Source organism: Cynocephalus volans, chromosome 9 (genome assembly GCF_027409185.1).
Source record: "Cynocephalus volans isolate mCynVol1 chromosome 9, mCynVol1.pri, whole genome shotgun sequence".
NCBI lineage: Eukaryota > Metazoa > Chordata > Mammalia > Dermoptera > Cynocephalidae > Cynocephalus > Cynocephalus volans.
The window spans coordinates 45587690-45659778 of NC_084468.1; the positions used below are offsets into that span (position 1 = coordinate 45587690).

Here is a 72089-nt window from a genome sequence, read left to right on the forward strand (position 1 = left end):
GCAACCGCTTGGAGATTTCTTCCAAGGGCCCCATTTCTAGTAGAACCAGGAGTTTCTACAGTGACCTTTCTCGATTCCAGATTTATATTCTCTCTGGGAATTAACTGCAATCTTACATGTTCTTTTTCTTCGTTTCAAAGAGAATACAAAACTATAGCAGTATAGGAAAATATCCCCCAAATTGGGAGGCAAACTCATTCTGGAAATGATGGGTTGTTTGCTAAGTTTCACGAAACCTCTTTCCCGGCAGAGCATCAACACCTCCCCTTTCCACCACCCCCACCCCATCTGGTCTGCCTCTCCCCGCCCTCCAGTTGTTGTCGAAGTCTGGGGGTTGGGACTGGACCCCCTGATTGCGTAAGAGCAAAAAGCAAAGGCGCAATCTGGATATTGGGAGATTCAGAGCGGAGGGAGTCCGAGGGAACTTTTATTTTGAAGAGGCCAGGGGGGGGGGGGGGGCTTCATTTCCTGACAGCTATTTACTTAGAGCAAATGATTAGTTTTAGAAGGTTGGACTATAACATTGAATCAATTACAAAACGCGGTTTTTGAGCCCATTACAGTTGGAACTACAGGGAGAGAAACAGAGGAGAGGACTGCGGAAGAGGATTGGAGGCCGTGAGCCCACTTTTTACTCCATGTGTAGGATTTCTATTGCTGATTGACATAGGAGGAGAAGGTAAGGAAGAGGAAAAAATCGTTTTGTTTCTAAGGGAAGTCTGTGATCAGACTCTGAGGCTGGAAGTAGCTAAGTAACTTCAAACTTCGGGCGATGAGGGGGAAAAAAAGGAACTGAATTCCAGTTGTGTGTCCAGAGAGTAATTTATTCTGAATAAAACTTCCCTGGGGGAGGGTTGGGGGAGGAGGGATAACCATAAAGTTAGAAAGTCTGGGGATTTTTAAAAAAACACACATTTTCCAGACCTATTTTTAAAAGCAATGTTTTTCTAACAACCCCATGGCCTTCCAAAGAAATTGTTTAGGCTTACATTTTTGAGGTTTCTTTTGGAGGTGGGGGTGGTATTCGTGGATCCTGGGACTAGCACCAAGTACCGCTGGGGGTGGAGGCAGAGGTGTCTGCGCTCTTCTTGGCAGTGGGTCCTGGAAGGCGACAGGTTTTTAATGAGTATTTTCATTCCTCGCCCACGGTTTGGCGGGACAGCGCTGCAGCCCGTGGTGTGGAGCGCGGTTGGGGTCCGGCAGAGGTGGGAAGCGGGGAGGGGGTGCGGGGCCGGGGAGGCGTGAAGGGCTCTGCTGGAGCAGGCCGGACCTCGGGTGCCGGTCCGGTGCACATGGCGCCAGCCGAGCGCGCGTAATTACTGGACGGCGCTGCGCCTGGTGAGAGCCGGGGCCAGACTCAGCACAGCGGTGGCAGCTGCAGGACGAGCAGAGGGGCGAGGGCTTGGACGAGAGTTTCGGGTGCTCCGGAGCGGTTTGCCGGGGCAGTGAGGTGCGAGGGAGAGCGGGGGCCCGCCCCGCAGTGCGCTCGGGTTGCGCGCCCTAGCGCGGGGGTGACGGCGGCGGCGCTGGCTGGCGGTCTGGAGTAATGACAAACACATTTGGCCCCGAGTGAAGTCGTCGTCGCCTCGCATTCCAGCAACTGGGATTTGAGGAATTTCAAACTACACTCCGAAGGGCCCTCGTTTTGCGCCGTGGCCCTCGCCCCCACCCGTCTCCGCGCGCCCCCTTCCTCGGTGAAATCTTTTCTGCAAAGCCCCAGGCTCTGCTGCTGCTCAGTCCCGGCCGCAGGCAGGAAAGAGGAAAGGTCTCCAGAAAAGTGCCGCACTTCTTGTGAGGAAGTTACGGACGACGTGGAACTGGGAAACTTGGTTGTAGGTAACGCAGAAAGGTGGGAGGCGAACCGTCTCACCCTCTCCCTCCGGGCACCCGGAGCCCTGGTCCCCGCTCCCCGGTACCCTTCTCTGCGCGGGGATGCGTGGCACTCGTCGCCCGAGCTCGTCCTGCGCTGTTTCCTGCTCTCCAGTCGCCCCCTTTCTCTCTTCCTCTCCATGCCCGTCTCCTCCTTCCTCAGCTGTCTATCCCCATGGAAATCGGGTTTTACACATGAGAGTCACACCTCTCGGCAGCGCCAGGGGGGCGGGCGGCGTCCACTTGGCTCTGAAACAACTGGGATCAGCGGTTCTGTTCGAGAAGTGTCGGCCAGCTCTGAGCGGGAGAGAGTGCGGTCCGACCCGCGTACGGCTGCAGAAGGGAGCCGGGAGCGGGCCAGGTGTGCGGGTGCTGCCGGTGACCTGGCTTCTCCTCCTGGCCCGGAAGGAAGGGCTGGACAGTCTGTCTGTCCGCTGTCTGTCTGTCCCACAGCCGGAGCGTCCACCCCACACTTAGCCCTGCTAAGACCTCAGGGTGTGCGGGAAAAGTGCCTAAGAATTTGCCCCTCCATTTCCCAAGATGGGAGGCAAGCATGGATGGCCCCTATCAGGTCCGGGCCGCTCAGCGCCGGGCCGAGTGCCTGGAAAAGCCCCGGGCTGGGCGGTGTGGGAAATGGCTTTTTGGCTCCGTGGCTGAATTGCTCAACGTTTTGGGCCGACTCGCCTCGCCGCGGTCGCTCTGCACTAAAACTAGGCAGCTTTTTGGAGCAGGGGGAGACATCCAGGGAAACGGAGCACCACAGTCCTCAGCTGCACACCTCTCTGGACTGACACCCCAGATCACCACGAGCTTCAATCCTCTGTAATCACAGGGGAGGAAGGGGCACCCCGGGCATCTCACCCCACCCGCTGCCGCGTTGGCTTTGGTTTTTAACCTCCCACCCCCCAAATCTGGCCTGCCCGGACCCTGGCGCTGCAGCGCTGCATCCCGTCCCTCCTCCCCCTCTCTCCTCAGCCTCCTCCTTTTTACAGTCCTCAAGGTGAGGGCTCTTCCTCGGCTGCCCGACAGGAGTGGGCCCCACCAGCCTCGCTTTGCCGTCTTGGCGAATCCCTGCTTCAGGGCTCTTACACGGTCCTACTTTGGGATTGACCCAAGTGCAGCTGGACCTCGCTCACGAGAGCGACGGGGACGAGAGGAGAGGGAGGCGCCGGGAACGAGCCCGTCGTTGGCCCCCAGTGGACTGGCTCCTGCTCCAGTCCCCAGATTGAGAGGGACTTAAAGCAGAGCCCGGGTTCCCGGCTCTCGGCCCAAGGGCCGCTTTCCTCCCGGGGCGCGGGCAGGGGAGGGATGCAGGGGGAGGGGCATCGGGCTGTGCTCTCCAGCTGCAAACGCGTCTGGCGCCGAGGCGGGCCCGTTTTGTGCCTCCTGGGGACGGGCCGTGGGCGGCGCGCTGCTCCGGGACGGGTCCTGGGGACGTGGTGGCCAGCGCCTTCCTGCAGACCCCGGCGGGCGGGACTCACTCTGGCCTCCGGGGAGCTGCGACCAGGTTACTCGTTGCTAGTGGAAAAGTGGCAATTCTGGGGAAAGAGCTGAAAGCCAGCTTGGGGACCGAAAGGTGCGGCTCTCAGCGTCCCTGGCGTCCAGCTCGCGGGATTCGCCCGCAGCATCAGCCAAGGGTGGGGCGGCGGACGGAGAGGATCTTGCGGGCTCGCCCCTGGTGGGGACGGAGGGGCGGGGGCGAATTGCATCTCTCGAGTGAGTGCCTCTCGCTCGGACTCTGCCGTGGTCGTTGTCTTTGGCTGAAGTGGCTCGGCGGCATTTCCTTTTGCTTTAAACTGAACGGTGAACCAAGGATGGGATGGAAAAGTAGAGTGTAGGAGGGGATAACTGGAGCCTTGGACTTGGGGCGCCTCTTTACCTGTGTCCTACTGCAGTCCTCTTTACCTGTCTCTTACTACGGTCCCTCTCCCCCGTGAAAGAGGAGTGGGAGGCGCGGGGGGACGCAGGGCGGGCGCTGCAGAGGCCAGCGTTGGGCAAGTGGGCGTCGAAGGAGGCCTGGTTTTTAAAAGCTGAGGGGGCGCAGGCTCCGCTCGCCCCGGCCTTCCCCGGTACCGCAGTCCGCGGCCGTGCGGCTCTCGGCCCATAGGAGGCGCTGGCGCGCGCCTGTAATCCTAAACCCCTGGCCCCACTGCCTCCACCCCGCCCGGGCCCCTCTCAGGTCTCAGTCGAAAACAATGCAGACGCCGAGAGTGGTGCCTGGGGCGCGGCGGCCTCTGCACCTCCGAGGCCGGGAGCGCAGCGAGCAGGGGTGCGGGACCCCGGAGCGGCCGGGCGTCGCCACCAACCCCGGAGCCACCGAGCCGCCGAGGGTGTGGAGGAGGCGGGAGGGCAGCGGCCCAAGCCGTGTTCGTATGGGTGTGGCGGGGTCGGGAGCCGGACAGTGCCGGGGGCTGGACGGTGCCAGCGCGGAACCTCCCCGGCCGAGGTTTGCCAGCCGCGGTCCCGGCTGCGCTGTCGGGGACCCGGAGCCTGAGCTGCGGGCGGGCGAGAGCTCCAGCCGGGTAAGATTCGCGGGGCTGCCGCGCCCTCTGGCGGCTTCCCGGAGCGCGTCCTGCTTTCCGCCAGCCTCGGGTGGTCGGCGCCGCCGCCGCCGCGGAGCGCAGCGTGGGGACCCAGCGGGCCCAGAGTTTAGGGCTGGCCCGGGTCACCCTTTCCTCCCCGTGAGGCCCCCAGTAGACACCTCGCAGGCACTGTGAGGGCCCGGGAGGCGCTGGGTGGGCGACAGGAGGCTCAGGCCCTGGGTGTGGGATGGAGAGCAGGCATCATTACTGCGCAGCGTGGGGGAAGCGAGGGAAGGGGGAGGATTAGGGTCCCGCGCGTTCTTGGGGGTCGGACGCCGGCTTCGGTGTTCCCTCCGCTCGCAGGTGTCCCTGCCGCGCCGGCGGCCTGTTGCTGTTTGTCTGTCTTACGTCCCTGCGTTATTGTGCAACAGGAACAGTCGTTTCCAATCACCCCGCGGTTCCCGGGCAGCGCGGCCGTCGCGGCCCCCGCGGGGCGGGTTTATGAGGGGTGACAATGGCGTGCGAAGATTGGACAGAGCGGCTCGGAACGGCGTCGCGGCCCACACCCGGCGCGGCCCAGGTGGTCTCCCTGCCCTGAGGGGGCGGGAACGCCGAGGGGACGAGAGCCTGGGCTCCACGAAACCCGAGGGCGGGTCCTGCTGAGCCCCCGCGGCCCGGCAGCGTCATCTCGCCAGCCCCCGCGGCCCCGCTGCCCAGGCGCACCCCTCCAGCGACGGTGAGGGTCCTGAGGATGCCTGGCCCCGTCGCTTTCTCCGGGGGCCCCGAGGAGATGCAGGCATTTTCGGCAGCAATTTTCCTTTTCCTGCTACCTACTCCGCGGGCTTTCAACTGACGTCACCACAAAACCTAAAAGCGGAACCTAAGCAAGGAAGATATTGGAAGTTAAGATTTGGGATATTTTAGCTCCGAATTCCTTGCAGTGGAGTCTGTGTCTCCGCGAACCCCAAGACGCACGTCCTTGGACCAACACCGCCATCTGCTGGCCACTCCTGAGAACTGCCGTGCCCCTCTGTGGGAATGGGGATTCCAAGCCAGTAGAGGCATCAGAAAGATGAGGTTTTCGCCACGGTTTTCTTTTCCTGTGAAGCTGCAAGAATCCTTGGACAGACAGCATTTGCTTTGTGGTCCTTTGTGTAGTTCTCCGCCTTAGTTTTGTTTTGTTTTGGTTTTTTTTGGCGGCTGGCCAGTAGGAGGATCCAAACCCTTCACCTTGGTGTTAAAACACTGAGCTCTGACCAACTGAGCTAACGCCAGCCCCGCCTTAGTTGTTAATCCTTTGCACTTACATAATGAATAAAGGGTTTACCTACCACATCTGATTACCAGAGCATGCGTGTGAGGAAGGTAGGCGGTATTTACGTTCCCTTTTATGCTTGAGGAAACCTAGTGTTGGGGGCTTGGCGACCTCGAGCTCAATGCTCAAGTATACTACAAGCTGCTGCTCGTAAGGCTATACCGTTAGGAGTCACACCAGTTGGGTGACAATCAAAAGGAAGTGTCATTTTAGTCCCCCGTGGTTAAATATCTGGTGCAGGGGGAGCAGAACAGTTTCTGAGTTCAGATTGTCCCGTAAAATGCTCCAGTGCAAAAATACTCCAGCCCCCACCCATCCCTGGAATGTCTGATGGAGCTGAGGGAGATCCAAACAACGAAACAGGCTGGGAGAAGGGGGCGGGGGGAGAGATCCTGGTAAATACACCCTCTCTGGAAAACAGGCAGAAGTTACCACCAATGGAAACCTGCGCTTGGTTTGCCTGGGCTGAAGTTAGGAGATTGGGTAGAACATTTGTTTCAGAGAAAAAACAAGATATGTAATTTTCACAGTTAGAATTAACTTAGGAGAGCTGAAATTAACTGGACCTCGGCAATCTGAGTCTTGAAGTCATCAGTGGCTTTTGGGGCTGTGAGAGATTCTCCCGTGGCCTTTAATCATGCCAGGGTGGGGTGAAATTCAGTATTCAGTGGTTCTGCAGTGGGAAGCATTGTGTAGTTGGTGATCTCTGGCTTTATGAGAAGAATGCTGTACTCTTTCTGGAAACAGGGTTCTTGCTTGCTTTCTGTTTACTCTCTAGCTTAGCATGTTGCCTTTGGTTGTAGAGAAACGCTCAATGGCTCTTCACTTCTGTTTGCAGGGGATGAGATGGCACCCTGTTAAAGAGAAAGGACAGTAGCTGCAAACAGATTTGTGTCTGTTTATGTGCTGTATATATTGGTTCATCTTAAAATAGTCTTTATAGCTACACGATGCTGGAGGTAACAGGAATGTAGGAGTGGACTGCTGGCCCGGAGTGAGTCAGGATTCAGATCCACTTCTTCGGTAGGCAGGACGCACGAGGAAAGTTGTGTGGCCTTTATTTCCTTAGCAAGGAGCAGTTGAAGGAGCCTCCTTTGACGCCCCTCTCATCTAATACATCTTAGGAGTCTGCAGCAAAAGAGCCCAGATGAAAATCAAGGCACTTACTGTGTAAGCTAGTCCTTACAATAATAATGAAGTAGGGCAAGCAAGCTAGTTGGGGATTATTAATCCTGGTTTATAGAAGAAGAGACCAAGGTTAAGAAAGAGGGACAAGGTATGTCAGATTTGGGATCAGGACCCAATCCAGTGTCATTCCCATTGTGTCTCCCAAAAGAAAGAATGAAAGAATGAAAGAAGGGCAAGAGGATAGGTTGCAGGTAACCACAAGTTACCTGCCCGAGAGTGAGCAAGACAGAGGTCTCTTTTACCAGTTTGTTTCGATAACTATGGCAAATGCTTTTTGAGTTGTGATTATAGAGTATTGAGGCTGAAGTCAATATATAGTTGGCATGAGAGAAATAATTATGATTTGGAAAAAAAAAAAAAAGATGTGGATGAAATCTACTGTTCCACCCTGCAAAGTGCTTTGTTCTGACTGACTCTTACACTGCCATGTTCTTCAGAATTTGTAACCTCCATTATATTTGTACTTATATTTGCACATCTGACTTTTGGATGAACTCCAGGGTAGGAGTTACTAATTAAGGGTGAGCATGCACTCCCAGAGTAGAAGAGCACTGGCAACAGCAGGACTTGCTCCCAGAGATTCTCACTCCAGGGCTATAGGCCAGGGAAGCCTCCTTCTCCCCCATGGTTCTCCATTACCTCCCCGTGGGGCAAACACTTTGCAATTATTCTCGAGTAAATTGTCTGAGTTACAGAGGAGTAATGACATGAAACTTCACAAATACTCCTGGATTTCTAGCCAGGGAAGTATTGTTATCAGAGAAGGGAGTTTGAAATCTTAAGCAAACACATGTTGATTTTCAGTATTCGCATGATTATCACTTGCTCAGAGGCCCTGTTTTCATTGCCCACTTTGTATGTCAGTAAATAATCCTCCCTGGCAGTGGATCCACAGTATCTGGATGCACAGAAGGAAATCTGGTGAGGCCCGGCGGGGGCAAAACGCTCCTCAGAGCCTGCATTGGAAAAGCAGCAAGCCCCTCTCTTAAGCTCGGGAATGCTTTCAAGATGCATCATTGGCAAGCCTTGATAAAGAAATACAGGATACAAATGTGATAGTACCGAAGACATCAAGCGGGCTCTGGAGGCCTCCTTTGATGTTGGCTAAGTGGATTATCAGTGGGAGGTTGATATTTATATGGACAAACACACAGGCTGTTACCGCTAATTGTGGTAAATCAAGCTGGCCGGCCTGGCTCTGGGGCCCGCTGTGTCTGCCGCTGCAGCAGCGCAGAAGCCCTGCATCCCCGGGCACATGCCAAGAGCCTCAGAAGCCACCAGCCAGCCAGCATTGTGTGAATTGCTTTCGGGTTCACAACACTACAATTGTGCTTCTTCTGTCATGGTGAGCAGAGAAGGGAAGCAGGGCCCCAATTGCATTAGGAAATAGTGGGGGTGGGGGTGGGGGGGCGTCAGGGCTGAAACACTAACCTTTCCTTGAGAGAGACCATATGGTGGAGTGGTGAGAGCATAGCTTTTGTATCACGCAGACCTTGTATTAGAATCCTGGCTCTGCCACCAGTCGTGTGACTTTGGGTCATTTACTAAACCTCTCTGAGCCTCAACTGCCACTTCCTAAAATCAACTATGTCACAAGGTTGGTCTTAACAAACATGGCACACACATGAAAACTTTGGCTTCTTAAATAATGGTTTCTCATTCTCATTTTTGGTTTTCTATCCAATTCACCTCCTTCCTGTTACCAGCATCCTCCTTTTCACGCTGTCTTTCTTCCTCCTCCAATTTTCGGGTGGAATCCAATAAAGCAGAAATCTGATTTCTGTAAGTAGGCCACCTTAAAGCAAAAAATATGTGATCAGGCACCCCAAAAACTACATTTGGGCTATCATCGACTGGATTCTAAACAGGGCTAAAAATAGGCATACATTGACTCTCCCCCCACCCCCCATATTTTTTATTTTTAAAAGACAATTCAGTCAGGACAAGGCTGCGATGGTGATTTTTTTATGGGTTAAAGCTTGTGTCACTGCCCAGGTCCCTCAGGGTGACCTCTTCAATGGAAACTTGGGTGCTCAGAGGCTGTAACACCTGTGAGCCCATGTACGGTTCCTTTCCATTGACTTCAGTAAGACCCCTTTATCAATGACTTCACATGGGAAGTGAAGAGGGAGAGAAAATAAAGTGAGTGGGGGTATATGTGAAAAGGAAAACAGAAAGAAAAGGGGCTTTTCAGAGAGTTGGACAGAATAGACCCTTCAGTGGCTTTATCCCAGGGCAACGTGGGCCCCTCTTTAATGTCTTGCTCTCCCTTTCTTTCTTTTTGCCCACTTCTTGCTCTATTTGTGTATTACGGACATTCCATTTCAATCCACTCTTCCGTCCTCTGGATTGTGTTGTAGGAAATCAGAGTTAAGTGCTTGGAGCCTACAGGTGCTGTTGTTACCTTGACAGGAAAATGAATGGTCAGTCTCCGTCGAATGTTGTCCTGTTGTCTTCGGCATCCCCCCAACATGGGGATTTAGTCACACTTTTCTCTCCTATTTCCTTTCCCTTCCTCATGTTCTTTCCTGTTCCTCCTTTCATGCCTGTGCTCTGGGCTTTCCATGCCTTGGTTAGGCCAGCAGTGAGCCTAGTGGTTTCTATGAGGCCTCCTGTGAGAGTTGGGTTGGGAGCCTGGTTCACAAAGGCCTCCTGTGAGTGGCACTGGTTAGTGGGAGTTTCAAAAACTCTAGACTGGAATGACACTTAAATACTAAGGGTATGTGTTCCAGCCCAAGCAACTTTTCCAAAAGTTGTAGAGGATGTGACATCTTTATGAATCAAAACACGAAGAAAGTGACAACCCATTTTGAATGAAAACAGTTCTAGTTTGGGAGGTGAGATAATACATACATTTATTTCTTTGTTTTTCACATTCTTAATTTAAATGGTCCAAAAGGAACAGTTCTCCTGTACTCTTGGACACACTCCAAGACGATAAACCGGGACTTTCCACAGTTTTAAAGCTGTGTGCAGTCACAAATGGTTTCAGCTGTAGATGGCTCCTGCCATGATTTGGGGGCCCCATCAGACTATTTGATTCTTTCTTCCTAGGCATCTTACCATTTTTACCGTGAATCTTAAATGGAGACATTTTTGACTAAAATGATGCTGTTAACATTTTCCTTTGTGCTAAACAAGGATTGTTCCTATTGGCTAATGCTGTTTCTTTTGACTTTTGACTTTTTCAGTTTTCCAGAGCTATGGGGACTTCTCTTCGTGCATTCCTGGTCTTAGGCTGTCTCCTCACAGGTATGGATCCTGGTCTTCTCTGAGATTGTTGTCCTATGTGCCTTGTTTTCTAAATTCTCTGCTCCATGGGTGCATCATTATCTGTACTCTGCATACACAGTCCAAAAGAGTGAAGAGAAATCGATAATAATAGGACGTTGTCTGTAATGACCAGAAGCCTTCGGTTCCCTTTGTCGTATTTCACTAATTCCATTTCAAGAATAATGCCCTCCAGTGGCAGTGTCAGTATATGTATAATCCTGGCATTGGAATGGAGTTAGTAAACAATAGTCCGAATCCACCCACTACCCTCTTCCTTTTCCTAGGACATGGACTACCAGTAGAGCCGGATCAGATAAATTCAAGAGTGTTCAAAGGAAATAATACAGAATTCTTGCCCCGGAAATCTTCTCTCTCTTAAATCATACCTGACTTAATGAAAGATGCTTATTTTGCTTGAAAAATCTCAGACCCACCTTACTCTTCTCTTGGAATCTGATTGGTAGATGACTGTTTGGCTCTTGGAGAATCTTAACTCTTTCCCACCAAAAGGATGCCATTGGTGCCATTTGTTGAGATATTTTTAGACTTTCTTAGTTTTCATCCAGATATTTATGCATTGCAGATGTTCACAACGAAACCAGTGCTTTTCTAGTATGAGGAGTTAACTTGGCCTATTGGTGTCTTTGGGTCATATCCATTTGGATATGGTGCAATTGAGCAAGACCAGAGATTTAGTAGTTCTAAACTCGAGGAGGACAGGTGACCCAGATGCATTTACAACTCCTATCTCAACAAGCTGCAGGAATCATCATGGTCACAAGTTGAAGTTGTGGGGGGAGATTTCAATATCAGGCTCTGAAAGAGATTAGAGACCATTAGTTAATAATTAGTTAAGTCTTAATATCTCTTCTACCAGTTTTGTAGACAAGGGAGGCCAGACTGAAATTTGAGGTTCTAAGCTGAACTTAGAGTTTTCTCTCTTGGGCTTTACTTATTATCTGTGAATTAAAATCTGCGTCATCCTGCTTTGGCTTCTGGAAGTCATCAGAGAGAGACAGCATGCCAGAGGCTGTAAGACATGGAAAGTGTGTGATCCTTGAGCACAGATGTGCTTTGGGCTTTGCTCACTCCATCTCCCTACCCTCATTCTCATCTAGCTTTTAACTAAGGGAAACCTCTGCAGAGAATCTGCACAGTAAAGAACCCATAAGTACTTGAGCCTATGCCATCTTAGGGTATTTTATGGTCACACATCAGAGTCTGAAATATGGAATTGGAATCAGACATCCTCTATCCATTTGAGTGTTTGGAGGGGTGACTCTAGGGAGGCTTGGGGGGCTATTGAAGCCTTTGGAACATTTGCTGCTCTCAGCAGATTCAGCGGCTTTTATAATGGGGGGCCTTTCATGGGCATCCAGGCTAACGATTTTTGCATGGAAATGGTCATTTTTCAGAGAAGCGGCCACCGTTCTTCTCTCTGTTCTCTGGGTGAGGCCGTCCATTCTGGATGCATCCTGTTCTGAGCATGTTTCCTTTTACAGGGCCAAGCCTAATCCTCTGCCAGCTTTCATTACCCTCTATCCTTCCAAACGAAAATGAAAAGGTTGTGCCACTGAATTCATCCTTTTCTCTGAGATGCTTTGGGGAGAGTGAAGTGAGCTGGCAGTACCCCACGTCTGAGGAAGAGAACCCCAATGTGGAAATCAAAAATGAGGAAAACAACAGTGGCCTTTTCGTGACAGTGCTGGAAGTGGTCAGTGCCTCGGCAGCCCACACGGGATTGTATACTTGCTATTACAACCACACTCAGACAGAAGAAAATGAGATTGAAGGCAGGCGCATTTACATCTACGTTCCAGGTGAGTTGGATGGGTCCCCTGGACCAAGCTTGTTGTTGTCCTGTTTCTCCAGTTGGCTGTATTAAGGTTTTCTAAAAATATAAAAATAACGAATATTTATTGGAGAAAATTTGAAAAATACAGGAGAACACACAAAATTAGTTAAAGTTCATTTGTAATGTCATTATCAAGAAATATGCTTTGTTAGGGGCTGGCCAGTTAGCTCAGTTGGTTAGAGTGTGGTGTGGATAACACTAAGGTCAACGGTTTGGATCCCTGTCCTGGCCAGCCACAAAATAAAACAAAAAGAAATATCCATTGTTAACATTTTGGAGCTATATTAAATTTTGAAAATCACCTTTATTGTGACATATTCTTTATCAGTATTGTACAAAGAAATCTGAGCTATACTAATTTCAATTCAGCTCAGTCAACTTCAATAAATATTTATGAGGGTACTTCGAAAAGCTCATGGAAAGATTTGTATTATCTTTTAATTCTGTTTTTCCATGAACTTTTTGAAGTACCCTTGTGAAGTTTGTCAGGCACTGTGCTAAGAGGGGACACTAAAATTAATAGGTAGGCCCTGTCTTGGAGTTACTTATAGTTCATTACAACAGCTTCCAAATAACCCAATTTGGAATAACCCTCTTTTCCAGATTCAATACATACATTTACTCTTGATAAATGGGAAGGGTTTTTTTTTTTTTCTTGTTAATTAAAACTTAGGGGGAAATCCAATACAAAACACTGTTTTCCTGTGTCCTCTGAGATGCAGATTCCAAGATAGAAGTAAGATGGGATTAAGCATGCAATGATTTTATTAGGGGAAAGGCTAATGAGAGAAAATGGGGAGGGATCCATAAGTCTGGGAGAGCCATCTGACTGTGTGGTAAATCTGACCCTGAAGGAAGCAGACGGGGAAGGAAGGTGGATGAACCCTAGAGGGTTGTGCTTGCTAAGGAAGGTCCAGAGTGCTCCAGCCTATGGAACCCAGTTCCACTCAGTCATTGGCTGGCCGCATCCCTGGGGAGTATGATGTGAGGTTGTGGTAGATTTCAGGACCGGCCTTTGAACAGTTCTGTTCCCTGTAGTTGGAGGAATGGGTGGTGCTTTCTCACAGCAGCCATACCGACCCTCTGGGCTTAGCCATGAACTTGAGATGCATTTGGTCTACCTCCCACCTAGCGCTCACTGTGTACTCCTTTGTGATTCTGTATCTATGACTGTATTCTGCATATACTATCCTCTGTCAAAGACAATTGTTAAACTAAGGCCCCCAATGTTGTTAAAGATTGCATGGGTGCTACATGATAGTAGGGAAGACTAGCATTTTAAAGGGAGCCCCGGCTAATGTATTAATGGATATCAATCTGTATATTTTAATCTAAAATTAACTTGCAGTTTTGTTTGCTGAAATCTTTGCTAACAGAGCTTAAGAATTTGCAACTCTAAACACAAATTTGAGTGATGGCAATTTCAGTATGTAGTTGGGCAAATGAAAGAGGACTACAACTAAAGTATTTGGTTTTAAAAAACCAAACATAAACCATTTACAATTCTTGCCATCCTTGTTGTTTTGGCAGAGCTAAAGGGAAAGGGTTCTTTTTACAGAAGTATGGTGAAGTGTATCTGCCTACCTTTCTTCTTTTTCTTTTTCAGTTCTGTAATTGGCTCCTGTTCCTGCCCTCTATAACTCTGGGTGTCCCCAGGGATCTAGACAGACTCTCTTTACTTCTTTCATGACACTCTTATCCATACGAACCTTCTTTCTTAACAATAAAAAAAATCTTATTTCAAAAAGGGTAGGTATTTAGAATGTCACCCCAACTTTATTTACTCATAAATGCTACACTTGGGTTTCCTGAGCAAAATCCTCTAGACCTGGGGGGATTTTCCCCTGCTGTGAAGGGAATGGTAGGAACGTGGGTTTGTTAAAGGTGTGTGAGTCCTGAAGTTTTGATCTGCCCAACGCTGTCCAAAATTTCTTCTTGCACCCTCCCTCCCCCCAAGCACAAACAGCACCCAAGCAGCCCCTGTACCCCCGGTCTGACAGACATCTTTTATTAGTAGTAATGGAGAATAAGGGGCTCTTTCTGCAGCTGATGGCCTGAGACTCTTAATACTCCTTAAGGTAGTAATTTAAGTAGCTGGTTTTCTTTTGGAAAGGAAATTCTCAGGCTATGGAATTATACATTGTATTACTTGACGGATTAATTTTTAATAAACATATTTCTGTGCTACTTTTTTTTTTTTTTTTTAAAGATGACCGGTAAGGGGATCTTAACCCTTGACTTGGTGTGGTCAGCACCACGCTCACCCAGTGAGCGAACCGGCCATCTGTATATGGGATCCGAACCCGGGGCCTTGGTGTTATTAGCACCGCACTCTCCCGAGTGAGCCACGGGCCGGCCCTCTGTGCCACTTTTTAATAATACTGACTATAGGTGACAGGAGTTTTTTAAAAAGCATTTTATAATTTAAAAACTATGAATATTTTCTCTGTTTTGAACAAAGTTGTGCTCTAATGTTTTATTGCCCATTTTTGTTTTTAGTTGTTTCCTTTTTTTTTTGGTGGCTGGCCAGTACAGGGATCAAAAACCCTGGACCGTTATCAGCACCATGCGGTTGTTTAAGTTTTGCTTTGGATTCCTGGCTAGAATTTACAGTTATCATCAGCATTTTTTTTTATTAGGGTACAGGGTACAGGCAATTTGGTATTATTCACACTTTAACATCACCTTCTGGCTGTCACGGTGACTGTCAGTGGGGTGACTCTTCTGGATATGCTAGCGCGTGTAAAGGTAAAGTTTATACCTAATAAGAATAATGCCAATCGGACAATTTTCCTGGATATATGTGTAAAGGTGAAATTAATGCTTAATAGAGTTTTCTTTCCTTTTTAAACCGCAGACCCGGATGTAGCATTTGTACCTCTAGGAATGACAGATTATTTAGTCATCGTGGAGGAGGATGATTCTGCCATCATTCCTTGTCGCACAACTGATCCTGAGACTCCTGTTATCTTACGCAACAGTGACGGGGTAGTGCCTGCCTCTTATGACAGTAGACAGGGCTTTAATGGGACCTTCACCTTCGGTCCCTATATCTGTGAGGCCACCGTCAAAGGGAAGAAGTTCCAGACCATCCCATTTAATGTTTATGCTTTAAAAGGTACTTGTTCCCTCCCTCCTTTAAATTAGAGTAATAGGCAAAACCATCGGGTGCATGTAGGATTTTTTTTCAATCATAGTTACTGGTGATGGAGATCCTAATTTCGATTTGGGGATTTAGGACCCCCACCTTTACAAGAGGTCAATGTTAGATTGACCTCTGTGACTATAATAAAACTCAGCTTAAAATTACTAAATTACTTGCTCACCCATGTAAGATTTCATGTTTCATCAGTTGACTTCAAAATACTGTAAGGAATTCTTTTCTTGCATAAGCCTCTTACTGTTTTATTCACATTCCTAACTACTGAGGCCCTAAAAACAAGCATATACTCAGGTGGGTTGGGTGCCTAGATTAATTTTATTAACTTAAGAAAAGTGATTTTAATTTTGAGCAAAGATTGTAGTTGTAGACTTTATCCTTTTGATGTGTGCAGTTAGCATGAGTGGGAAAGTGTAATATACTTGAGGTCAGCAGATATTTATTGAGCATGTACTCTACATAGAGGTATGGCAGCAGCACGAGCATGCCATTTAACTCTTGGTAAGGGCTATTTTGTGCCCAGCACTGTGGTAGGTTCTGAGAATAACTGGAGAGCAAGAGTGGCAGAGAAGAGGGGAAATTATGGTATAAGATCAAAGAGCCCAGAACAGTGTTGGCCAGTAAAGGTTAGTTGATTAAATGAATAAATACATTAGTAAAGGTGATCGCAAAATAGTATAGCCATAATAACTCAAGTGCTCAGGAATGTGGTGTGCTGTTTAATTGGAATTTATTTTTACTGTTATTATTTTGTATTTCTGTATTTTAACTGCAAGCCAAATTGTGTACATCAACTCAAAATCAAGGCTTTTGAGATTTTACAAACTTTGTCTTGATCAAACTGGTTTGCAAATTATTTTTCAGGATTTTCTTTAAAAAGAAACAATACCAAACTTTATAAGATCCTAACTATACTATGGATATTTACATCCTTGTTTTGTGTTTTTTTTTATAGCAACACCAGAACTGGATCTAGAAATGGAAGCTCCTAAAACTGTGTATAAGTCAGGGGAAACAATTGTGGTCACCTGTGCCGTCTTTAACAATGAGGTGGTTGACCTTCAGTGGACTTATCCTGGAGAAGTGGTAGGTGCCCTCAAGACATGAGTGGCTTGGATGGAGCACAGCAGGGCTCAAAGAACCAGCATTTGATTCCGCCTGTCACTGATGGGGCACGTCACTCAGCTTCCCATCTCCACAATGAGCACATTTGACTAGATGGCCTTTATGGCTCCTTGATCAAAGGGAGAGTTTGAAATGACAATGGCTGGACCAGGGCCTTCGGAATGAATTATGATTATGCACTGAGTCTTCTTTTTTAGAAATCAGAAAGGAATAGGAAGATTCTGTGGCTACAAGATAACAACCAAAACGTTAGAAAAGCAAACAATGACTGGATTTTAACATTTGCACTTGTTCAAACAGTCATTCTTTCTCATTGTCTTGGCCCCCTTACCTTTGGGTTCAGAGGCACCTGATAGTGTGACTTACTGCCCATCCTGCTTCCATTTTTGCTTTGTTGGCACTCAGGACATTGTGCTTTCCTGTTCTGCTTCCTACCTGCCCTGTCTTCCATCACATGGCTCCCTTCAGGCATCACTGTAATCATTTAGCAAAGATTTAGAGATGTTTGCTAAATCCTGAGCACTGTGCTAGAAGCTGGTCCATGCACTGAAGAAGAGAGAAGGGAGGAGTGGAGGTGGGGTGAGGACGGGGAGCTGCCATGTTACCTCTCGGTCACTGGAGATTTATGCACGGGGTCTCCTTCATGCTAGTGCATTGTGGTAAGTGTGTAAGAAAGCCCACTGCAGTGGCTTCATGGAGAAGAAAACCATATATATATATTTTTCCTTCACTCCTGATTTATGAATTTCTGCTCCACGTTCTTTTTGGCATTTAATAGCTTTCTCTTCTCTGTCCGTTTCCCTTCCTCCTTTTATCTGTTTGTCTCTGCCATGCTTTTGCTGCTGCTTTTCCCTTCTCCCTGGGGCATCTGATTGGAAGTTGGGCATTTTACATATTGTCTTATATACCTCATTGTAAGGATAGTCATAGTCCGGTGGATATACATCTTCCCTGAAATGTGAAGCAATTTTGTTTTCTGTTCATACTTGATTGCCTTCAATCCTTAAAACATAAACCCTTTTTTCCATTTATTGGAAGTAGATGTATTTTTTCCAAACCAAAGTGCACGCTATTTGGCCCCCAAATATATAATCCAACAACTATTGTTTTATAAACCACATTTATTTTCTGATTATATAAGCAATGTAGTTTTGCCAAAACTTTGTAAAATATAGAGAAATAGAGGAAAAGCTTCTTCTGAGAGCATCACCATTCATATTTCAGGGAAATAAATGCTTTAAATATTTTTTACACATAGAAAAATGTTTAATAATGAGTAAGGATTTTTTAAAAGAAAGAAAATAATGAATAAGGATTCATCTTTTCTTTTTTTTTTTTGACAACTGGCCGGTAAGGGGAGAATAAGGATTATTCTTTAAGTAGTTGTTTGTTATATCCTTTTTCCTTTGGTAGTATAGCACAAACACCTTACGTTATATCATTAAATATCATTTTAAAACATGACTTTTAAGGAGCTAGCTCTTAAAATATTTTTTTATTAGACTTTATTGTTCAGAGCAGTGGTAGGTTCACAGCAAAACTGAGCAGAAGATACAGAGATTTCCTATATAGCCCCTGCATTGTTGTCCCCCATTGTCCGCATCCCCCACAGAGCGGTTATTACAATCGATGAACCTGCACTGACACGTCTTTACCACCCAGTGTCCACAGTTTACATTAGTGCTCATCTCTTAGGAGCAAGCTTTTTTAAAGTTGGTTTTCCTCCCTTTCTGCTGTAGAAAGGCAAAGGCATCACAAAGCTGGAGGAAAGCAAAGTCCCGCTCATGAAACTGGTGTACACTTTGACGGTCCCCATGGCCACGGTGAAAGACAGTGGAGATTATGAATGTGCTGCCCGCCAGGCTACCAAGGAAGTGAAAGAAATGAAGAAAGTCACCATTTCTGTCCACGGTACATTCTGCTTTCTAAAATGTCAGTCGTCCACGCTGCTCGGGATCCAAATGCAGTAATCATTACTTAATGGAAACTCTTCCCTGTACAGAGAAAGGGTTCATTGAAATCAAACCCGGCTTCAGCCCGTTGGAAGCTGTTAACCTGCATGAAGTCAAACATTTTGTGGTGGACGTGCAGGCCTACCCCCCTCCCAGAATATCCTGGCTGAAGGACAACCTGACTCTGATCGAAAATCTCACTGAGATCACCACTGATGTGGAAAAGATTCAGGAAATAAGGTAAAGAAACACCCTTCCTAAGTATGTCTTTTTTAGTGTGTGTCTCTAGATTGACTGAGGTTTGTGCATGTCTTACAGCCCAAACCAAAAGTCAGTCTAGAAAATGTAGCAATCTGAGTTAACAGATGCTTGAAATCAAGTCCCTTTAATCATCACATCACAATGTGGTAATAGTATGCTGGTAAGTATTTAATGATAAAATGAGAAGAAAGAACTAAAAAACTCTGCCCCCCACTGCCCAACCCCATGAGAGACAGGTTACTGGATCCAGTTAGGGGTGTGGGAAAGAAAGTAAAATTAGACCCATTTAGATTGAATATATTCCTTGATGTTCATTCTCCGTATTGCAAGTAGATATGCATGGTGATTCCACTTGAGAGGCAATTATCACATCAACTTACATGAAACAAAACATCACTGGTTTAATTTGGAGCACATTTGCCCTAATCAAGGACTCCATAGGAAATAAGAGCAGAGCCTGGCTAAATTGGCCAGGAGAGAAGCATACAATGAGTCGTTTAGATCCCTGCCCTTTGATGAGAGTGGTAGACTGCTCTCATCTCTTAACTAGTGGTGGAGTTTTGAGCAAGTCAGCCTCAGTTTCCTCATATATAATGCAGGGTTAATAATGCCTCATGTCCTTCAGGACAAGGAATTAGATTAGGTGATATCTTCAGGTCTCTTCTAGTTTGAAGCTATGATTAGAATCCAAGAGTCAGAGCTATATCTTGAAGGATTCAGCTCATTTAGCCCTATGCCGTTGTCAGAAATCTCCACCATGCAAACATCAGTCCTATATTTCAAGCCTTCAGAAAAGGGGAGAACAGAACTCTTCTCAACAGTTCAGTTCACCTCAGGATTTGTGTTCTTTCTGAACTAAAATTCACACGTGCAATTGAGAAGCAGCATCTGAGAAAATGGAATTTTACAGCCTCTATAGAACAGTGGTAGGGAAAAAAGAAAGAATACTGAATGTAGAAGGTTTCCTGAGGACATGAGATGAAGCTGCAGAATGAAGTGGGCAGCTTTCCACTAGGAACTTTCCATGAGGCTGTGTGGCTCAAGAGGAATAGGGTTATCCTAGCACAGCTAACACCTCAAACGTGCGTGAGCACTGTCTGCAAGCTATGATCATGAGCAACGACAAGACAAGCCAGCTGAGTGGTTCTGGAAAGCTGCATGTTAAAGTGATTCAAGAATCCTTTGGCACATACTTTTTAAAGTTCCTCTTATAGCCAGGGAACACAAGGATGAACATGATGGATGGGGTATCTGGCTTCATGGAACTTAAAACTGGTAGACCCACTGGCTTTCTCAGCTGAACAAGTATGGACCATGAATGACAGAAGATCATCTGGTAATCAGCAGCCAAGTGTGCCTAAGGGGACTCACTAAGCAAATGTAGTCCTTAAGCATATTCAATATGGTGCAGCAAAGGAAAAACCAGCCCAGCAAGCTCTCCTTGCAGGCCCTAGTACCCCAGCATTTGCAGAGTGCTTTTGAGCCTATGAAATGCTTTCACACATGTAATCTCATTTAATTAATCCTTGAAATGACTCTGTGCTATGCATACAATCATCCCATTTTACACGTAAGGGAACTGAGGCGTAGAGAATTTCAGTGATGCCCAAGGTCTTCTCATTCCATGACCTGTCCTCTTCCTGTCTATTCCAGTTGCTTTTTTGCACTGTGAGGTTTTATAAAGAAGGACAATCAAAACGGGAAAATATGCACACACACATACACACACAAACACACACACACACAAACACACACACAGAGCCAAATGTCACTTATATATATATATATAAGAAATCTTTTGAGGAAACTTTCTTTTAAGAATGTATGAAGAGATATTTTTTCTAACTTATTTTTTTGAGTAGGTGATAGAATCCCATGCTTTAAAAATAAGCTTTCAAATATAAGAGGGGGCACTGTAAGAAGCCTCACTCCACTCCTGTCCCCGTCTGACCAGTCCCCCCCACTCCCCACAGGGAAACACTTTTATTCATTTCATTAGGTTCTTATGAAACCTTCCAGAATTTCTTTAAGCAAATACAAGCAAGGAGGAATGTTGTCTGGGCAACCTGTCCTTATTAATTACATGGAGAGCATCTTTATTCTTTCCTCCAGTCGTGTTCCATTGTTTGGCTGAACCACCTAAATGATGGATATATAGGGGAAGTACATATTTTCTAAAAAGATCGAAATCAAGGATTTTTTTAAAAAAGAAAAGCTGGCAGGCTGTGTTTGTCCCATTCAGAAGCCAGGGCTTAACAGAACTGATAGCTCTTAGAAATGGCCACGGCTCATCTCAAAGTGTCTGGATTTCTATTACAAGAATTTTGTCTATGACTGCTACCTTCAACATGCAGATAGTGTGTTAAGAATTCCAGAAAAGACATAATAAAGACAAGAAGATGTTTTTACTTTTTACAATAATAAAATTTAAATTGAAGACTGTAATTGTTTAAATGATTGGAATTTATTTAGCTACTGCTTATTGAAACAAAGTCCTTTTCTTTTAAGGTATCGAAGCAAATTAAAGCTGATCCGTGCTAAGGAAGAGGACAGTGGCCATTATACTATTGTAGTTCAGAATGAAGATGACGTGAAGAGCTATACTTTTGAACTATTAACTCAGGGTATGTAAAACAGTACAGAGATAACGCTAGCTCGGTGAATGAGTAAATGAATGTCTCCCAAAGAAAGCCTGGCACATTTCTTCCAGGTTGTGGAGGAAAAGCAACACTTTAGGGGAGAAGCAGGGCTGGAAATGTCAAATGTCAGGGATAGCTTTTTTAGACTTGTGACTTCAGGTAATTCTGGGAGGTTCTGGCTTATTCTGGAATAGCCTGACTGGGAATTCTTGGGCTCCAGCTTCTCAATATGGCACCTCTGGTTCTGAGAATAGTAAAGTGATGCTTTTTGGTCCAGGTGACCTTGGATTGTTCCAGAGAGTTTTGCTTGGCTTCCCTTGTGGACATTGTACTGTGGTCCCTACCAGAATGGAGTGCCCTAGTCTCTGTACATCCAGGTGTAGCACCTGTTCACTGAGTCCCCACCATGTGCCGGGTACTGTCTTATATGGGCTCATTTGATCCTCACAGTAAATCTGTGATACAAGTATTAGCATAGCTCTAACTTACTTGACCACAGATTTAAAAAGAATCTTTAAAACCTAATTATAGCCCACAGATACACGTTGGTAAATGCTGCTTTAGGTTATACTTTAGCTGAATCTGTTTGCTGGATCTCAGTTATAATATAATTTAAGGAGCCCTTTTGCCTTTTAAGCCAAATAGCAACAGGAACTTTTCACTTTCTTCACTCCAAACTTAAAACATCACAGGCACAAATCCCAAAACACTGAAACTATGAAAATGCTCTTAACCAAGTGGATCTGTCTAAACTGGAGTGTTACTCATACAACTGGTTTAAGCCTCCACTAGGTTGGTTCTTGTGCCATGTGGACAAGTTCTGAACTCATTCCACTTTGCAGTCCCCACAAGTTCTAGCACATGAACTATTTAGTTGTGACTTCTTTCCACCTCTTGCAGTTCCGTCATCCATCCGGGACTTGGTTGACGACCACCATGGCTCTACTGGAGGGCAGACGGTGAGGTGCACAGCTGAAGGCACACCTCTTCCAGATATTGAGTGGATGATTTGCAAGGATATTAAGAAGTATGGAAACCAGATGTTCCTTATTCTTTTGTGGTCAGAATGTTTCTTGATACAAAGGACCTCAAATGCATTTTACTTCTTCTGATGGCCCTTTTTTATATTTGTTATTTTATTTTATTTTATTTTATTTTATTTTATTTTATTTTATTTTATTTTATTTTATTTTATTTTATTTGGTAGCTGGCTGGGGCTTGGTGCTCTGAACCTGTGGCCTTGGTGGTATAAGGTTGTGCTCCAGCCAACTGAGCTAACCGGCCAGGCCTGTATTTGCTATTCTTATCTGGCCTAAGGGTCATGTTATTCATAAACTACAAGATTGGGTTCTGAACATGGACCTCAGCTTCAGGGTGTGAGTGTTGATGAATAGCTGTAAAGAGAAGGTCCATGGCTGTCATCAGATCCTAAGAGGGTGTCTAATTTGAAAAACGATGAATTTTAAGATCCACTGTCCCAAGAGGGTTTTGATTACCCCTGCCCGCATTCTCACTTCACATTTCTTATTTGGTGAACTACGCTTGGTGGCTAGACTGGAGTGTGAACGTAAATGAAAATAGTGCCTGTGTAACTATTCACATGTCATTCACCTGCCTGCTGTTTGGTGGGCATTAAATCACCAGTTCCTCCTCCTTCCCCCATCTCTCCACTTCCTTAAATGGACACATGAGCTATGTGTTCCACTTCCACTCATGGCGACTGGCTCTATTGGTTGCTTCTTCCTGAAGGCTGAGACTCCTAGTCCTACCCTCTCCTAGGGCTAAGAGACAGACTTGGATGTTGACTGAAGCTGGAATCTAGCTCAATACAGAGGATTGCTCCAACCCTAGTGACACTTTAGGGACTCTTCTCAGTGTGAGTGGTGAGAAGGGAGGGCATCACACCTTTTGGGGGGGTGGGAAATTGGGATCGTTAAACATGCTTGAAGTTGAAGTGCCCTGTTTGCTCATAGGTTCAATCAGGAATTGTTAGTTCTATTTTACTGAACTTCTCCTTCCTACCTAAACAGTTAACGTTCAGTTATCCACATATAGGTTATTCCTTGAGGATGTGCAAACAAGTTTTAATGTTAATCTGCATATAAAATAAAAAAGTCAACCTATAGCACCCCGAATTGTAGACAAAGTCAGAACTGCTTTCCATCTTAGAGGATTCCCACTGCTCCATTCATCTCCAGAACTCCCAATAATTGGCTCTGTACTTATGCCTTTTTTCTCTCTAGATGTAATAATGAAACTTCATGGACAGTTTTGGCCAACAACGTGTCAAACATCATCACAGAGATCCATGCCCGAGACAGGAGTACCGTGGAGAGCCAAGTGACATTCACCAAAGTGGAGGAGACCATTGCAGTTCGATGCCTGGCTAAGAATCTCCTTGGGGTTGAGAACCGGGAGCTGAAGCTGGTGGCACCCAGTGAGTTGCTCAACAGTCAGGACAACTATAAGTCATCAGCTGAGCCCTGTCTCCCTCAGGCACAGCTATGAATCCCAGATGGGGTCAGATAGGAGTGAAGGTCCCAAGGCAGAAATTCAGCTATGAATGCACCTAAAGGGCCTTCTCTGGGCATCTAAGCCTTTCTTTCACATTCAGATCCCAAAGTACATCTTGCAGAGGCCCCTCTGCAAGATGTTTTGCTCATCTAATAATATAGCTCCTCAGTCTTTTGAGTCTGGGCATCTGTGTATGGGGATGGAGGATGGGGAAGAAAGGTCTTCTATCTCATTGCTCCTTACCACAGTTGAGACAGGTTGAATTCTACAAAAAATAAAAAAGATGAATGAAACTAATAGCAAAACAAACAAAATGTAACCTTTCAAAATAAGTTTTATAATAAAGCTTATAAAGTGGAGGTTTCTGTACTTACAGTAGCTCTCAATCTCATTTACTAGTCTTTATTGTTCCTATTCAAATTCTCTCCAAAAGATTACTTTTGAAGAACGTTGGAAGAAGTATTGAGTTCACTTAATTGAATTTTGTCCCTTTCTCTTCTAAGGGAAGAGTTGGCTTAGTTTCATGGGAGTAGATGTCTGAGAGATGGCATTGCCCATCCCTAAAATGAGCCAGGCAGCCCCCACACTTCCCTATCAGTAATGAGAGATCTCTGGGCCAAGACACAACCACACCACCTTCCTGCCCCTCTACATGTTCATGAGGAAATTCTCCACCGTGCCTTTCTCTCTTGTCCCCTAGCCCTACGTTCTGAACTCACTGTGGCGGCCGCTGTCCTGGTGCTGTTGGTGATTGTGATCATCTCACTTATTGTTCTGGTTGTCATTTGGAAACAGGTAGGTATGTTCTGAAAAACCTAAAAATCTTTGAAGCCATAAGAACAAGAAGAATTGCAACCTAGTTCAGTACTTGGTACAGAGAAGGAGCTCAGTAATTATTAGTCGAATGAGTATGGTTGGACCCTGCTATGTCCAGTCACTTTGCTGCTGCAGTGAAACTTTGGTGCACTGGGACTTTGGTAATTCACCAGTTCCCTGTCCTGGTCATTTATAGAAACCAAGATATGAAATTCGCTGGAGGGTCATTGAATCAATCAGCCCCGATGGACATGAATATATTTATGTGGACCCAATGCAGCTGCCTTATGATTCGAGATGGGAGTTCCCAAGAGATGGACTAGTGCTCGGTAAGTTCCTAAGGGGATGACCTCCCAAGACTCCCTTCTCTTTTGTACACAGCTTTACTATTTACAGACCCATGGCTCAATAAGGGATCTGTGCTTGTGCTTAGTAAGAGCTGGCAATATAAATTTGCTTTCGGAAATAGATTTCTGTCTTGAAAATGAGTTAATTGGATCACTGCAATGAATTTTTTTTAATCTCATTTCATAACAAATTATGGTTAAAGAAAATTTTACAAAGGGAGAAGAGAACACGAAGAGGCCTGGCAAAGATACCCATTTGCTTTGGAAATGAAACAAATTAATAATGAGATGAATTTCTGTGACTAAAAAGGAACAGATGAGAGATGAATGAGGACAACCACAAAATGTATTTTGATGTAGCACATTCTGAGGGTACATCAGTCACTTCCTTATATATATTTGGAATGGTACAGAAAAATATAGGTACATCTTAAAGCAAAATATGTAAAAATAAGCAGGCCAACTTATCACAAACTTTTCAAATACTTTAATCCTGGATTGAGACACCAAGTATATAAAGCTTTATTCCAAGAGAGTTTTTTAAAAAATGACATTCTGAATGAATGAAAACAAGACAAAGGCAAATGAAAGTTAGAGCTAGAAGTTGTGCCGCAATGAATAATCTAACGGTATATACTTTGAAGGTTGCCTGATACAGGTTTTAATTATTTACCTGTCTCATTCCAAAATACAGAAGAGTTTAGGTCTTCTTAGAGAGTTACTTAAACTGAAATCAAAAAAGGCCCCCCTAGCTGCTCCCAATTTTAAATACTTATACCTAAGCTTTCTTTATTATATTTTCTTCCTTGTTTCCCAAAAAGGGACAAGGAGCTTAGAGAATTTAAAAAGTAATAAAATATGGAGGGAAAGGGTGAAATCCCTAATATGCCAAGAGGCATTTCTTTGTCTCTCTGCTCCTGGGTATTGTGAAGTTGCTGGTGAAGCAATACCTTTCCAGGTACAACCTCCAGCAACGCAGACATGTGGTAAGAGTTAGTGTTGGCTGCTAGGGTCTGTTAGGAGTTGAGTCATTCCCTGGTGTGGCTATTCATGGTGAGACTAACACCCTGGGAAATGTTCCTGTTAGACTGTGAGCGCTTCAAGGGTGAGAGCAGATTCAATTTCTTTTTGTATCTCCCAACATGAAGCAAAGTGCTGTGCTCCCAGGGCACGTTTAGCCTTTGCTGTAGTGGCCTTCCTGACAAATGGCAGCAATCAGCCCAGTTCAGATTTTTACTTTATTACTTCTTAGAAGCAACAGTATTTTGAACACTGAAGTATTTTTTCCAGTGGTTAAGGATTTATTGATGCAAAAGATGTCTGTGTTTGTATGTGGAAAACAGAAGGGTAGAGCACCAGGGGGGTTTGGGAGAGCCACAGAAGGCAAGAGCCAAGGAGCCCAGGAGCTGGTAGACAGAGCGCTCGCACCAGGGAGGGCTGCACCCTCCTTTCTCCCGGCTGTGTTTTCCTTTCCCTTGCAAATGTTATTTGACAAAAACAATTACACTAATTTCCTTCCCTGTGGGCTCAATTCTGGTTTTGACAGGATGACTTAGAGGAATAATTATGCTTACTCAGCATAGGAAAAACACCAACCCAGCTGTGCACCCAGGAGTGCTGGCTGGTCGTGGTAAATAAAGCTGGGGAGCTGCCTGGAGTTTGTGTGTGTTAATTGTTCTGATTGCCCATAGGTCGTATCTTGGGATCTGGTGCTTTCGGGAAAGTGGTTGAAGGAACAGCCTATGGATTAAGCCGGTCCCAGCCTGTCATGAAAGTAGCGGTAAAGATGCTAAAACGTAAGTGCTCCTTCCTGGGGATTTTTTGAACGTGGAGTCACAGAGCTAGTAAATAACATATTTAGCACTAGATCCTGGTTCTTTTGAATCTGGACTATTTTGTCAATTATTTAGATTGCTCTCGTTGACCTTAGGTTGTAAAATCAAGAATCGTTATTTTTAGTGACTTCTTTTTACCCAAAAGACTAGGGATTAGTTATTAGAGTCTAGACCGATTCACTATCTTCTTTTCTTTTAGACTCTTGTTAAATAAAATGATATCCAATCACAGGATTAGTCATGCTCTTGGCTTTTTCTGAGAATGGGAAATAGGTAGTTCAGTTGAACCGATGTGATTTATTTCTTCAACAGCCACAGCCAGATCCAGTGAAAAACAAGCTCTCATGTCTGAACTGAAGATAATGACTCACCTGGGGCCACATTTAAACATTGTAAACTTGCTGGGAGCCTGTACCAAGTCAGGTAGGCTCACTGACCTGGCAATGAGGGTGTTCGTTGAATACCTATGACTGTGAAAACTGCTGAACCAGGTTTACATTTCCCCCACTCTCCAAATCAAACATGCCAGTGAATATAAGTCCCTTGAATGGAGTCAGATGGTTGCATTAAATTGATTGAAGCTCTTTGTTTTTGAGCAATACTTCTTGCCAGTGCAAACAGCGCTTCATGGCTTTTCTGTTCTTCATTTTCATACCCATCTCCTAACTGGTTCTGGTTCTGGTCCTCACAGGCCCCATTTACATCATCACTGAGTACTGCTTCTATGGGGACTTGGTCAACTATTTGCATAAGAATAGGGATAGCTTCCTGAGCCACCACCCAGAGAAGCCAAAGAAGGAGTTGGACATCTTTGGATTGAACCCTGCTGATGAAAGCACACGGAGGTGGGTACAAAGAGAGACATTGCCATGTGTCATTGTCTTACAAGTCTCACACATGGAAAGGGTCCATGTCCTGATAGATTCCATGTCTGCAGATTCAGTGTCCAAGGTAGCAAGAGTTAAACTGAGGCAGGAATAGAATTGGGACACACCCCAGGGAGGCTGCTCATAAATATTCAGATCAGATCATCACTGTCTGCCTCTTTATCTGGCAGTTAATGGACTCATAACTCACTTGGCTACAGCTTATCTACCAAACCAGTTAGTATTTTACACCATTGCACCAGCACACAAGATGGAACAAAAGGGGCAGAGGATTGCCACTGGGGGGCCTTTTGGGACAAAGGACGAAGGACGGAGAGATAGAAGGTCAGGAGAGTGTGTATCTCTGGGAGAGATGCCTGTGCACTTTCTTGGCGTGTACCTTCACTTGGTAACAAAGCCCTATTATGTTCCATTTCTCTGTCCCTCTCTTCCTTCCCTTTTGCTGGTCCTGTGAAAAGATCTTTCTTTTCATGGATAGACCAGAAGCCTGGATCGGCATCTGGTAACAAAACTACCCTACCCAGTCATCCCATGATAGGGCAGATAGATGCATGATTTCTGCAGATGTTTTGGATTGGAATATCATGTGAGAAGGCCTTACTGATAGGTTTGAATGAAGGAGAGTAGGAATCATTGTGGGAGCCATTCTGCAGTTTATTATATGATCCACTTAGGACTTACAAAATGCAGCTCTGGCCGAGAAGCCTGAGTTCTTGTACCTCATGAGAAACTGCCTTAGGATCTCCAACCTTAAGATACTGGTTTTTGCCAGACCTGGACCTACAAATCAAGCCAATGATAGTGATGTCTACTGCAGAAACCTACAAGTGGCTATAAAGATCTCTGTAGATAAGAAGTTCTATAAGATCAGCAAGTACAATGAATCTACTTAACAATGAATTACTCAATGGACACCCACATGAGTGCTAAATTTATTGAGTAGCAGGAATTGTCTGCCCAGGCCACATGGCCCAGATTCAGGGCTTGTGAGTTTTAAAAAAAAGAGAAAGAATAATGACAGACTTAATGTAATGAATTTTTCAAACTTTAAATATAAGAACATGTAGAATGTAGCCACACTGTCCTAGGTGTGGCTCTTCAGAATGTCTATGCTTCTGCTGAAGATGTGTGGAGGACTGGCACTGAAAACAGATAAGTAAGTAAATAAATAATAACAGTCACAGCAGCTAACGTTTGTGGAGCCCTTTATATATACTAGATACCACATCAAATAGCCCCTAGGCTTTCCCATCTCTGTAAATGGGAAAGTGCTTCCTCGACCCTCAGGTAGAGGCATTTTCCTTATATGCTATCAAAATCTTCCTTCACAGCACACCTCGGTTTGCACTGATCCATGTGTTTGTGTGATTATCTGATTCATGCTCATCTCCTCGACTAGACCACCCCATGTGAAGGGTGCGGACTGGTTTTGCTCTTGCTCCTCTTGTAGCCCCCATGCCTCCCACAGTACCTGGCACAGTAGGCACCCAAAGCATGATCTACTGACTGTTGAGTGACCACTCCAGAGGGGCACCTAGGTAACATTTCTTTTTTGTTTTTACAGTTATGTTATTTTATCTTTTGAAAACAATGGTGACTACATGGACATGAAGCAAGCTGATACTACGCAGTACGTCCCCATGCTAGAAAGGAAAGAGGTTTCTAAATATTCGGACATCCAGAGATCACTGTATGATCGTCCAGCCTCATATAAGAAGAAATCTATGCTAGGTAAAATTGTCTATATTCACTCAGCATATTATGATCTTCCAGTGGTTTAATATGATACCTAAAATACTTAGAGGAAGGTGAACAAGGATGGTAAGCAGATCTGCTATGCCACATGGGCCCTAAATGCCACATGGGCCCTAACTGAGTCTGTGGCATGTTTTCACAGGTTTGTGGCCTGTGAATTGAAATGAAAAAGAATACAGACAGACTTAGTGTAAGGAATTTTTTAAACTTTAAATGCAATCATTTTAAAGAATTGTTTATTCTGATATAATGACCTTCCTCTTTTGTTGTTAACATGTCTTTTTTAAATTTTTAAATAAAAGTTTGGTGATAATTGATACTTTTTTTCAATATCCTTACTTAGCAAAATTAAAAGTTGGCAATCTTATGTTGGTTTCTCAAACTGTTTTTTTCCTTAAGTTTTATAAGTCTGGTATCTATGAGTTCCATAACCCTTGCTCTTAGTTTTTCTAACATCCAGTTTGTGATAGAAATTGGAGAGTAGACAATTTGAGGTGATATTTTCTGACAAGTGTTTCTGTTGAATGTTGTTTGAAGGTGGACTCATCAGTTTTCAAAGCAGAGGAGTATATGGCAGGGTTGAATTGATTAGTGAACTCCTGGGAGCCTAGTCAATGTCCCCACCAGATGGACCACCTCACATCTGCTCAGGGGTGGCCCCTCCAGGGCTCTAGTCTAATCATAGACTTGGAGTAGTATGGCTGCTAGCTGGGTCTGACATTGGCCTGTCCTGTGATCTTGTCTTATTGGGTCTGAGCCCTCCCATTAGTTGAGGCAGAAAAGTGTTGAGCTGCCATGGAAATTGTTTTGAAAATCACTAATGTGTTCTGAATACTCTCAGTGTTCTTAAGTGAAAGGTACAATCCATTAAAAAAGGAATGTGCTTGTTTTGCAAAGCACAGTACATAATAATATTTTCCATTTCTGTAGTTCCAAGTTCCATTGACTTCTCATTGCCAAATGGGTGAACTTCCAAGCGCTTTTTAAAGAGGAGCCAGTAAGAGTTATCGGAACCAGAGCTTCCTCTCCCCTCACATATTGTTAAAAATAGTTTACATTGCTTCCCAGGCTGAGCTGGTGGACTTGGCACCAGATGTCAGAGGAACCTGAGTCATGCTCAGGCCCAGGCCCTGCTGGCAGACAAGCCACTGCTCTGGCCCTCCCCTAGCTGGCTGAAAAAATGTGAATGGCTGGAGCTACTCTTCAGTTGCCTGAAAATTTTCAAAAAGAGCTGAGAACTTCTGGCCTCAATTGCCTTCTTCCTCGAAAACCCTGGGACTTTTCCAGATGGAACTGGTGAAAGTGGACAAGTTACAAGCAAAGGAACTCAGTGCAAAGTCATTGGCACTGATCTTTAAGATTGCTACCATGTCTGATTGGTGGCTGATTTTATTGACAAATTATAACCCAGGTACTACAAAGGTGGCTTTAAAAAGAAAATAAAGCAATTCCCAGAAGCTACTTTTTCAAAAGGGCCCTCATGTGTATTCATTATGGAAGATTTTAGTGTTGTGTGTGTGTGTGTGTTTTTCAATTGTATTGATATTTAGTTTTGTGGGGTACAATGTGTTGTTTCAACACATGCATACACTGCACAATGAATAACATAGGGTACATAGCATAGTTTTGTACCTGTTAGTAGTCCACTCTTTTTCCTCCCAGCTTCCGGTAACCATTATTCTACTCTCTATGTCTATGAGAATCACTTTCTTTTTTCCTTAGATTCAATGAGTGAAACCATTCAGTATTTTTCTTTCTGTGACTGACTTACTTAATATGACAGTTTCCAGTTCCATCCTTGTTGCTGCAAATGATAGGATATCATTTCTTTTTATAGCTGAATAGTATTCCATTGTGTATATGTATGAGTTTTTTAATCCATTCATTTATTGATGGGCATTTATGTTGATTCCATCTTTTGGCTACTGTAAATAGCATTATGGTGAACATGAGAGTGCAGGTGTCTTTTTGATATATTGCTTTCATTTCCTTTGGAAATGAAATAGCCAGTACTGAGATAGCTGGATCATAAGGTAGATCTATTTTTAGTTCTCTGAGGAAACTCCAAACTGTTTTCCACAGTGGCTGTACCAATTTACACTCCCACCAACAATGTAAGAGGGTCCCTTTTCTCTGCATCCTTGACAGCATTCATTATTTTCTGTTTTGTTGATAATAGCCATCCTAACTGGAGTGAAGTGATATCTCTTGTGGTTTTAATTTACAATTCCCTGATGATTAGTGATTTTGAGCATTTTTTTTCATGTGCTTGATGGCCATTTGTATTTCTTCCTTTGAGAAATGTCTATTCAGGTCCTTTGCCCATTTTTTAATTGGTTCTTTTTTTTTTTTCTTTTTTTGCTTTTGAGTTCCTTATATATTCTGGATATTAGCCCCTTGTCTGATGTGTAGGTTGCAAACACTTTCTTCTATTCTGTAGGTTGTCTCTTCACTGTGTTGTTAGTGTTCTTTTCTATGCAGAAGCTTTTTAGTTTGATGTAGTCCCATTTGTGTATTTTTGCTTTAATTTCCTCTGTGTTCATGGTCTCGTTCCAAAAAGCACTTCCCACTTCCATTTCATGTAGCATTTCTCATATATTTCCTTCTAGTAGTTTTATAGTTTTGGGTCTTTAATCCTTTTTGAGTTGCTTTTTGTGTATGGTGAGAGTTAAGAGTCTAGTTTCAATCTTCTGCATGTGGATATCCAGTTTTCACAGCATCATTTATTGCAGAGGCTGTCCTTTCCCCACCGTATATTTTTGGCACCTTTGTTGAAAATTGGTTGGCTGTAAATGAGTGGATTTGTTCCTGGGCTCTCTATTCTGTTCCATTGGTCTTATTTTATGCCAGTACCATGCTGTTTTGGATACTATAGCTTTATAGTATATTTTGAAGTCAGGAAGTGTGGTGCCTCCAACTGTTCTTTTTATTCAAGATTGCTTTTGCTATTTGGGGTCTTTTGTGGTTCCATACAAATTTTAAGATCATTTTTCATATTTCTGTGAGGGATGTCATTGGCATTTTGATAGGGATGGTGTAGAATGTGTAGATTGCTTTGAGTAATACTGACATTTTGATGTTGTTAATTCTTCCAACCCATGAAGATGGTATATTTTTCTGTTTATTTGTATCCTCCTCAATTTTATTCACCAATATTTTATTATTTTCTTAGTAGAGGTTCTTCACCTCTTTGATTAAGTTTACTCCTAGGTATTTCACTTTTTTGGTAGCTATTGTGAATGGGATTACTTTCTTGATTTCTTCTTCAGCTATTTCATTATTAGCATATAAGGAAGGCTGTTCACTTTTGCATGTTGATTTTGTATCTTGCCACTACACTGAATTCATTTATGAATTCCAGTAAATTTGGTGGAGTCTTTAGGGCTTTCTATGTATACAATCATGTCACCTGTAAATAGGGATAGTTTGACTTCCTCCTCTCCAATTCGAATGCTCTTTATTGCTTTATCTTGTCTTAGTGTGCTGGCTAGAACTTCCAGTACTATGTTGAATAAGAGTGGGGAAAGTGGGCATCCTGTCTTGTTCTAGATCTTAGAGGAAAAGCCTCTAATTTTTGTCCATCAAGTATGATATTAGCTGTGGGCTTGTCATATACGGCCTTTATTGTGTTGAGGTACATTACTTCTATACCGAGTTTGTTGAATGTTTTTATCATGAAAAGGTGTTGAATTTTATCAAATGCTTTTCTGCATTTATTGAAATGATCATATGGATTTTTTTCCTTCATTCTGTTGATGTGATGTATCACATTTATAGATTCATGTATTTTGAACTATCCTTGCATCCCTGGGATGAATCCCACTTGATCATGGTGAATGATCTTTTTAATGTGTTGTTGGATTCTGTTTGCTGGTATTTTGTTGAGGATTTTTATGTCTGTGTTCATTAGGAATATTGGTCTGTAGTTTTCTTTTTTTGTTATATCTTTTTCCAGTTTGGGTATAAGGTTAATGTCAGCCTCATGAAATGAGTTGGTAGTATTCCTTCCTCTTCAATTTTTTGGAAGTTTGAGAAGAATTGGTATTAGTTCTTTAAATGTTTGGTAGAATTCAGCAGTAAAGCCATTTGGTCCTGGGGTTTTCTTTGTTGGGAGACTTTTTAATCACTGCTTCAATCTCATTACTTGTTATTGGTCTGTTTAGGTTTTCTAGTTCTTCATGATTCAACTTTGGTAAATTATATGTGTCCAGGAATTTATGCATTTCTTCTAGGTTTTCAGTTTGTTAGCATATAGTTATTCATAGCAGTCTCTTTTGATCCTTTGTATTTCTGTGGTACCAGCTGTGATGTCTCCTTTATCATTTCTGATTTTATTTGGGTCTTCTCTACTACCTCCCCCCACCTTTGTTAGTCTAGTTAAAGGTTGATCAATTTTATCTTTTTAAAAACCAACTCTTTGTTTCATCAATCTCTTGTATTTTTTTTTTTTTAATCTCTAGTTCATATATTTCTGCTCTGATATCTGTTATTTCTCTCCTTCTACTGATTTTGGGTTTAGTTTGTGCTTGTTTTTCTAGTTTCTTGAGGTATGTTAGGTTGTTTATGTGAAGTCTTTCTTTTTTTTTTTTTTTGAAGTCTTTCTTTTTTTTTTTTTTTTTGATGTAGGCATTTATTGCCTCTTAGAACTGCTTTTGCCATATCCCATAAGTACTGGTATGTTGTGTTTTCATTTTCATTTGTCTCTAAGAATGTTTTAATTTTCTTCTTGAATTCTTCTTTGACCCAGTCATTGTTTAGGAGCATGTTGTATGTATTTGTACAGTTTCCAGTGTCCCTTTTGTTGTTGATTTCTAGTTTTATTCCATTGTGGTCAGACAAGGTAGTTGATATTTCAGTTTTTTTAAATTTGTTGAGGCTTGTTTTTATAAGGTCTATTCTTAGAGAATGTTCCATGTGCTGCCGAGAAGAATGTGTAATTCTATTGCTGTTGGATGAAATGTTCTATATATGTCTGTTAGGTCCAATCAGCCTAGAGTAAAGATTAATTCTGACGTTTTCTGGTTAATTTTCTGTTTGGATGATCTGTTCTTTGCTGAAAGCAAGTTGTTAAAATCCCTATTATTGTGTTGGAGTCTATTTCTCCCATTAGATCTAATAGTATTTGCTTTATATAACTAGGTGCTCTGGAGTTAGGTGCATATATAATTAGAATTGTTATTTCCTCTTGTTGAATTGATCCCTTTATCATCATATAATGACTGACCTTATCTTTTTTACTTTCCTTGGCTTGAAGTATGTTTTATCTGATATAAGTATAGCTACTTCTGCTCTTTTTTGGTTTCCATCTCAATGAAATATATTTTTTCCTTCAGTTCAGTATGTGTCTTTACCAGTGAAGCAAATTTCTTGTAGGCAACATATTGTTGGTTCTTGTTTTATAATCCATTGAGCCACTCTGTGTCTTTTAATTGGGGCATTTAATCAATTTACATTTAGAGTTATTATATAAGGACTTGTTACTGCCATTCTGTTTCTTTTTTTCTGACTGTTTTGTTAATCCTTTTTTTCTTTTTTCTGATCTGTCTTCCTTTGTGATTGAGTGGTTTTCTCTAGCAGTGTATTTTAATTTCCCACTATTTATTTTTGTGTGTCTTTTAAGTTTTTGTGTTATGGTTACCATGAGGCTTACAAAAAACATATTACAGTTATAACAGATTATTTTAGACTAATAACAACTTAACTTTGATATATATATATAAAAAAGAAAGAACCAATGCCAACTCTATGCTCTGGTGTCCCCCCCTACTTTTTGACTTTTTGTGGTTTTGAGTTACATCTTTTAATATTGCCTTTATCTTATACAGCTATTGTATTTGTTGTTGTCTTGTTAGGTGTGTCCTCCAGTCTTCATACTAAAGATGTAGAACTTTATTGACCCCCTTGTGACATTGGAGTACCCTGAGGTTGCCTGTGAACTTACTCTACTAATGAGTTATGTACCTTGAAAAGTTTTCTTGCTGCTGCTTAGTGTTGTCTTCTTTCACATTGAAGAACTCCCTTTTTAGCATTTCTTGTAAGGCAGGTATACTGTTGGTGAATTCTCTTAGCTTTTCTTTATCTGGGAAAGACTTTATTTCTCCTTCATATTTGAAGGTTTGTTTTGCTTGATAGAGAATTCTTGATTGACAGTCTTTTTCCATTAGCACTCTGAATATATCATCCCATGTTTATCAAAGATGTATTTACAGTAGATAAGACATGGAACTAACCTAAATGTCTATCAACAAATGACTGGATCAGGAAAATGTGGTTTATACACACAATGGAATACTATTCAGCCATAAAAAAGAATAAAATTCTGTCATTTGCAGCAGCATGAATGAACTTGGAGAACATTATGCTAAGTGAAATAAGCCAGACACACAGAGAGAAATACCTCATGTCCTCACTCATAAGTGGGAACTAAAAAAAAGAGAAAGAAAGAAAGAGAAACAGATAAACAAGAATCATAATAATGTTGAACTCTCATAAGGAGAGAAGAAAACTGGTTTCTATAGCCAGGAAAAGGAGAAGAGGAAGGATACCAAGAAATGAGTTAATGGACACAAAACAGCTAGTTAAGAAAAATAAGTCCTATTGATGTATGGTCAAGCTAGGCACCTATATAATAGTAATTTACTACATGTTATCAAATGACTAGAGGAGAGGAGATTGAATATCCTCAACACAAAGAAATGATTATGTTTTATAATGATGAATATGCTAACTATCCTGATATGATCATTTGCACATTGTACACAAGTAATGATACTCAAGTCTACCCCACAAGTATGTATAATCCATTGTGCTTCAATAAAAAGAAAAAAAAAAAGATAGAAAAAGAATGGAAGAAAACCAGAATGTATCATCCCATTCTCTTCTGTCCTGTAGAGTCTCTGTTGAGAAATCTGCTGAGAGATGTATTGGAGCTCTGTTGAATATTGTGTGTTTCTTTTCTCTTGCTGCTTTCAGTATCCTTTCTTTGTCTTTGGTTTTTGATGATTTGATGATGATGTGCTTTGTGGTGTTCCTCCTTGGTTTGAATTTGATTGCTGACCTCTGAGAGCCCTGTACCTGCATGCCGTCATCTTTCACCATACTTGGGAAGTTTTCAGCCATTATTTCCTTGAATATGCTTTCTATATCTCTTCCTTTTTCTTCTCCTTTGGGTATGCCAATTATGTGAGGTTATTTTGCTTGAGGGAGTCCAATATTTGCTGTATTTGTTTCCTTTTTTCTTTTCTTCTCTGATTTGATAATTTCATATGTTTTATCTTTGAGTTCACGGATTCTTTCTTCAGTTTGATAAAGTCTGCTGTTGGAATTTTCGAGTTTTTCAGTTCATATAATACATTCTTTATTTTTAGGATTTCTCTTTGGTTTTTTATAATTTATTTGGTTCCTTTGTCAAGTCTCTTATTCTGTTCCTAGATTGTTTTCCAGATATCATTTAACTTTCTATCTGTATTTTCTTGTGATTCCCTGAGCATCCTTAAGAGGATTATTTTGAATTCTCTGTCAGACATTTCATAAATCAGCTGTTCCTCTGGGTCCATTGCTGGTGCTTGGTTTGTTTCTTCTGATAGTGTCATATTTCTCTGTTCTTTCTCGATCTTTGTGTCTTTACATTTATGCTGGGCATTTGACTCTGCCCTGGACCTAATTTGTTGTCCTTTGGTCAATCCAAAATGGGGGAACTTCCTGTGGGGACCAGCACATGAGCCCTGTGGTTGAGCTAAATTGCTGCTTTGCTGCTGATTCCCTGGGGGGGAGGCTCTTCCTGCAGCTCAGATTTTAATTGTTGGCCTTTTAATCGCTTCTGGGTCTTGTGACGTCAGGTACACCTGGGCTGTGTGGATATTCTGGCCTGGGATGTCTTCTCGGCAAACTGTTCCCCCTGCAGTTTTATTGCCCTGACCAATTTCCCCTTAGTGAGCCTCTACCGATGGGAAGGCAGATGAGCGGCCCACCGTGCACCCCAATGTTCTCCCTGCCAGCCAGCCTCCCCCTGCACTCCAAATGCTTCCCATGGGGTGGGCTGTGTGCCGGTCCCTTTTGATGACTCATCGGCCTCTGGGTGGCTCCTGTTTTCAGTCAGCTGTGCCCCTCACTTCTCTGTGGGTCCACAGGAACCCTGTCAGTGGTCTTGCTGGCCCGGGGTATTCTGAGGCCTTTTTCTCTCCTGCAAACTCCAAGCAACTTCATGCAAAGGGCTCAGCTGTGGCTTTTGCCGGCTCCTGCTCCATGTGCTCACTGGGGCTGGCCCTGAAGCAGCCAGGGTCAAAGCAGTCTGAGTGGTCCCTTCTTTCTCTCACTGTGGCTTCTCCCACCTTTATGAATTCTTCAGGTCTCTCCTCCTCTTCCCCCGAGCTCCAGTGGTCCCAGGTTGGCAGTCTTTGCTTTTTAATAGTTGTATATTGCTTGGTTGTGGGAGAGAGTGATGCCTGGGACTATCTATTCCGCCATCTTCATGACATCTCCTCCCTGTTTGTGTGTTTTTAACTTGGTTGGGGCGACTTGCTAACAAAGGTTGTAAAAAGAAATTTGGAAGGCAAACTAAAAAATATGTGTGAGAACCCATAGAGAGATCACTTTAAACCAGTCCTTATGGCACTGTGTGTGTGTGTGTGTGTGGGTGTGTGTATATACAGTCAGCCCTTTGTATCTCTAGGTTCCCAATCCATAGATTCAACCAATTGCAGGTTGAAAATATTTGGAAAAAAAGTTGCATCTGTACTGAACATGTACAGACTATTTTTTTCTTGTTAGTATTCCCTAAGTAATACAGTATAACTACTATTTACATAACATTTACATTGCATTAGGCATTATAAATAACCTAGAGATAATTTAAAGCATATGGGAGGATGTATATAAGTTATATGCAAATACTATTTCATTTTATGTCAGGGACTTGAGCAACCGTGGATTTTGGTATCCTCATGGATACTGAGGGATGACTATATATATATGTGCATATGTATGTATTTTAACCAGATATATGTTTCTGCATATATATTTCTTTTTTTAAGATAGAACCTTTGCATAGTTTCAGTATCTACCTGCGAGGTCTAGAACCTCTATAAGAAATTACTTTTGGGTATGTTCTCTGTACAAGCCTCTGCAAGCTGACAAGCAGCCTGGCCCGGCGGGAGTCACTGGTGGTGGGTGATGTTTCCTGCTCTCCACCAGCACCAACACATTTCATTCCTTCTCTGCAGACTCAGAAGTCAAGAACCTCCTTTCAGATGATAATTCAGAAGGCCTTACTTTGTTGGATTTGTTGAGCTTCACTTATCAAGTTGCCAGAGGAATGGAGTTTTTGGCTTCAAAAAATGTATGTTTAAGGGGCAGGGACCTCTTTATACCTGGCCACAGATTTCAGAGTGAGGGGAGTGTGGAAGGAGATATTAGCAGATCTGGGAGAGGCCAGTAACAACGGCTGCTTCTAATGTCCACCGGCCTCACTTCCTCTGCCTCTAAGCAGGGCAAGGGGTCTGATGTCATCAGGGATCCATTTTTCTCCACAGCGTTCTCTTTCTCAGGAGTGGCTGGGGTGGTTGGCTGGGGTAGGTGAGCTCTTCATGCGATGTGTGTACCAGGTGGTCCCTAGTGCTGCCACGGAGCAGGCAGTCTGGCAGGGGTGATGCTGTCTAGCCACAGGCAGAATAACCCTGAAGTTGTTTCTTCTCTTTCCACACAGTGTGTCCACCGGGACCTGGCTGCTCGCAATGTCCTCCTGGCACAAGGGAAAATTGTGAAGATATGTGACTTTGGCCTGGCCAGAGACATCATGCACGATTCGAACTATGTGTCGAAAGGCAGCGTACGTACTCTCTCCCCTCAATCGGCATGCTCATCCTCCCTCCCCTTATCCTCTGAAGTCAGGTGTTAGCTGCTAGCCATTCGATGCCCATATTTTTAACATAAAGTCCATGAGATTCATGAATGGGCTCCAGGGAGGTCAGTAGGAGCAGCACAGGCTCTGCAGCCGGACTGCCTGGGTGTGAGTACCAGCTCTAGCACTTACCAGTATGGGGATTTGGGGCAAGTAACTTGACAATTCTGTATCTTGGTTTCCCTGCCTGTAGCAGGGAGGTGAGAATAGTACCTATCTCCTGAATCACTGTGAGGGATTAAATCAGTTAATTCACATAAAGTGCTTAGGACAGTGCCTGGCTTGTAGAAGCACCCAATAAGTGTTAGCTACTAATACGTAAATCGTATGTATGCATGTATAAGCATGCATTCCCAAAGATAGGATCTCTAGTTTTTAAGTTTTTATCAGAGTTTCAAAAGGCATCTGTGACCCTCTAAAATGTTGGGACTCTTTGAGTGAGTATATCTTAGAGGCACAGTTTTCTTACAGATAGTCATTCTATTGTATACTTGGACTGTTCTCCCCATCCCTTCCACCTCTAAGCAAATGAAGTAGCTTGGGATACAGCTGCTACCTGTAGGTACAATTCCAAATACCCCACAGGGTATAGTTCACAGGGTTGCTGCATCTGCCCAGAGAAGGACACTGGCCTGGATCCATGCTCTGTGTGTTTCATGTACTTATGTGGCTTTGACCTGTAGCCATGGCTCTTCCTATACAACTTTTGGCACCTTGAACAAATCACTGTGTTTTGGTGGAGCCGATTTCTCCCCTGTTCATATAAGGTTATGAGTCTGTTTTCTCCCCAGCAATCTTAGAGGGCTGAAGAATGTTAATACGGCTAGTTATTATATGTACCTTCCTCAGTTAGTTTTTCCATCAAAGGTTGGACCAGCTTCACAAAAGAGGCCGCAAAATTCATCTTAATGTCCAACTCTTTGTAGTGGTAGGAAATTATTATTTATTTCCTACAATTCAAAAACTGTGATCAGCTCCCAGATCACTGTATCTATTCTTAATTTTGTTCCTAGGAATATCTGAAAATAGGGACAGGTCCATTTAGGGCTCACACTTTTTGGGTAACAATTCAGAATGAAATAGTTTTGGTCATTATTCCTTTGGAGGACATAAGAGACAACATTGCCCATTCATCAGCTATGTATTGAGTACCCTCTAGGCACCAGGCTCTGAGGTACTGCAGTGAACAGAACACACACAAGAGACACTCATGGGGGGCAGATAATTAGTGCACGTTACTAAGAGTCAGAAAAACCCCTGTCCTTCTCCACTGCTGTCGATCATCAATGCGTAGATTTGGGTTTAATCCCCTTTCTCTTCGCCTGCAGACCTTTCTCCCTGTGAAGTGGATGGCCCCTGAGAGCATCTTCGACAACCTCTATACCACACTGAGCGACGTCTGGTCTTACGGCATTCTGCTCTGGGAGATCTTTTCCCTTGGTATGGGCCTGACATCTCTGCTTGTCTGGGCTATTCTGGAACAACATGGGAAGGGAAATGTACCTTTCCAAGCTCCAGGATGTAGACAATGTTTAGATACCTGGTGGGAGCCAAGCACACTGCAGCCACCTCACCACTATATTCTACCCCCAACCCTGCAATGTCTGAGGTGGGCCCATGCAGGCTGAGACAGGGTCTCTGGGGGCTGCACACTTGCCCCTGGCAGTGCTCCTGAGACATCCACTTCCCAGCTGCTTTTTTGTTTTGGACTTGGCGTTGAATGGGCTTGTCAGTGGACAGGTGCTCCTTCCTCACCTGATGGCCATCGACGCTCAGGGGAAAAGCAGTGTGGCCCTTCCTGGTCATCAGTCTGAGGAGAGAAACCTCCTAGGCACTCTGTCAGTCAGACAATCAATCACCGGGTCACGAACCACGCAGGTGCCCTGTGCTGCCAGGTGAGAGCCCTAAGAGAAGGTCAAGAAATGACTCTGACCTCTGCATGGTTCGCCTGGGAGATGAGACTTACACATTTAGTCATAAACTGTGTGGTACTGATTTTTTTTCTTTCCGTTTGGCCAGCATGGGGATCTGAACCCTTGACATTGGTGTTACAACATCGCGCACTAACCAGCTGAGCTAACTGGCTAGCTCTGGTACTGACTTAAAATTGTAATTTGAATGCAGAAAAAGGAGATAGGAGTCCTGGACTAGTTGTGGAAAGTTTCCAAGAGAACTGAACTTGACCAGGCCTGTGAAACATTTCATGAATTTACCTGTTATCCTGATGTGACAGTAAAGTGCGTCTTCTCTCCTTGGTCTCCTTTGTCTGTCCTCATTCTCCCTCCGTGGTTGGTCACCATGGACCATCCCAGGGTGTGGTGTCATGAGGTCTCATACCCCATTAAAAGCAGAAAATTATCTATGCATTTCAAGCCCCAACTTTTACTTTTGCTTTAATTATTTGATCATTTTTGGTGAAAATGACTTTCTTGGCCTCAGTGATTTGGAATTTCTCTTTATATTTCTTGTTCATTTTGTATATGTGGGTCCAGTAGTCAGAAACATGGAAAAACACTATAACGCTTTTTCCGAAGGTGTAGAATTTTTGCCTAAGGTGCTTGGACTTGACCAACTAGAGTCCTAGTTAAATTTAACATTTGAGCAGGCCTCTGAAGTCAAGGAGATGATAACGCTTCATTTCCTTGAAAGAACCAGTAAGTACTTCAAGGCTTTAGGATCTGAATGGTTTTTTAATAGTGCTCTGTCACCCCAAGTGTTTCAGCAACGTACTGCGCATTTGTTAGTCCTGGTTTTCTTCTTTGACTTTTAGGTGGCACACCCTACCCTGGCATGATGGTGGATTCTACTTTCTACAACAAGATCAAGAGCGGGTACCGGATGGCCAAGCCTGACCACGCCACCAGTGAAGTGTGAGCTCCTTCCCCGTTCATGGGCCTGTGTTCATGTCCAGTGGGTCTGTGAGGGTGGGGGACACCTAACACTCCTCCCTGTGCCCACTCTGAGTTCTGTCTGTTCCTCTGCAGCTATGAGATCATGGTGAAGTGCTGGAACAGTGAACCAGAGAAGAGACCCTCTTTCTACCACCTGAGTGAGATTGTGGAGAATCTGCTGCCTGGACAATATAAAAAGGTTTGTCTGGGCCTGTTAAGATGGGCGGAAAGGCATGGGCAATGGGAGAAGAGAGTAGCTGGTAGTTATGCCAGCAAGCAGTGCCATTCAACACTGTTTTAAAGGAACATTTTCAAAGGAGGAGAAAGACTGTGATCTAACAGTCGGGGCTTCCTGGAGCTCTTCATGGCCCTGGTAGCAAGAATGAATGAAAACCCTCCCATTCCCGCAGGCCTTCCCTTTCGTCTTAAGTGTGCCACACCTGTAAGCACTTGATTCTCCAGGTGTTTGAATATCTGAAGCTACTGTGTAGTTAGAAGTTGCAGGGCATCCACAGCCGTAAATTGCTAATTGGAAGGCCCTTAAATTCATGCAAAATTGGCTTTTATCTGACAAGAAGGAACAACCTCAGCTGTTATCTGTGGCTCCAGCTGGTTTTTTTTGAGTAAGAAGAACTATTCAGAGGAACAAATGTAATTTCATGGAACCTAGAAGGATACATAATGAATGAAACATTTCTCCTGAGACCTTGAGAAGGAACCCGAGACACACTTGTATAATAAGTTTGGTTTCTTACATTCGGATTGGTCACCGTGTAGACCTTTCATGCTTATCACTTCTCTGCCATCTTCTGGAGGAGCAGCATTAGGGGCTTGCATGCTGTACTGGAAGTTAAATACTTTTGTCTGTTGATGATCTCACTGCCCACTACAACTCCCGTAAGTGAGGCAGTGAGGAGGCAGAAGGAAATTGACCTTAGGTTGCTCAAAGATGCTCTGATTGAAGGAGATGTGTTGATGGGAAGAGATGGAAACTATTGTTGAAAATAGGGTCTTTTTATATTAAAGGTTAGACTTCCCCAATGTTTAGGGACAAGGAAGGCTTTGGGTACAATGCTCCCTATGGAAGTTTTTGCCATCTCCTATTAGGGCCCCTCCAAGCCCTGAAGAGACCATGTGCTAGGGACCAGATGGTCCATGCTAGTCCTGGGGGGTGGGAGGGGACACAGTGTAGCTCCTGACCTGCAGAAAGGGCTCTTGGTGTCTTAAGAACTACTAATAGAAGCTCTCTGCCATTGGCAGTCCTTTCCTCATGTCCCACATCTCTGAGGATAGTTGACATATGACTCTCCTTCACTCGTCTAAATCCTATGTCTATGAGGTCATTTGGAAACACACATAGTTAACTAATAGTAAGTTGTGAGTGCCTAGATTCATTCTGAGGCTTGGTCAATAACACTCGATTAAACGTGTTAAATGAATGTTTATAGAGTTATGAAAAGATTCACCTGGACTTCCTGAAGAGTGACCATCCTGCTGTGGCCCGCATGCGCGTGGACTCAGACAATGCATACATTGGTGTCACCTACAAAAATGAGGAAGACAAGCTGAAGGACTGGGAGGGTGGCCTGGATGAGCAGAGACTGAGTGCAGACAGCGGCTACATCATCCCCCTGCCTGACATCGACCCTGTTCCTGAGGAGGATGACTTGGGCAAGAGGAACAGGCACAGGTAGACGTGGCCTTAGCCTCTCCATTTCCCCTCCCCCCAGCACACCTGAAGGAGAGACCTCCTGCCACAACTGTGAGGGAAGCGAGTTCTGAAATCTCCAGGGGGTCAGTACTTTGGAAAGTACTTTCCAGATGATTCTAATATGTCCCCCTGAGGCTGGGGCTGGGGTGTGTGTGTGGTGCGTGCATGCTTCCCCGATGGAGAATCTTTGACTTAAGTCCCCGATTAATCTGGGGACTTAAGAATCTTTGATCAAACTGATACAGCAACTGTAATTATTATGATTATGTAAGCTTCTCCTGGTGTTGTCTTAAATAATGTTGAACTGAGGAAAAAATTGAGAGGCTAGACTGGGTTATTTGATGCTACATCAGTGGTACTTAACCCTGGCTGCAAGTTTGAATCACTGGGGAGATTTTAAAACTACTGCTATACAAGCCTCACCCACACCAGCAAGTTAGAATCTCTGGGGGTGGGGGTCCAAGTGCTCCCTGGCTGACTGTTCTTTCTAGCTTCATGTTATAGGAAATGTCTAACATGTGCACAATTCACGTTACAGTAAGCTGTCAGGTGTCCACCACCCAACTTCAGTGTCCATGGATTCATGGCCAGTCTGGGTGCGTGGACAGCCCATTCTACTCCTCCTCTACCCCCTCTGGATTATTTTGAATCAAATCCTAGACATCTTATCATTTCATCCATACATATTCCAGTATGTATCTTGAAGAGATAAGGGCTCTATTTTTAAAAGTAACTGCAGTTGTTAAAAAGTTATTAAAAATAACTATGATACCATTTTCACACCTAAAAAATAGACAGTAAATTGTTAAGAGCATCAGATATCCAGAGGTCAAATTTCCTTGATTGTCTTACAAATATTATTGTATTTGGTTTGCTCTTTTTCAGGAAAAAATCTATGTAAGTCACACATTTCATTTGGTTGATGTCTGTATGAGTTCATCTGCCTCTTTTTTGCCCCCTTGCATCTTATTTATAAGAAACCAGAGTGTTTGCCTGTAGAGTTCCCACATTCAGAATTTTGCTGATGACACTCTATAGTGTCTTTCTTGCATGCTTCTGTCTCCTATCTTTGTTGTGAGCTGGTAGTTAGTCTAGAGGCTTGAGCTGACTCGGGTTAGGTTTTTGACAAACACACCTCAAAACTGGTGCTGTCAGCAGGATTCCCACTGTCTAGTTGTCTCTTTTGTGGCATCAGTGGTCATTACTAATGCCCAGCCAGGACTGAGACACATTGGATCACATGGTCCAGATGTAGGAGACCATGCCCCAACTCCCCACTTTCTTTGTCTGTATGGTGACCCTCAGACAGAGGCAGGAGAAAGTGATGACCGTGGTCACGTCGCTTATGAGTCTGTGTTCTCTCCTCTTCATTTGGGTCATTAACTTTCTTCTTACTCAGTCATTCCATTAACTACATACGATTATTTAGGCAGAAGCACATAGTGTTTTTTTATTTTTATTTTTTTCACATAGCTTTATTATAGAGGCAAATGATTCTGACCTTTTTTAACCAATGTAGGTATAAGAGATAGACAGCCCTTATTTATCTGCATGCACCAGGTAATTTTAAAAGTACAGTTTTTGGAATGTGTTATGATATTAGTGATGGGGCAAAGTAGCCTGTCTGACTCACTTTTTTAATTATGCTTTGCTCAGGCCAGTTTTTACAATGTGTTTATGCTCCATAAGCAAACAGTGTTTCTCTGGGTTTTGGGGGTCGTGGTAGAACTACAGGGCAGTGAGGGGAAGGCTGGACAGTAGGTCTAGGGCCCTCTACCTCAGATCTTTTCTTCATTTGGTTACTTTGTATTTGGGGCTCTGTCTTCGAAACTAAGTAGGAGACACCAAGATACTTCACCCCCAATACTTCAGCACACATTCCTAAGAATAAGAATACTCTTCTACATAACTACAATATCGTGATCACATGTAGGGAAATGAACAACTATTCTCTATCATCTAATACCCAGACCCTATTCAAACTCAGGTAAGAGTTTGAATAATAATAAAAATGGCAGCTAACATTGATCGAGCACTTCTTATGCTCGAGGCACCATGCTCAGAGCTTTATGGCTGTTACCTCATTTAATCACCCTAACAGGTACAGTGTTAGGCCTTACTGTCATGCCATTTTATAGGCAAGGAAACAAGATCAAGTTCAGGGGGTTCTGTAACTTGTGTGAAGTCCATTCCGGATGTAAGCCTTTCTGACTCTAGATCTCCCCCTCTCAGTCACTACTCCAGTATGTGTAGAGCCCCCTCCTGAGCCTTCGAGACTCAGGGGGCACTGGATGGAAGGAGAAGGGAGCGGAGGGCATTGCAGGTTGAAGCCTGAAAACCCAGTTTGGATGCTCAGGTTTCAGGAGAGCCCGTGGCTCATCTGGCTGCAGCCGAATTCATCCCTTTGCTTTTTCTTTTCTGTGCCTTTCGATCAGGCATTGCTTATTTTCTCCTCCACTAGGACTGAGTAGAGAAAGCAGACCATGTTGCAGCATGTTAGCAATTTTGGTGAAAAACCTGGCAGAAAAGAAGGAAAGCTGAAGTGTGAAGATAGCTTGTGGTTTTCCATGCAGCCCACTGCAGCATGTTGGGGCATGAGTAGCTGTCTGACTGGGTGGCAGGACTTGCCACACGAGGCAGCCTGAGCTTGATCGCCAAAAGATGGTGCAGGAGGAGCTCCTTTGCTTCTGGGGGCCACTCTGGGAATGCAGCCACAGTGTTGTTGGTGTGTACGTGGGTCTCAAACTTTACTTTCTCTCCCTCTTCCAGCTCGCAGACCTCTGAAGAGAGTGCCATCGAGACAGGTTCCAGCAGTTCCACCTTCATCAAGAGAGAAGACGAGACCATTGAGGACATCGACATGATGGACGACATTGGCATAGACTCCTCAGACCTGGTGGAGGACAGCTTCCTGTAACTGGCAGATCCAAGGGATACCTTCCACTCCTGTAGCTGCCTTTGGTTCCCTTTAAGAAAACCACTTTATTGCAATGCAAAGGTTGAGACGAGGACTTGGATGATGTGGAGAGAGAAGTTCCCAGCCAAGGGCTTCAGGGAACTTTCTAAATACGAATAAACGGGATATTTTGAAGTGGACTTTTCCGGCATTGTCTCTTGCAATGCTTCAGTAGCCTCTCAGTGGTGTGTGAAGTTTGGAGTAGAGGGACAAGGAAATATGGGCCACGGAAGACGAACTTTGTGTTTCAAGGGTATTGGTGAGATCCTGACGTACACAATTTGTACTGCAACAAAACTCCAGCATTGTAATTATGTAAATAACTCTAACCAAGGATGTGTTTAGATTTATATTAACTATCTTCTCTGGACTTCTGAAGAGACCACTCAGTCCATCCATGTACTTCCGTCTTGAAACCTGGTATCAGCTGCTGTCAAACTTTCTTATGAAGTGCATGCAAAACCACTTTTGAACCTTAAAAGATACTGGTACTATTAGCATCTTTTTTTTTTTTTTTTTGATAAAAGGTCATCATTAACCAATCTTGTTTAATAGATTTGGGTCATTTAGAAGCCCAACAACTCATTTTCATATTGTAATCTACATTTGTAATAATACTACTGTTATCTGTAATGCTAAGTGTGTAATATGTAACATGATTTCCCGACAGAGAAAGCACAATTTTTTTAAACAAACAACTCTTACTAAGTAGATGACAAGTTTGACCATTTTTGGCATTTATATTAAATAACATATGTTTCTCTATACAATATGATAATAGGTTTAGTGGATTAAATGTAGTTGAAGGTAGAGAGCAAAGTATAAGTAGTGTTGTCTGGGAAGTCAGAGTTTTTAATTGTGTACTGAACAGGTTCCCTAATCCGTTGTATTAAAAATAATTAGCTGCCCTCTGAAGTAATTGGATTAGAAACAAACAAAACCCATGGTCCTAAATGTTCTCAATATAAAGGCCTGTGCCTAAGGTGACTTCTCATTACCCCATGGAAAATACAGCAAAAAGACTGGATTTGAAGAAGTTTTTTAAATCTGCAAACCTTTAGAGTCAGAAGGATGCCCTGACATCAGCCCCGTTCTTTACCTCTTACCCCAGAGAGAAAGAGCATGAAACTCTGAGGCCAGAGGCATTGTTAAGTGAAGGCTGCATGTGCGTTAGCCTGGATCCTTAGTTCCCAAGCAAGATTCTGGGTCCCCATTCCAGAGATTCTGAATTACTAAGTCTGGGGAAGAGCAGGAACCTGTTTGGGTTTTTTTTTCTTCTCCACATTAGGAGGGGAACCTACATTTTAATAAACTCCCTGGCTGCTCTGATCAACCAGTTTTCAGTAACACCAGCTTAGGTTACAGAAAGTTGCCATGGGAAAGAAATAATTTGAAATTTGGAACTGGACTAGAAGTCAACCACGTAGGAAGCCTACTATTTAAATCCTTGGCTTCAGGTCAGTAACATTTAATGCCATATATCTAGCAATTGCTACTCTTAATTTAACTTTCCAGCCTTAGCTGAGGCTGAGAAAGTGAAATCTTGGTTTTGGCAGCTCTTCCAAAATTAATGACACTGCTTCCCACCACATGTGGGAACTGGTGCCCCGCGGCCCCCCCACCCCCCCCCGCAGGAAAGGCATGTACAAAAATGATGCAATTCAGTGTGCCAAGTTTCTGTATAACCAGGTCAATATTTTGGTGGAAAAAATAATAATAAAAAGTTTTACTGATATTTTGGGTTTAGATGGGAGGATGAATCGTCACATCAATCCAAATTCTCAATCTGGCTGTTGTGGGTTCATTGGCATTCTTGCAATACTGCTTAAGTGCTGACACCACATGAATGAAACATGGGCTGTGATTACCGCAATCACTGTATGTGCTGCCAGCAGGTGATGCTTTGGAAGATGTAGGAGCAATAACAAGGTACTTGACTACCTACTGGTGTAATCTCAGTGCAAGCCCCAACTTTCTTATCCACCTTTTTCGTAGTAAGTATGAAGATTGAGCCAGATTGGCCAATTAAAAACAAAAACCTAACTAGGTTCTGTAGAGTCAATTAGACTTGAAATACATTTGTGTTTCTAGAATCACAGCTTAAGCATTTTGTTTATCACTCCCTCTCCCTTGTACAGCCTCATTTTGTTGGTGCTTTACATTTTAATGTTACTTTGAGCCTTGCATGACATCAGAAAGCTGGATGAAAATTCTCAGACCAGCAGTTTCCAGTCTTAACAGATGCTCCCACCTGAGTTTATATATGACTGCTTTTTTTTTTTTTAACAGTGTTTTCAGTATATCCTAGATTTGTTTCCTTTTTGGTCTCCTGCAAAGTCCCCAGAAGAAAATTTTCCAGTCCTTCCTGATTTCTATTTTTATGATGACAATCAAAGCTGGCCTGAGAAACACAATTTGTTACTTTTTAAATAATCAATGATGTCCTTAAAATGTGGTCTGCCAATCTGTACAAAATGGTCCTATTTTTGTGAAGAGGGACATAAGATAAAATGATGTTATACATCAATATGTATATATGTATTTCTATATAGACTTGGAGAATTCTGCCAAAACATTTATGACAAGCTGTATCACTGCCTTTGTTTATATTTTTTTAACTGTGATATTCCCCACAGGCACATTAACTGTTGCACTTTTGAATGTCCAAAATTTATATTTTAGAAATAATAAAGAGAAAAATACTTACATGTTCCCAAAACAGTGTTGTGGTGAGTGTGTGAGAAGAACTAACTTGATAGGGAGGGTCAACTGATACAAAATTCTTACAAATGCCCCTGTTCATGTTTTCATTTTAAAACGTGTAAATGAAGATTTTTATATTTCAATAAATGATATATATGTATAATTTAAAATTATGCTAAGATTCCAGCATTTTTGTGTTTAATCATAAAAATTAAAGAAAGCAATCCTGTTCAATGTAACTTTCTTAGCAACATTTCAGTAGGACTCTATAGTATGCTTTTGATGAACCAGTAGAAAACTTAAGATTTAAGATACTATTTGAGCTAGTTAGTTCTTAGACCCAGCATTTGACTTAGAGATGACTGGATATGGCTCATCTTTTTTTTTTTTTTTTTTTCCCTAAAGATGACTGGTAAGGGGATCTTAACCCTTGACTTGATGGTGTCAGCACCACGTTCTCCCAAGTGAGCCACGGGCTGGCCCAATATGGCTCCTCTTTGATCCTATCTTTTTTTTGTCTGTCTGGCTATATTGGATTGTGTTTCCCTCCCCTATGTGAGGAATGTAGGATTCTGTATCTGAATGTACGACATTCAAATGCTGTAGAAGTGTATGAAGTAAAGTCTTTTTTTCACTGTGTCTTCTCCATTGTCCCTGTCCTGTTTCCCAGAGGCAAAACTGCATCATGTGGTGTGTATTCTTTCATCCTTTCAGTCCCCCTTCTATGCATCTGCATATGTACATATAGGCACATCTTTATTTTTGCTTCATATTTTACCTAAATGCGATTATACTTTATGTAATGCTTCATCATGTGCTTTTGTCTTTTTCTATTTTTAGTAGACTATTAAAGCAGTTTTAGGTTCACAGCAAAATTGAGCGGAAGATGCAGGGATTTTCTGTATGGCCCCTCACCCCATGCATGCACAGCCTCCCCATCAGTGACATGCCCTGCGTCTGTTACAACTGATGAGCCTACATTGACACAACATCTCCTACAGTCCACAGTGCTTTTTTCTTTTAGTGCTATATTTTAGAAATCTCCGTGACAAGTGTGTTTAGACCAAACTCCCTCATTTTTTGTTAGCTTCATAGCATCCCATTGTGTCAATGTAACATAATTTGTGCAATCATGTTCCTTTAAAATGGATTTGCATTTTCAAATTCTTTGCTATTAAAACAACTTTATGAACATCCTTGCACGTACATCCTTGTGCACATACAGCAGTGTTTTGTTAGAATAGTTTCCTACAAATAAAATTGTTAAGCCAAAAGGTGTGTGGAAGTAAATTGATGCTGAGCCCAAGTCTTCAGATAATGATTGATACAGTAAATTCTCAAACATCAGCACGTGAATCACTGGCTTTGCAAATTATCTGCAGTTTTCTTGTCTCCTCTGCCCCAACATTGCTCAGGAATCATAGTCTTCAAAGTAAGATTGGAAGAGATAGGTGTGATAAGTGTGGCAGTATGTGGGTTTTGTGTTCTGAAGCATGCTAAGGCAAGTGACTAGGAATTTTTTAAAAATAATATAACACTTTATTTTCAACTCATGGATAATTGAAATTGATTATGTTGTTAATAATCGGAATGCAGCACCCTATTCCAATGTAACCCCTTATTACCAAAATTCAAATAGCCTGCAGTTTATGGCCTATCTCCTTGGAGTTAAAGCTACAAGGAGCTTGGCTGTAGGTTGGGCATTGGCTCTACCTTGGCTCCAGCCCCAGGAAGGAGACAGATCATTTGGAACAATAATCCTGCTGAATAAACAATAGCTACCTAATTTAGCATCAACACAGGGTACTCCAAGCTTTCCTGGAGAGATCACTTTTCCTTTTTAGATGTATAATTCTGCCTCTTAATAGATAACACTGCCTACTTAAAAATGATTTTTACTATTGAAGGGTTTTAAAACTTTTTCAAAGATCCTTTCATATTTACTTCTTTTGATTCTTACAATAGCCCTTTTTTGATTCTTACATGTCAGGGGAGATATTTTATAGATGGAGAAACCAAGGTACCACAAGACAAATGACTTTTCTATAAATCATCTAACTGAGTAACAATAGCACTAGGATTAGAAATTCCAAAAAATATACTAATTCCGGTGTTGTTTACACTACAGAGAACCATGGGAAAAGCAAGAAATACTGGGAAATATCAGTGTTCAGGAGCAGGTTGCTTTGCTTCTTGAGATATTTCAGGAAACAAGCGATGGGCTAGTTGACTTGCATAACTATTCTACACATTTGTAATCAGAACAATTTCTTTTCAGGCTATAATACAACAGTTGTGATAATGGGTATTATGATTTTAATAGCTATGTGCTTCATAAAATGCAGCTCAGGAAAATGGCTTACAGTATCTGAATCCATCATAAACTAGGCAATTTCCCCTGGGATAACAGAGTGATAGAAATGCTTCATTATCTCTGACTCCAAATACATGTAAGGATTAAATCCACCTACATTGTTATAGCAAAATTAATACTGTGTTTATAACAGACAATTTTTTCACACCCACAACTGAAATATATGTGAAAATACATATGTAGCCTCAATTAGCAGATTATAATATTCTGTTCTACTCGGTTAGATATAGCACCCGTGTCCTAAACAATAATGAATGTATTCTCTAAAATATATTCATACATGGGTAATGTCCCCATCCTCCACATTTTAGTTTACATATAACGTGATGGAGACATCAAGGACACATGGTCTCACATGGCAGCGGGAGCATATTTGCTCCCTGTTTCTGGTTTATAGGCTAATTGGAATTTCAAAAAGATTTGCCACATTATCCTGGCAGATGGTATTTTGCTTTATCATTATTCATGGGTATTAATGACTTCCCTCTGGAGCATGTGTATCCTGTCTATTTTGAATTTCATTACATTTCATGCTGACTGCTCCAAACAGAACCGAATCCAGTATTTTCTGTGTGGTGCTTGAGATGCAGATTGTTTGGTTGGTCGAAGTTTTAGACTTGATCAGGAATGAAGTAACTCTTTGAAACGAAGAAAACCTTTTTCTTTTCCGACCTGAGTATTCTATCACACTTTTCATTTTGTTTAGCTTGCTCTCCCACAGGGTCACGTGAAACATCAGGTGTATACAAACACAATTCCAGAGTGGATGCATCTTTTATTAGCCTGAAATTATTAGACATCCTTTCTCTCTCCCTAGAAAGGACACAGTTTGGTTTCCTAAATGGAGAAAATTCATGAAAACATGATGTAACAATCTGGTCACAGAAAGTCATTTTTTATTTAATTCCTTCAACAAATATTTATTAGAGAATAGCCTTCTCTTTGTTTAGTCAATCTCTAAAATGCTTACACCTAAATGAGGCAGCTGGCAGAGTTAATTTCAACCAGCTAATTACTTGAGGGGAACATTACATCATACAGAAGAAAATTGTGGTGGAGGCCACATTCCTTTCTTGGAGTAACAGAAAGCCAAGGGAGTAGGTTACAGAGTACAGCTTACTGGAGCCTCTGATAAAACTAAAGGTCTTCTGCAAACATAGGATGCAAAGTACGGCAGTATCTGAGAACAATGAACCGAGGCTGGAGTAGCCAGACCTATAGCTTCGCTTCCTGCATTCCGTGTCTTTGCTTTGATTCCACACACTTCTTGGGCACCTTCGCATCCATCCTCCTAAAATTTTATTCTTCCATTATTCAAAGTTATTGAGCTGTGTACTGTTTTAGGCCTTGGGATTCAGTGATTCATACAACTGACAAGATTCCTACATCATGGAAGATATAGTCTCTGTGCAGAGCAGAGGGCAGATTTGTTTGTTGTATAGCGTAAGAAAGACAATGTCTCCTTCTGGGACAAAGGCTGGTCAGATTTGCCTGCAGCTCATTATGAAAGATTGGCATTTCCTAATATTTTGTAGTTTTTAAAAAACTTACATATATGAGTATTTTACAAATTTATTTATAAGTATTTCATATTTCTTGACTCTATTCTAAATGATTTTTTTTGCAATTTTTATTTGTCACTAGTTTACAGAAATGCAATTGACATTATTTTCTGTGACCTGTACATTCCTTAGGATTTTTTGCATAGACAATGATGTTATCTTCAACGACACTTTTACTTCTTCCTTCCCAATGTGGATGTCTTTTGTTTCTTCTGCTTACTTTATTTCATTGGCTGGGAACTCCAGTATGAAGTTGAATGGAAATGGTGAAAGTCACATCCTTGCTTAGTTCCTGATATTAGGGGGAAAGTATTCAGTTTTTCACCATTAAATACGATGTATTTTTCATAGATACCCTTTATCAGGTTAAAGAACTTTTTTTCTATTCTTAGTTTGGTGAGAATTTTTATCTGGAATAGATGTTGTATTCTGTAAAAAGCTTTTTTTCTGCATCTATTGAGATTATCACATAGTTTTTTCTTTTTTTACTTAATATGGCAAATTATATTGACTGATTTCCAGTCAGTAAATAAAGCAATCTCACAGTAAATAAATTAATCTCTCTTGATTAATATTGACCTATAGTTTTCTATTCTTGTCATGTCTTTGCCTTCATTTGGTATTAGGGTAATAATGGCATCAGAGAATGAGTTGGGAAGTGTTTCCTCTTCCTGTATTTTCTGGAAAAGTCTGTGTAGAATTGATATTATTTCTTCCTTAAATGTTTGATATAATTGATACCATTGAGGCCACCTTGGCCTGGAAATTTCTTTGTTGGAAGATTATAAGTTACTAATTCAATTTCCTTAACAGATACAGACCACTCAGAATATTTATTCCTGAATAAGGTTGGGTTTATGTTTTTAGAGGAATTTGTCCATTTCATATGTTATTGAATTTATTAGCACGAAGTTATTGATATCATTCCCTTATTATTCTTTATTTTACTTTATTTTATGTTTTAAGCCAGTCAAATTTAGTAGTGGGGTTAGTACACCAACTTAATTTTTAATATTGTAGGATCTGTAGTATTGTCCCCTCATTCATTTATAATATTGATAATTTGTGTGCTCTCTTTTTTTATTGATGATTTTGACTAAAATTTGTTAATTTTTAAAAATCCAAAAGCCAGTTACAAAAAAGCCAGCTTTTGGTTTCATGATTTGTTTATTCCCTAGTATTTGTTGCATTTCTATTTCATTGATATCTACTCTTTATTACTTCTTTTCTTCTGCTTACTTTAGGTTTAATTTGTTCTTTTTTCCCCTAGTTTCTTAAGGTAGAAGCGTAGATCATTTGAGACCATAATTCTTTCTAATATAAGAATTTAATGCCATAAGTTTCCCTCTAAGCATTATTTTAGCTGCATCCTACAAACTTCGATTAAATACAGTGTGATAGTTAATTCAAAATATTATTAGAGCACAGAGAAAAGAGCCTTTAATCATGCTAGGGGAAGTTAAAAAGAAGTATTTGAGCAGGGCTTTGAAAGATTTTCTTCCCTCCAGGCAGAGAAGAAAGTAGGACCTTTCAAAGCCAAAAGAACAATAAACTAGGATTCATTAATTGACCTCCCTTATGAAGTGTGCCCATGAATATTTAATAAATATAGTCTACAGAGAGAATATCTCTATGAAAGGCAGGGACAAAGCCAGTCATTCCCATAAAGCAAGTGATGATGGGGCTAAAAGACGGCTTGGCTCTTGAAATCATCCTCTTAGCTGATCCCATTTCAAATGAGAATGGTATTGGTCCAATACAGAGTCAAAAGAAGGACTGTAATGTGTGAAATTCTTTCATATTGATCAGAATAAAGACAAAATAAGGTTCAAATGGAAATAGGGCAGTAGTCCGGTTATGACTCTTAGATCTGGGTGCAAAATCATGTACATGCATTCATTTATCAGAGAGATATTATCTTGGAAGTTCCAGCTTCCTGTCTACCTCTACAGCCATGAGATCTTTATCTCCACATAATTTCTTACCCTCTGCAGCAGATAGTACACATATATGAGGGAGCAGATTAACTTCCTCTCTATATATCGTTTTTATTGCTTTTTTCTAATACAAATATTGGAAAGCAAAATACTCAGATTTCTTTTAGCTAGAACTTTATTCTGACCAGTAAGATGTAGGTGCAGTTTCTTGGGAGGACTTCCCTGCTGCATTAAAAAGGCAAAGCCTTGGGAAAAAGTTGCTGTCTTCATCACTTTGCCCTTCTCATTTCTTCCTGCCTGGAACTTAGAGTTCCAGCCGCCATCTTTTGACTATGAATTAAAAGCCCTCATACTAAAAATGGCAGTCCAGGAGACATAAGACAGACTCCTCGATAACGTTCTTGCACAGGTACATTAGCCTTGACCTACCTGCCTTCAGCTTCCTTTTTTGCATGAGAAAAACACATTTTTAAGTGACTATTTTTTTTGTTTTATGTTACTTGTAACAAATACATTCATAAGTGATGCCACTTTTTTGCAACAAACTAAAAACTTATATGGGGATGTCTGTTATTCTGATCTTTCATACACTTTCTTCATTGGGCTTCCAAGACACCAACCTCTCTTGGTTTTCCTCCTGCATCACTGGCGCCTTTTTCTCAGTTTCTTTGCAGATGCTTTTATTTCTTGGTCTCTATGTTAGAGGGGCCCAAGGCTCAGTCTTTGAACGTCTTTTTTTTTTTTTTTTTTTTGTCTCATCTAACTTCATGGCTTCATATACCATCTATACTCTGGCAACTCCTAAATGTATATTTCCAATCCAGGCCTCTCTCCTGAACTGCAGATTCATGTGTACAATTACCTACTCAACATCTTCAATTGGAGGTCAAATAGTTATCTTTTGACCTCTTCACTTCAAAACTTAACTCTTCCTTCCCTCAAGCTTGATCTATCCTCAGTCTCTGTCATCACAGTTGATGGCAACTCTAATCTTCAAATGACTCATGCCCCCAGTTTCTGAATCATCCTTGACAATTACCTTCCGCACATTCTGCATCTAAACTGTCACAATTTTAGTAATACCTTAGAAGCATATCTGAATTGTGTTCAGAATTTGACCATTTCTCACGACTGCTATTGCTGCCATCCTGGGTCAAGCCACCATCACCTTTTGCCTGGATTATTGCAGTAGACTCCTAAAATGCCTGTGTACTTTGCCCTTTCCCCTCCCACAACAGCTATTTTCAATACAGCAGCTAGAGTGATCCTTTAAAAATGAAGTCATGGTCACTCTTCCTGCCAAAACCCTGCAATGGCTCTCCATTTTACTCAAAGGAAAACCAAAGTCTTTAAAGTAGCTGTCAAGGCCTTTCAAGACCTGGCTTCTGTCACCTCTCCAGTGTTCTCTCCTGTTCTCTTTGCTCACTCTCTTCCAACCTCACTGGCCTCATTGCTGTTTCTAGAACACAACAAGAACACACCCACGTTACGGCCTTTGAACTGGCTGCTCCCTTTGCCTGGAATGTTCTTTCCTTAGTTATGTTTGGGCAACTCCCTCCCCTCTTTAAGATATCTGCTTAATTTCACCTTTTCCAAGAAGATGAACATGGCCGCCCTATTTAATATTGCCTTCAATGCCAATGCACTACCACATCCTCATTCTTCCCCCTGCCCCTAGCACTTCCCATCCCACTCACCCTGCTCAGCTTTCTCTCCCCCCTCCCCCACTTATAATCTTCTAACTTATTGTGTAATTTACTGATGTGCTCGTTGTTATTTTCTGTCTCCTCTGTTAGAATATAAGCTATGTGATGACAGGATTTGTATCTGTCTTGTTCACTGATATGGTGCCTAGAACAGTGCCTGGTCCAGAGTAAGTGCTCAGTAAATATTTGTTGCAGAATTGAATGAATCACCCACCCACAGAGGGTGGAGTTACAGGGAGAACTTCAGGGCAGCTGACTAATTGAGAAAGGAACACTCAAATCTCTGGCTAGTCCTGAAGCCAAACTCAATGTTGACTCAATGTTGAAAGCCCCTTCCCATGTGTGTCAACCCAAAATGCTTACCACATAATGGCTTTGCTCTTCTGTAATGAAAAAAAGGACAACAATCATAATAAAGAATGTATGGGAAGTTTCTAGCAGGGACACATCTGAAAAGTGCCAACCGGTTAAACAGAGCTGCTCTTGAATCCAGAAAAGTTAAACACTCCATGGAATGCATTCATTTACCATCAGAATTATGTGAAGAATTACATTCCTTACTTTAAACAAAACTCAGAGTTTTACTGGAAAACTGTCCAAGCCTGGAGGAAGTGGGGCAAAAGGGAGAAAAGCTAGATGGAGCAGAATTTTTGATCCCAAGCACTATTGGAATTAAGAACCTGGGTGGTCTTGGGTGGTGGCTATTTTCATAAGATGTGTATTTGTAGAACTTGGGGTGAATTTCTCAAAACACTGACTTTTACCTCACTAGTATTGAGAATATTTTCCACTTCTGGCCTGAATAAGCACACATTGTTTAGTTTCAGTTCCTCCTCAAATTCAGGACTCTGGTTGGGTTTTGAGGGGAACTACTTGGCAGAGGACCCAGTCCATCCATAGAGGCATGCTTCAGCGTGGAGCACGGTGCACAATAGTCTGTATTTAGATTACGCTGCAGCTGAGGGCTAGCCACTTGATAGAGCTCCTGCATGTTAATGACATCAGAACGGAAGTTCTTTATCCTATAGCTGTACCACAGGGCGGGACCAGGGGCACTCACAGTGTTGGGAGTCCAACTACCTCCTTAAGCTTAGCACCCGGGCATCTCCCTTGCTTCACCCTGTTTCTCATCCTGCTATCATCTGTCCTTACTTGAACCAAGTGGCGTTAGCAATAAATGCTCTGGGGAATCTAGAAACTCCTCTCACTGAGTTCCTTTAAATAGAGTCACCATCTTGGTTCTCATACTCTCTGATTGGTCTTCGACAAGGCTTTCCTTGTTAGCATCTTAAAACTGTGAGGGGGGGGCTGTTGGTGGAAATTCTGATTTTTTTTTTTTTTTTTTAATAACAATGATGCCATTTTGCTGCTGGAAAAGGTCATTTTCCTTCTTGGTTTCTTTTTTATCTTTATTTATTTTTCTTTCATGGATTGCCTTCCTTTCCTTTCCAAAAAATCACTTATTCCATTTTTGTTCTCAAATCATTGTGTTTAAAACAACAGTAATTAGGAGACTGGTGGGAAGTTTTTATAAACTAGCAATTGGGTTTAAACAAAGACTTAATAGTCAAGTTCTGGTTAGTGAGACTCCTGAAAAGTTCTAACTAGAATGATTATAAATCTAATCATTTAAAAAATGCATACCAGGGGAGTCCTTTTTACAGATTTTTATTTTTTAAATGTGGAGTTTTGTATATATTGCATTAGGTAAGACTAATCAATCCAGCCCCTTGTAACTCTATATCTGCTGCTTTTGTCAGACCACATGAATCTCCTTGGGTTATGATAAAATATCCTGTACCTGGACAGGGATGCTGCTCAATGGATGTGGATTCATTGACTGTATTGTGTCCCTAAGAAGCTGATTTTACTGGGAAAAGGCACTAGCAGATTAGATTGTTGAGGGCAAATGGTAATAATAAACATGCTTATAGTGTGTAAAGACTGTTATCACGTATTTTAATTAAGCCTTATGACAATCACATGAAGTAATTATTATTATTATTCATATATTTTAGATGAGCAGAAGAAAGTTAAAGAAGGTAGTAACACATCTAGAATTACGAAGGAAGAGGTGTGATTTGTGCCCAGGTCTTACTTTTTAAAGGGAACTGAGTGATAACACAGAGAGGCTAACGCCATCAAAAGATTTTTATTACATTTCCCAGGAGGAGTAGGCACGCCATGCAGAGTCACAGAGCTGGTCAGAAGGCAGAAGCAGAAGGGGAAAGCATCGGCCACAGCCTTTATTGCGGTTTCTGTGGGAAGGCAGGGTAGGGCAAGATGAACAGATTAGGACTGGCGAGTTGGAATAATTCTAGCGGGCTTTGGGGCACAGGGGCTCTCCCTAGTCGTCTGGTGCCTAGCCCTGGGTTGATTCAGGGCAGAGTAAGCATCAACTTGGTGTGTGAGAGTGAGATAAAGGAGGTGGTTGGAGGTATGAACTCAAGGATTGGTTGGAGAATTGGTAATATGATTTTTATGCACCTGTAAAAGCTGGGTTGCAGGGGAGATGTAAACAAGGTTGGCCATTAATTTAGTTCTGTGATTAATGGATGCCAAATAGATAAACACAGAATCTAAGAAAACACAGAACAAGGTAGCATCAAGGCAGGAGCCTGATTCCAGGTGCAAAGCTCCTTCCGTGAAACCATCTAAACTCCTCAGCAAATTGTCTGTCTTCCAATGTCCCCACCAATGCCCTATTCTAAACTTCCTAAACTCACGGCATCAGTTATTGACACTACCAGCCACCCAGTCGCTTTAGTTAGAAACCTGACCCATTTGCTAAGCCATTTGATTCTACTCCTAAATATCTCTTCAAGTTGGCCTCTTTTTGTTTATGCCTACTACCCTTGCCTTGAGTCAGACTAACTTGACTTCTCAGTCTCCTAATCCATCATTATCCCCACACCCAACCGAGCTTCACTCTGTTTCCAGAATAATCTTTTGTAAAAAAATAGATTTGATTCTATCACTTCCTCACTTACATTCTACGTGCTTTCCTATCTCCTTCCAGTTTCCTAGCAGAACATAAAGTATCCTTCATGATCTGGCCCTTGCCCACCTCTTAGCTGTCTGTCTTACAAAACGATGATATTCTGTCCATCTATTTGCCTGAGCCACATCATAGGGTTAGTACATAGTAGGATCTTATTAAATGTTTAAAGAATGAAAAGAGAGATATATAGATAGGGAATCTTAACCCAATTGGTTCTCTCAACAAATTGAGCATCACTGGTGTGCAGGAAATGGGCTTGTTGCTAGTTTCATTTTGGTTACTGTGAACTTTTTCTCACAAGGGCTATAAAATTGTGTCTAAGACAGAATTCAAGGTATCGGTTTCCTAGAGTTCAAACCTCTTGCAGCTAAGAGCAGAGACTGGAAGAGGCACTTGGCTGCAGATTGTTTAAAGTACCACAAGGGGGTGCTAGAGAGCAACAGACACTGCAAGGAATCTTTAAAATTTCCCCTTTTGGCCACATCCTCATTATAGTCTTGGTAGGAAGTAAGATGTTTTCCTCCTTTCACAGTTATAATTACTTTGTAGATACAGCTGTGCTGTAGGTTACCCATACTTGTCTGCTTGTAATACATTTCTTTATACCATCTGTCAGTATTTCAACAGTCTTCTCTGCTGTTTGGAGGGAATCTTAATATGCTTTCCTATTCTTCAACGTCTCGAATGCTGTTGACATCAATGTTGTTTTCAGAGGAGATGAATAAGGTGGGCCCTTGTATCTATCAGGGAACCAGCTAGCACATTAAGCATTAAGTGTCAAGCCTTTGCGAAAGGATGCCCCTTGCAGTGAGCATGTTGCAAATAGTGCTGCTGCCTCCAGGCTGAGCTGGCCCTAGCCCAGGGCAGTTTTTAGGAGAAGAGCCCAGGCTGGATTTCAGCCTTCACTTACTCCCTTGATCAGGCAACCTAGAGATAGAATTCTAGAATAATTGGTGGACTAAAGGGAACTGAGAATAGCGTGAGGTTTATATATATTTAAAAAAAATTTTTTCTGGAAATTTTGCAAGGGAACTTTGTACTGAAAGGGGTATGATCCCTGTGCATCTGAGGCACTTATACTTTCTAAATTGTCTAAAATATTCTAAGCTTTGCAATTATTCAATTATAGTTGTTAGATCTTAATCACAATGAGCCCTATCTCTGTATTTCTTTTTGGTACATGGAATTAGCATTCCTTCATGATTCAAAGATGTCCAATTGCTCATAGACTCCCAGGGAGGGGCGTTTGAGATGACATACGTTGGTTGTTGTGCTGCCACTTCAAGACATTGAAAGACATGTGGAAATGTTCCCTGATGACAGAAGAAAGAACATTTTGTTCCTTTATGCACCAGTTTAACCTGCATCATTCTTTCCTGTGTAGTCCTATGTGGTCTCTTTCTTGAATTCACTGTCTTGTTTCATTATCATATGAATGATCTATCGGTTAGATTAGGTTGAACTGCATATCAATCTGAATCTGAGGGTACTTCAAAAAGTTTGTGAAAAAATAGAATTGAAATTAATATGAATCTTTCCATGAACGTTTTGAAGTCCCCTCATACATTTGACCCTTAAACAATATGAGTTTGGATTGCTTGGGTCCACTTATACGTGAATTTTTTTCAATACTATAAATTTATTTTCTCTTCCTTATAATTTTCTTAACATTTTCTTTTCTTTAGCTCCTTTTTGTGTAAGAATACAGCATATAATAAATATAACATGCAAAATATGTGTTAATCAACTGTTTATGTTCTTGGTAAGGCTTATAGTCAACAATAGGCTATTAGTTAAGCTTTTGGAAAGTCAAAAGTTAGTTAAACATGAATTTTCAACTGCATGGGTGGTGGGGGTAGTTGTTCAAGGGTCAACTGTATCAGTGGCTTATATAATATAGAGGCTTACTTTTTATTTCACATCAAAGAAGCCTGGAAGTCACCCAGGCTGGTATGGTAGCTTCACAGTCATCAGAGACCCCAGAAACTCTCTTTCTATTCCCCTCCCCTTAGTGTGTAGCTTCTATCCTTAAGTTTACCAAGATGGCTACTGAAGCCCCAGCCATCGGGCCCACCTTCCAGAGAGGAAATAAAGGAAAGTAGAAGAGCAAAAGGGTATATACCTCCTTGCTGAGTCAGCGCCCTTAAGAGGGCTTTTTTAGAAGTCTTATTCAACAACCTCTATTTATATCCCATTAGCCTATCTGCCGAGTATGCCGGGAAATGTGGTTTTCTAGCCAAAGAAAGGGTGAGCTGAGACCCTTGACAATGTAGGAGTCTGTTATTAAGGCAAAAGTGAGAATAGATATAGAGTAGGCAACTAGCAGCCTCTTCCACACAGAAAATTCAATCCTCTGATGCCCATGAGAGCAGAGATGAGGAAACCAAATGCAAGAGGAGTTTCCACACACCGTGTTGTGGCATCACGTGCACAGTCACTGAACGCCTGTCTGTTCACTGGCCTGGATGGACTCCTCAGGCCTCTCTTACCTTGGACTCTCCTAACTTCATTTATTATCAACCTGCTCCCCCTTTCCAGCACTGTCCTCTCTCCTGGGCTCTAGACTCATATTGCCAATTACCAACCATATGGCTCCTCACAGGACCCTCAAGCTCCACAAGTCCCCCAAAGAGCCCAGAGACTTGCCCTCCTCCTGTGCTCACACACCAGCTGCTCGAGCCCCAGACCTGGGTATCATTCCTGATGCCTTCTCCTGGCTCCTCACACTCTCCAAGTTCTGCTTCCTAGGTCCTTCTGGGATCCTCCCCCTCATCCCCATCTTCATGACCCCCCAAAGATCAAGCCGCCATCACCTCTCACCTGCACAGCTGCACAACCTACTGTCTGGTCTAGATTTTACTCTTCCCTCTCTCCAATCCAGTCACCACGCAGCAGCCAGAGAAGTTATTAATTTTTAAAAAACACAAACCTGATATGTCATTCCATGGCTTAATACCCATCAATGGCTTCTTATTGCCCTTGGGGAAAATGCCATGTCAATAAGGACTGAGAGGCCTTGCGCGTTCCGGCCCCTGCCCACGTCACTCTCCCCTTCACTCTGGCCCAGCCACACTGATTTTCTTTCCCTCTTGCAAATGAGCTGATCTCTTTCCTGTCTCAGGCCTTGGTGTGTGGCATCCCCTCTGCCTGGAATGCTCTTTCCTCCCATCCTCACCTCCTTGTTTAGTGAATCACCATGCATTTTTTTTTTTTTTGAGGTATCAAATCCACTTACCCCCAAACCATGCCATATTCCTGTAGACTTTCATAGCTCACTGCTGTTATCCTTTGAAATACTCATCAGCCTTCTCACTACAGTAGGCCCTGCATATCTGTGGGTTCTACATCCATTAATTCAACCAATGGAAGATTGAATTATTCAGGGAAATAAATGGGTGGTTGCATCTGTACTGAACATGTACAGACTTTTTTCCTTGTCATTATTCCCTAAACAATACAGTTTAACAGCCATTTATACAACATTTACATTGCAATAGAAATTATAAGTAATCTAGAGATGATTTAAGGTATACAGGAGAATGCGCATAGGTTATGTGCAAATACTCCGCTATTTAATATCAGGGAATTGAGCACCTGTGGACTTTGGTATGTGGGGCTCCTGGAACTGATGCCCCAGGACACAGAGGGACGACTGTACTTCATCAATTGTGAATTCCTGAAGCCAGGCCCCTTTGTTATGTTCCTCTCTCTATATTCATTCAGTGACACAATCTTTCATTCATTCACTCATTGACTTCAAAAACATTCATTGACATCCTTGTCCTCACTTGTAGTTCAGTGGTGGAGAAAGACTTGGTGAAATAATTGCCCAAATAGTTACTTCATTAGAGTTACACTCAAGGCTGCGAGCAGGATAGGGCGCTATGAACAGTGTAAAAGGGACAGAGGAGGGACGAGGGGGAGAATGGGAGGTGAGTTTTCCATGACGGACGTAAGTAAGGTTTTTCATTTCAACCCTAACCCTCATCTCCAATCCCACCCCTAGTCTTTCGCTGGACCAACACGTTATACAAATACCCAGTCTGAGACAAGTTCAGTTCAAACAGTTCTGTACCAATTCATTACCATTAGTGCTGCCTCCTTGGAGCTTCTGATTTCAGAAAAAGAACACAGGAACTTGTCTGCCACTAATTCCTCTATGCTGCCCGCCTGTCACTATTTTTCTACCCTCAGACCCTCTCTGCCATCTCAGGCGGGTTCTGCTGCTGTCGGAACCTGGGTAGCGCAGGGCTCCATCTGCCAAGCAAACGTGCCCCTTGTCGGTATCCCTGAGGCTCCGGGATTGGGACAGCTGTGGCCTCTGAGTGTGCAGTCTGGGGTGGCCGCAGCATATTGAACAAGCGGCAGAGAGATGGCAAGGGAGCTGCAAGGGGCCCAGGAGACCAGCCTTAAAGCTTTCTTGTTTATCAAGATAAAAATAGTCGTTTTCTAAAAAATGTTTTTATTCTTTCTATAGATACTGAATAAATATGGAATATATAAAATGAAAGAACAAGAACACCAGGGAGGCTTGAGGGCAGCTCTGATGAGGATTCTGGCTGGTTCACCACCAGCTCCTCTCCCCCCACTCACCTTTGACACCAGCCGTTGCTTACAACCTATTGACGCCCTCAAGAGGCGCTGAACCTTTGCTGACAGCCACTCACAGATGCGTCTCAGAGAGTCAGCCCATGAACAACAATAAAATTCCTGGCTGGAATTTAGAGGTCAGAGACTCCATTCTGTGGACCTTCGCCTTTGGACACCCGGAGTTTCTGTAGGCAAACCTGCCTTACCCACAAGAAGCAGAGGATGAATGAAGAAGCCAGAGCTTTCCCATGAAATCTCTGGGCTTGGGCCCTACGAGAGCCCACCTAGCCCCAGGCCCAGGGTCTTACCTGAGCCAGGAAGACCTCTGGAGAATTCTTTGCTTCCTCGCTGAAGCAGCAAGTTGGCCACAAGGGGGAAGCATCACACAGAGATAGTGCTCTGGCCAACCTGCTCTTTGTTCTGGCTTCCCTATTGTCATCCAAGCCCAGAAGGCAGGTGAGGGCCCACTGCAGGCCGCTGCTGTTCAGCCGTGACCGGGTCCACCTGGGGTCTTGAACACAGCCAAGCAGCCAATGGACACTCGATGAATAGTAATCGACACTGATGAATATTCAGGATCTAATTTATTAATGAAATGAAGCGAAGCACAGAAAAAGATAAGTCTAGGTGGCAAATTTTCAGATTTTGAAGATTGATCATATGCTGCAAACTGGGAATCAGAAAAGGTGGTTCTGCAATGCATTCACTAGTCGTGTGCTTTTAGGCCCGTCTTCTAGCCTCATCTTTTGTAGGGTGCCCACATCCCTGACTGTGTCACAGTGCTGCTGGGAGGATGAGCGCTAGGATACAGGCCGCAGTGCTCAGAAGACGGTGATGCAGGTTTGCACATGCACCAGCACTAAGCCTCCAGTGAGCAAAGGACACGCATGGATGGGCTGTCACTCTGTACCTACGTGGTCATCCTGAGGTGGGGAGTGTGTGTGCGTGACCCAACTCGGCATGACGTAGTTCTCAGTTTAATCATTTAAGCGGTCTCTTCAGGCTAGGGTGCCAACCATTCCAGTTCACCAGGACTTTCTCAGTTTCGAAACTCAAAGTTGTGGGTCCAGGAATTCTTCTCAGTTCCAGGAAAACCAAGACTCAGGCTCAATTCAACTCTGGGACCATTGCTCAGGCTATCTGATCCCCTTCGTCATTTCTCCTCCAAGAAGGCTCTGGATGTGCCGGGGAAAAGGTGTAGCTCATATGACATTCAGTAGCAAAGAAGATTCTGGGTCATTGGATCCCTGTGGAATACTCTGGATCCTTCCTGCCTCTCTTGGGGGTGGCGAGATTGGTCAGCTTAGCAGACTATGTGGGCTGCCACTCTGCGGCCTACTGCTTGAGTCTGTGGTTTTGGTTTGGGGCCTCTGATCCCAGAGTCTCCACCTGCTCCATCACTTTAACGTTGCCCTCAGGCGGGGTCAGCAGCCCTCACGGCCTCTAGGACCCTTCCTTGGCCTGGACACTTCTGAGCCACCTGTTCACCAGTGGGAGGTCTTGGGCAACCAGAAGTGCTGCCTTGAACTCCTGTGACCATTCACCTCTGCACAATGCCCATCATGCCCTGGTCCTATTACAAGTGGCTGCAGCAGGCCCAGGCTTTCCCCAGAGGTCTGCAACCTCCCTAGAGTGCCAGGCACAGTGAGCACTAGCCCAGATGTATTTAGCCTTCCACATACATCACTGGGTGCTTATGACTGCCTGTGCCAGGCAGAACTCTAAGGTGACCCACAAGGTTCCCAGCCCTGGTACACTCACACCCTCTCCCAGAATTTGAGCCAACACTAATCTAGGTGCTGTGGTGAAGGGGTTTTGCAGATGTGATTAAGTCTCAAATCAGTTGACCTTAAGAGAAGGAGATGACCATGTGGGCCAGACCCAATCACATGAGCCCTTTAAGTCCCTGTCTGCAAGTCAGGGACAGGTAAGCCAGAGAGACTGAAGTGTGAGACAGCCTGTGGAGGGGCCACATGGCAAGGGTATGGGGCAGCCTCTAGGAGCCCAGAGCCATCCTGGGGGACAGCTAGCAAGCTAACAGTCCTACACCTGCAAGGAAAGGAATTCCACAAACATCTAGAATAAGCTTGATAGTGAGTCTTTCCTTGTTTGATCCTCCAGATAGAAATATAGCCACCCACATCACAATAAAAGCCACTAATGACAAGACCACCGCCAGTATCATTCTGAATGGGGAAAAACTGAAGGCTTTTCCCTTAAGGATAGGAACAAGACAAGGATGCACACTCTCTCCACTTCTATTTAACATAGTACTGGAGGTACTAGCCAGAGCAATCAGGCAAAAGAAAGAAATAAAGGGCATCCAGATTGGAAAAGATGAAGTCAAACTGTCCCTATTTGCCAAAGACATGATACTATATATAGAAAAACCTAAATAATCTATCAATAAACTTCTAGAGCTGGTTAATAATTTCAGTAATGTTTCAGGATACAAAATAAATGCCCCAAATCAGTTGCATTTATATTCTCCAATAATGAGCTATCAGAAAGAGAAATCAAGAAAGTAAGCCCACTTACAACAGCCACAAAAAACAAACAAAAAAACCCCACAAAAACCAAAAACCTAGGAATCAATTTAACCAAGGAGGTAAGAGATCTCTACAATGAGAACTACAAACCACTCTTGAAAGAAATTAAAGAAGACACAATATGATGGAAAGATATTCCATGCTCTTGGATTGGAAGAATTAACATTGTGAAAATGTCCATACCACCCAAAGCAATCTACAGATTCAGTGCAAACCCCATCAAAATACCAATGACATTCTTCACATAAATGGAAAAACAATCTCAACATTTAGATGAAACAACAAAAGACCCCAAATAGCCAAGGCAATCCTGAGCAAAAAACATAAAGCCGGAGGCATAACACTACTGAACTTCAAATTATACTGCAAAGCTTTAGTAACCAAAACAGCATGGTACTGGCATAAAAATAGACACTCAGACCAGTGGAGCAGAATAGAGAACCCAGAAATCACCCCTCAGGCTTACAACCTTCTGATATTTGACAAAGGCAACAAAAACATACATTTGGGAAAAGATTGCCTCTTCAATAAGTCATGCTGGGAAACTTGGATATCCATATGTGGAAGAATGAAACTAGACATGCACCTCTCACCAAATACTGAAATCAACTCAAAAGGGATTAAAGACTTAAGTATAAGACCTGAAACTGTAAAATTACTAAGGGAAAATATAGGTGAAACACTTCAGGAACTAAGTCTGGGCACAGATTTTACAAACATGAACCCAAAAGTAAAAGCAACAAAAGGAAAATAAACAAATGGGACTATATCAAACTAAAAAGCTTCTGCATAGCAAAAGAAACAACAGAATGAAATGACAACCTACAGAGTGGGATAAAATTTTTGCAAACTATGCATCTGACAAGGGATTATTTTCTATAATATACTAGGAACTCAACCAATTGTACAGTAAAAAAACAAATAACCCAGTTAAAAAATGGGCAAAGGAACTGAATAGACATTTTTCAAAGGAAGGCATACAAATGGCCAACAGGTACATGAAAAAATGCTCAACATCAGTAGTCATCAGGGAAATGCAAACTGGGATATCACCTCATCCCCGTTAGACTGGCTATAATCAAAAAGATGCTGAATAACAAATGCTGACAAGGATGTGGAGAGAAGGGAACACTCCTACACTGTTCATGGGACTGTAAATTAGTACAACCACTATGGAAAACAGGATGGAAGTTTGTCAAACAACTACAGATAGATCCTCCATGTGATCCAGTAATCCCACTTCTGGGTATATACCCAAAGGAGTGGAAATTATCATGTCAAAGGGATACCTGCACTCCCATGTTCACTGCAGCTCTATTTACAATAGCCAAGACATGGAACCAACCTAAATGTCCACTGATGGATGATTGGATAAGGAAAATGTGATATATATATACACCACGGAATACTACTCTGCCATAAAAAAGAATGAAATTCTCCCATTTGCAGCAACATGGATGAGCTTGAAGAAACTTATTGAGTGAAATAAGCAAAGCAAAGAGGGATAAACACCGTATGTGCTCACTCATATGTGGGAGCTAAGAGAGAAAGAAGAAAAGAAAGACCACAGTGATACGTTGGACTTGCAGAGGGACAGAACATACCTAGGAATACGAAGTGGAGTGGGGAAAGGGGGATGGGGAGGGAGATAGGGGATAATTGAGGGGATAATTGGGTGGGGCATATGGGGTATAATCACAATTTGTAGTAATGCACATGCTGCCAGTATGGATCTGGCCATCACATCTTAGGCACGAACGGTGACAATTTGCTTTGTACACAAATATTCATAACCAATAAAAACAAAACAAAACAGTAAAAAAAAAAAAAAGAAATATAGCCACCCAACACCTTGATTTCTGCCTCGTGACACCCTGGGCTGAGGACCCTGCTAAAGTATACTAGGACTCCTGACCATGGAAACTGTGAGATAATAAATTTGTGTTATGTTAAGCCACTAAATTTGTGATAATTTGCCATGTAGCATAGAAAACAAAAACACTGTCCCTCCTTTGCGTGAGAGTCCCAAAACAGGGAGGGAAAGCACCCTTACCTCCTCTTCAACTCCTTTCTCCCTTCTCCCCTCTTCTAACTGGAAGGGCAGGCTCTTCCTTCCTCAGGACAGCCATACCTATGGCCTTACTGCCATGCAGGAATGACTATTTTCTCTGCAATTCCAAGGAAACCTGTGATCTGAGACCTCCAGGCATGAGAAGACTCCTACTCTGAAAGTCCTAGAATGATTTGGAGTTGAAGGCAGCCAAGGATTAATAAGGTAGTTTACCATTCCCCAAATATTCTCCTCATTACATGGTGCAACGATGCAAATGTTACATATGATTACAGTAAATGCTGAAAGGCTGGTGGTCTGAACAAGGAGCAAAACAATTTTTCCTTCTTACCTTTTATATTTTCTTTGAGGAGGGGGCTGGCCAGTGTAGGGACCGAACCCCAGACCTCGGTGTGATCAGCACTGCGCTCTAACCAACTGAGGTGGCCGGCCAGCCCTGCTCCTTACTGCTTTCTGAACAGGTCTTCAACCCTGCTCAACGTGACTGATTCCTTATTTTCTCTTCCAAATTAATTTATTTCACAAATATTGTCTCAACCCCTTGATATTATAAGTGGTATTGTAGCTTGAAATACTTGTTGGCAGCACAGACTTGGGACTGGCAAATCATCTACTCGTATTTGTGAAATCCGTGCCCGTTACTAGAGGACCCTCCACTATGTGTTGGGGCCTATTAGAAGCCACCGAATCAAAGTAATGCTTTATACTGGAGGGTCAATTTTCCCTGAAGACTGGGAGAATAAGCTGAATACTTTTGATTTGTGATTTAAAACTTATTTGTAATATTTAAAAGAAACAGTGATCATTTTGGAGGAGCATGGAACGTGTGCATGAATCTTCGAGACAAAAACAAATGATTTCAAAGAATGTATACGCTTGTTTTAGACCATGTCACAGAACTCAGGGGACATTTAGTCATTCTCTTCTACCGCTGGCAACGCATTGGGGGGCGGTTTTAAAAGAGGACCACCCAACTGTATGGAGAAGATGGCACAGGGAGGGAGAAAGGACGAGAAGGAGGTGCCACGCAGGAGTTCATGGGAAGAATGAGGAATTGGTGGTGGGGGGTCCACATGGACTGTTGATCAACTCCTCATCTTATACCTCATTTTTCAAACGAGCTCTATTGAGATATAATTCACATATCATACAATTCGCGCATTTAAAGTGTACACTTCAATGGTTTTTAGTATGCTCGCAGATGTGCAGTCATCACTATCATCAACTTCAGTACAGTTTTATGACCTCCAGAGGAAGCCGCATATGCTTTAGCTCTCATCCCCCCAACACACTGGCCTCCCCCAGCCCTAGGCAACTACTAATCTACTTTCTATCTCTGCAGATTTTCCTGTTCGGGACACTTCATATTTATGGAATCATATCAGATATGGCTTTTGTGATTGGCTTCCTTCACTTAGCACAGTGTTTCAATGTCCATCCATGTTGTAGCATGTATCAGAACTTCATTTTTTTTGTGGCCAAATAATTTCCCATTGTATGGATATGACTCATTTTGTTTATCCACTCGTCAGATGATGGACATTTGGATTGTTTCCTCTAATACTTTCTTTTGTGTGTCCTATAGTGTCTAGGGTTCTGCTACTAGGCACCTAACAATGAGACCTACTTCCCTTTCTCAAAACATAGGTAAACTAAGAAACCCTGCTGTGTTTGGGATTCAAACAAATCAAATTATATATGCATTATGTGACACCTGAAGTGATGCCAAAAAGAGTCCAGTGGCTTAGAGAGGACCTTGTAGCAGTTCATCAAGATGGTGATTAAGGACACAACCTCTGAGAGGTCCAGGGTCTGATGTCACCTCACAGGTGATCAGGCTCAAGAGACCTGACTCACATTTACCCGACTTATACGAAATCCTGACCCAGACTGCCAAATTACCTGATAAACAAGGAAGCTAATTTATGAATTTATAACGTCTCCAAACAGACTTAGAGGCAGGAGTTGGCTGGTTTATATTTGATCTCCCTGTAGGAAAGTCTACATGAGAAGTCAGTTTACCATCAGAAGGTTGCCTTGTGAGTACCAGTGCACCCATAGGAGACTGGATAACTCTGAAGAACTGACATTTAAGCCATAATAGCTAGACATATGTTTGTAGATGTTTGGTAAACATTCTTCTGGTTGGGACACCCTGCTTCTCAATATCGCTGGAAAAACACTAACCAACTCTTGCTACTTTTACCATCTTCTCATTTCAAATTAAGCACTGGCCTTCTATGCACACTGAAATTTTATATATAATTATTTAGAACAGTAATATCCAAACTTTTTTTTATTATGCACCACTATGATTAAAACTTTTTGAGCACTAATCCCACATATATTTATTTATAAATTATATCCATGCAACGCTGTCAATTTGTATATTAAAATGAATGAATATTTACTCATTTATTTCTATAAATTAAAATCTAAATTGAAATTTTATTTTTTCTACACCCGAAATTGTCTTGTTTTCTCTATTCAAAGAGTACTGTTCTGGAATTTTTTTTTTTTTTTTTGCATTAATCCATCTGAGATCTACAGTTACCTTCTAATCATCTGATCTTTTGGTTGGGTTTTCTCTCATTTGTACCAGCCTTATAAACCTATCTTTGAAGGTATGTTATTTAGATGAGAGTGGAAGAGCTACCTCATCTGTTTTATAGTGAATCCATTAGTTTCAATTTTAGCTAATGTGACATTTTCTGTTTATTTCCCAAGATTCCAGGGGGCAGCACACTGCAGCCTTCTAAGCACTGACTGAAATCCTAATGTTTTGAACTTAGCCTTCTCTGTGAAGAGAAAGGGTGGGAGATGAATG

At 42.6% G+C, this 72089-nt stretch overlaps 1 protein-coding gene across 1 annotated transcript; it reads left to right on the top strand.

The window, feature by feature from the left end:
* The first annotated feature begins 10088 nt into the window (after positions 1 to 10088).
* PDGFRA (platelet derived growth factor receptor alpha) lies at positions 10089 to 49642 on the top strand. Its single transcript, XM_063107779.1, has 22 exons — positions 10089 to 10146; positions 11670 to 11987; positions 14880 to 15140; positions 16138 to 16268; positions 18047 to 18218; positions 18310 to 18499; positions 21029 to 21144; positions 22060 to 22186; positions 23403 to 23596; positions 24374 to 24468; positions 24686 to 24818; positions 26528 to 26632; positions 26984 to 27094; positions 27363 to 27516; positions 29123 to 29289; positions 38535 to 38650; positions 39017 to 39139; positions 40540 to 40651; positions 41982 to 42081; positions 42196 to 42301; positions 43551 to 43792; positions 46583 to 49642. Exons 1-22 carry the CDS (start codon positions 10098 to 10100, stop codon positions 46728 to 46730), a joined length of 3270 nt encoding a protein of 1089 aa, XP_062963849.1. The 5' UTR covers positions 10089 to 10097; the 3' UTR covers positions 46731 to 49642.
* The last annotated feature ends 22447 nt before the right edge of the window (positions 49643 to 72089 follow it).

Excerpts from the sequence above, each read along its gene's own strand:
- PDGFRA (XM_063107779.1), top strand. The coding sequence starts at position 10,098 with ATGGGGACTTCTCTTCGTGCATTCCTGGTCTTAGGCTGTCTCCTCACA. Across the intron at positions 26,633-26,983 it reads AGCGGTAAAGATGCTAAAAC|CCACAGCCAGATCCAGTGAA; the intron begins GTAAGTGCTCCT and ends TTTCTTCAACAG. Across the intron at positions 42,302-43,550 it reads TGCCTGGACAATATAAAAAG|AGTTATGAAAAGATTCACCT; the intron begins GTTTGTCTGGGC and ends GAATGTTTATAG.